The sequence below is a fragment of the Aptenodytes forsteri genome, unplaced genomic scaffold, assembly GCF_000699145.1.
Source record: "Aptenodytes forsteri isolate BGI_AS27 unplaced genomic scaffold, ASM69914v1 Scaffold103, whole genome shotgun sequence".
In the NCBI taxonomy this organism is placed as follows: Eukaryota; Metazoa; Chordata; class Aves; order Sphenisciformes; family Spheniscidae; genus Aptenodytes; species Aptenodytes forsteri.
The window spans coordinates 901,486-973,574 of NW_008796051.1; the positions used below are offsets into that span (position 1 = coordinate 901,486).

Consider the following 72,089-nt stretch of genomic DNA (forward strand, 5'->3'; position numbering starts at 1 on the left):
AAATGAATGCAGCCACATTTGTTAGTGACTTAGGGCACTTGGGAAGAAAAGTCCTTTTGCCTTTCAGCCAAAGTATTCTACCAAAACTTTACACTTCTTCAGCTACGCAAATGCTTTGAGGAAATGCTAGCCTTGCAAGTAAAGGGACAGAGCACTAACATTAAAAAAAATATATATCTGTGCTACAAAGGCTTTCTTTTATACCACTGTGCACTGGAAAATGGGTAGAAAAAGCAGGGACTTGAATTTTGCATAGAAGACTTAGGTGTTTTTTTCTTACACCACTGCCTGGTGTCTGCTCACTAATAAAATGGCTAGCTTGGCTACAGCTGTGCTGCAGGAAACTTCCAAAATGCTATTCAAATGCTGGAGAAAAAGAAAACCCCAAACTCTGCTGCAACGCGTGGGGTGCATGCATCCTGCTGGTAGTATCTGCTGCGGGACAGATTCTGCTGCCACAGCTCAACCCCCTGGCCAGGCAATGCAAGCCAGAAATGCCCACTGGCTGGGAGCCACCGGAGAGGCAGAGGGGCCATCAGGCTGCCATTTTTTTCACACTCCTGGCAGGACCGCCTCATATTGACAAAGCCATATATGTTCTTTGACACGTCCTTCTTGGCTGAGCTATAGCCATGGAGCATGAATTAAAGCCAGTGCCAAGGAGCCCATACCGAGTTCATTGTGGAGCACTGCGACTGACGTCTCCTGACAACGACCCCTAACGCCTCGGCCCGGACAAAATTTATATCCTTGCTCTCTGGGCCAGGTCTGCAATCATTATAATCCACATTATGGGTTCATTATAACCATTAACCCTAATCTAGTGGTGTTCTGCTGTATCCCAACAGAGATTTTACCTCTTTACAAAACGCTAAAGGCAGGGAAAAGGGTAGTCCAGCCTGGCTCCATTTCATATCACTACTCGCGAACACTTTTTGCCATCTCCCTCTTGCAACATGGCCACGTGGCTCACCTGCGGCTGCTGCTCCCGGGAAGGCTCACCTGGCACAGCCGCCCACCTGGGCTGACTTCTCCCCCCAGAGAGACATGGGGGTCCCCCCTCCCTTCCACAGCCCCTTTGGTCCCTGTCACCCTCTGCACCGCTGCAGCCGTGGCAGGGCAGAAACTGGGGACGGTGAACAAAACCTCCGCATCTGTGTCCCCTTCCCTTGAGCTCACTGGGTGTAGGTCACATTCAGAAGCTGGCGAGGGCAGTTTTCAAGGACTGCAATCGTTCTATAGCAGCTAGGTTTACATGGTTTGTTTAAAAAAGGAAGCTGTCATCTGTGGATGGTGATAAAAAAAAAATCATCATTTCTCCCTTTACAGTTGCTCTTTGTGCTTTTCCAGGATTTTGGAGCACTTACTCAGGTTCAGGGTGTGTTCTGCTTAGAAAAAAATAAAGTGTCTGTCAGTTTTCTGCACAGAAATATAACAATAAAAAAATACACCCTTTTAAGTGAAAGTCTTCTAATCCTGCAAGTTTTCATGGAGTTTGTTGAAGCAAAATCGTTGCCTGTGTCGCAACTGTGTTTTATTTGTGCCCTTAGAATAAGTCATTAAACATGCCTGGTGTTCCTGGACCAAAATAGACATCACAGCACAGACACTAAGCATGTGTCCAGCTGACGAGAAAAGAGACCTGACAGTCAAGGCCCCCAGTTCCCACTTTACTTTCCTGTGTGCTCCCTCTGGTAGATCATGTGTGCTTTTAACCACGTGGACGGAAAAGCAGGATTTCCACTATATAGAAAGTTTGCAGGGTTTTTTCTTTTTTTTTTTACCCCTGAGCTATATTTTTGAGGAATGATAATCCGGAATGAACACCAGTACTTCTGAACTGGCAGCACCTGCCGTTTCCAGCACGCTTCCCCGCTGCCATGGGTCTGCGTGAGCTTGATGTGGTCATGCCCAGGTGCCCCAGCCTGGCCACCCCTTCCCCGGCACAAGGCTGCCCTCCCTTGCAGGCGTGTGCCAAATAGCCACCAGCCCACCTGCACTGGCCCCACCAAGCTCCTGCACCTGGGGTCTCAGAGTGACCTTTCCTCCCCCAAAACGTGGAAGGTGTCTCTCTCTCCTGGCCGAGGAGGGAAGAGGGCATGGGCACGCCAGGTCGCTGTTTCCCAGACTGGTGCCGTCACTGTCCCTACTTGTGAGCGCATGACCCTTTGGCCAGCAACCTGAAAAGTCTCAGTTTGCTGCTGGGCCCCCGTGTGCCAGGTACTTTATGCCCCCAGAGGGATGTCCCCACCTGGACATTTGAGGTAAAATAAGTGACGTGGGAAGGGGAAAAGAGCCACGAGTACAAGTAATGCCAAGAACCAGACTTCTGCAGATGTCCACAGGAGCACGATTTCACCCTTCACTTCCTCAGGCATGGGCTGGGAACCTGCATCCTCCTCTTCTTCTTCGTCGTCGTCCTCCTCCTCCCCAGTGTGCTGGCCACCTCCAAAATGAGTGGTCAGCACTGCCAAGCTTGGGGTCCAGGAGCCCACAGGGCATTGCTGACACTAGTGGGTCAGTGCAAGCCTGTGCTGGCCAGAGCTGGACCGTTCCTGAGCCCTTTGACAGACCCTCTCCTCCTTCTGCCCCTGCGCCTGTCCCAGGTCAAGCACTACTCGTCCCACCACAGTTTCCACTGACACTGCTGGGGGGAGCAGGGACACGGACAGGAGTGTGCATATCTCTGAACAGCAGGAAAAAGGACAGATGATCTGAAGACTCAACAACAGCTCACCCCTAAGCATGTCCAAGCAAAGATGTAGGAATGATGTTTCAAAAATAAAAGAAAGGTCAGTCATCTTTTTCAAACCCTTAAGACAGTCCAGCTCAGGAAAGTCTGTTTTCCTGAGCTGCCTCTTTAAGAAATGCCAGCTTAGGGGTACCCAGCTTGCCTGCAACATATTGCATTAGCTGTAAGGACATATATATGATATTGGCATCTCCCCTGACACAAGAATTTCTAAACAAAATAATTGTCACTTGCTAGTATCTAGTTGTGGCTCAAAATCAGACCTCACTGTGAGCAAGAAGGATAGGGGTCTGGAAGGCAATAGCAGCTGGACTAGCTCAAACAAGGCATATTTTTGAATAACTCCCTTGAACTAAGGAGTGTTTACATATTTTGAAAAAGCAGGATTGCAAAGAGACACTTGAGGACAAGAAGAATGTACAAACTTCAAAATCTGTGGCAGAATAAGCATTAAAATGTCCAGATATCATGAACCTTGGAAAAACAGAGAAGTGAAAAAAAATAACCTGTGTCAGTCCTTGGAGCATCCTTCAATCTTTTAGTAGTAAAACACCATTTATATAAAAACAGTTTAATTTTGTGTTGAATGTGGGTGGGAAATGGGAAGGCATCTCCTTGTTTCAGTTGGCCTTTTGAGCTCTTAATAAATGAAATACACCTAAAACAACAAAGTCTTCCATCAGGCAAAAAAAACCCCAAAAGTAATGCCATGGAAAGGGCATTATTCTTTCCAAGAGAAGAAAAAACCCCACAACCCAAAATCCTTTCCTGAACTTGCCAGAAAGCCTTTGAAAGGATCATAAACCAAATCCTGCAGAGAAGGTAGGGGGTTCTCTCCCATGTTGTCCCTCCCTCCCCACAATTTTTCACTTCTCTGTTCTCTATGTATTCTATTTATCTCCCCCCTCATCCCCCAGGGAATTACAAGGAAACCATATCTGTGGTGGAAAGCACCTGGCATTCGCCTTGCAGCTTGATTCAGAGACAGTTTAGGCTACCTGGAGGAGGCACAGAGAAAAGCAACACAAATGAGGAAGTGGAAGGGCTCTTTGGAGGGGCGACAAGAAAGTCCGGCAAGAAGTTGAGTGTGCAACAACTAGAGGAGGGACCAGCAGATCCATAACCACGTGAAGGCTGAGGAGTTAAGAAGAGGAAGGCTTTAGACTTGGAAGTGGAAAGTGGAAGAGGCTTATTTGCATCTGCTGTTGCTGGGACCAGCTCATCTGTGCCAGTCCTGTCCTCCCAGCCACACCTGGCCTGAAGGGGCAGATCTCAAAAGGCACAAAGCAGGATGGGGCTGTTGGCCCATGTGATGCCAGGGAGTGTGCCGCGCGCTCTGGGCATCGTCATGCCAAATGTGCTGGCTCTCTGAGCTCCTGCTCTGCATGCCGCCTACTGCACGCTAAGGCTGCGTCCTGCGTCGCTGCACGTGTTGTGTATTTAATGTTAACAGATAGCCATATAAACAGTCTGACTTTGCCAGCAAATGGTGATCCAGGGCTTAAAACAAAAAATCCCAGAGGCATTGCAGTGCGTTTTCACGAGGCGTGATTTATTTAGCAATTGTGTATTTTGGCTTTCTGCTCGTTATGTCCGGCAATCAAGCTCTATGGGGCTGCTTTGCATTACACATGCCATGTCATGGAAAGCCCAGCACCGCGGCATTAGTCATGAATCACCAGGGTTTGGGGAAAGGAAAAAATCGAACTCTTCCCTTTTTATATTTTTGTACTTAGTAATGCCCTGAGTGATTAGTACTGCAATTTTACCTTAGGAACGCCAGCTTTATTTTCTGTTATTTTGCTGAAGCAGACACTTGGTTTCTCTCAGTATGTAAGTGATTAGTTTCTTTAACAAAGGGCAGGGGGTTAACCAACCCTTTACCTAAGACCTCTTTTCTTCAAAATGTGAAATAGGAATTAGCATAAAAATAGAGTCTTAAACCAGCTATGCTCAAACAGCATTAAAATAATACTTTTTTTTCAGTTCTTCCTCCTTCCTATGGCTTTGCAAATCTGTATGTGGACACATTAATTTCTACATATAAGCCAACCAGCTTTGGTTTAGTCAATGTATGACCTTCTATGGTTACATCAAAACTGGGGACACATTCTAGGACAAACATGTCCATGCACAGCAAAAAAGGAAAGGAAGGGGAAGGGAGAAGGGAAAAGAGGGAGAAAGGCAAGAAGAGGGAGAGGGGATAGAAGCAGGAGGTTTGTTTTCTCTGTGCAGGAAAACTTTTCGATGTAGCAACAAGAGGAGGCCTGAGGTTAAAAGGTGCAAATGTGGACTTGAAAGGAAGGAAAGAAGGTGGGCAGGTAAGAATCAGGAACAGAACTGATTATTAAGTGATTTACCTGAAATAACTCACCCCTTCATTGTCCCTGTGTTTCAGCCCTATGCTACCTTCTGGAACAGACCAGCCTGTGCCTCCACACAGACATGCTTTTTGAACAATTCCCCTCCATATCCAAAATACCAGCTCTCCCGATGAAGGGTATTTCTTGCACATTCCATATTACACATGCTAAATACTTTATTGTACTAGGTACAACCTCTAAACATTTACAGTAAGTGCACTTAATAGCAAAACTGTTTGCCAAACCTCATTGGCTCTCTCCATACTTGTGAGTTATAAACATGGTTTTGTTTAAACAGGAAAACAAATGAACAGATTCCTGAGTCTCCCACATACACTTCTGGTTATCAGAAGTTTATCACAGGCAAACGGGAACATTTCATGGAGGCTCTTGTTAAAATGCTGGCAGCTTATCAGTGGGTTGGATTTCCATATACCACAGAAGACAGCAGCATAGTTTAATATCCTTGTTTGGTTTTTTTTTTGTTTGGTTTTTTTTTTTTTCTGTTTTTAATATCAGCCTCTTTTTTTCTCCTTGACAGACTTAGAAAAGTGGAGTAGGGTGAATAACTTCTTGGAATATCCTCTAAGAGAAGAAAACAGGAGGAAAGAAAAGGGTACTTTTTCTTGAGGAGGTACGGCTGGACAGGTGTGAAAGTTAATACTCTTTAAGCTATTTGTCTATTGGAAGTTGCCTTTCCAATAAAACGGTAAAGCCTGGGCAATTCAGCTGAACAAATGAGGTTGCAGTTGCAAAGCCCCTCCATACAGACATCAGTGTATAGCACAGACCGATTGCTAATGGCAAGAACTCATCAGAAAGGACATGATAGGTAGACTTGCAATTGCAAATTGCTCAACAGGAAAGCCCTGAAGAGGACCAGAAAGGAAAAAACTGTATTTGGGTTATGTTAATTCTGCACCAGATGGAAAAGAGCCAGTCTGCTAAGGCTGACCTCTGCCAGCTCCGTCCTGTCTCACAGTCAGAAGGGACTCAAAGGAACGACAGGTACAACAGGGACGGGGTAACACCTCGGTGCGGGGTGGGGACGATGCCCTAGAGAAGGGGTAACACCTTGGTGCGGGGTAGGGACGATGCCCTAGAGAAATGCCTTTGCCAGCTCTGCTTTGCATCACCTTGATTCACAGTGATTGAAAGACAGACTACAGGTGTTTGCATCAAAGCCTCTCCTTCTGGTGGTGTTCTCTTTAATCCCACCTGGGGAGAACAGTCTGCTGGGTAGGCTTTTCTTTCTTTCACAGAAAAAGCAGCATGGTTTTAGTACATGGACACCTACTGCAGTGAGGACAGACAGCGCTGGTGGTGGCAGCATCACAGAGAGGAACCCCAGCTGGCTTTACAGTAGTTAAGCCTGGTATCTGGTAGCATACTTCTGGGGCAACACAGAGGTCAGAAGAAGCTACAAAACCTGCTTCAGAAGCAGAGGCCACACGAGTTTCCCTTGACAGATTGCTCCAGGGACCCAGACTGGCCATGGCCAACCTCCCCTGACCACCACAGAGGTACAGACCAAAAGACATACTTCTCGGAGTGACCTGAAAAGTTTCATCTCAGTGCAAGCCCATACTGGGCAAAATTTATGCTGATATTGAAAAGTTACTTTGGAAGGGAAGCAGAACTAAGATACTGGACATAAAAATATATCCTTTCGTCTTTGACACCCAAGTTACCCAGGCTTAGTTTGCACCATGAACATAGCATGCCTGACCTTTCTTTTTCACCAAGTGACCTATGCCAAACCTTCACTGCCAGCTTGTTTAAGCAGTGCCACAGCTGTGCCTAGTTGGGAAAGCCAGTGAAAAAAAACCAATGGTGTATCTTAGGGTAACTATTTAAAAAACTCTGTTACTGGTGCACTATGGACAGACAGGTGTGCTTTGTTTTAGGAATCCCTGAAAAAGCTCTTAATTGTTCTGCCCTTTCTCCTTGTGCCAGGTATCTGCCCAGCTTTGAGCATCCCAGTTAGCAGCCAGCTGGAAGCTACCATTAGATCTCAGAGAACATGGAGCAAAAAAGGGCTTGACAAGAAATGCAGTGTGTGTCAAACACAGAATATATTTTCAACTTTTCATGTAAATGCTGTGATTAACAGCTCTGTGGACCAATGGGTCACCTAGCCTCTCTAAATGTGATAGCAACAGGGAGTTAAAATTTTACTTAATAATCCTTCATTCAAAGGCAATTTTTTCAATTAGTTTTCAGACTTGTGCTGCCACTGAAAAAACAAAGAAGGAAAAACACATTTTCTTTGATCTGCAAATGATTTCATCAACCATATTCCTTTTAATACACAACTCCCCACCACTACAATTGCTGAAACAAACACCGTTACATTTGAACTTCAAGAGGATTTACTTGGACCAGAGGCAGCCAGCAACAGAAGAATTTTAATGACTGTGGGAGGATTGTTGGTATTTTAAGAAGTCTTCTAAAACCTTTTGAAGGATTTGAGATAAGTAAAAATAAGTGGAGCAATTTTTTTTCCCTAAGTACTTTGCACCATGTTTTCACATAGCAGAAGTGAGTTCTACAACTGCACAATGAAGCTGGAAAATCTGAACAGAGAAGCAAAAGTTAAAAAAAATCTGAGACGAAACCAAGTGGCATGTGAACCACTCTGAAAAAGAGAGCAAATGAATCCTTCTATTCCAAGCTCTTGTTTTTATTCTCTTTGCTCACAGCAGCTTTAATTTCATCAGCTTGCAAAAAAACACTCAATCCACAGATCAGATTTGTGATTTTGTCAACAAAACAAAGCACTAATTAAATTTTCTTAAGAATATAGGGAGATTACGTCAACAAAACAAAGCACTAATTAAATTTTTAAACAGCAGCCACATGCTCAGTGAGTTCCTTTAGTGGAATCGTACAAGCAACGTTTGCATCCTGTTGCCTTTGATCTAAAGCATTGCACTTCACCTTTCAGAAGAAAAAGCCACCTGCTGCCAGAAGTGCTCCAGGATTAATCTACCCCACGACTGAAATTCAACTGCTGTTAAGAGTTTGAAAGGTCCGGCTTCCTGAATTGTTGAGTGCCTCCTTGGAGAAGGGCTGATCGATGTACCTGGGCAGCAACCGCCACCTGTCGCAATTACAATGAGAAAAGAAAAGCCTCCTAGGGCATCCGTCTTCACAAGGGGCCTCTGGACCCACACGCGTGTCATGAATGATCGCACCCTCGTTTAAAGTTATTCACCTGCAGCTTCTCCAAATACACCACACTTTCAGCACGGTAAACTGGGGTGAATGATTTGGTGCTGCTTCTTAACATCATCCTCCCACCCTATCCAGGAGGGATTCAGTAAAGAGCATGCAAACAGCAGTAAAAAGGACACTTGGAAAGGGCAACCCCCCCCAAAAAAATGAAGTGTCTGTGATGTCCTTCTTTTGTGGGGAAGTTGGGGATATGAAAAAGTGCTCTCCCTGGATCCAGGGAAGAAAGCAACTCCAAGCACTCTTGAGAAAAGGAAATTGTTTTTCAGTCAGATGTTCCCTGTTTTTGGAGGCACTCTTACCCTCTCCTTTCTTCTGCTTACCTGCACTAGCTCAAACATCACTCAGGCACTAAGAAAAATTTATGAGTGGCTTAGCAAGCAGATGCTTTTAAATGAAAATTTCATACAGCCTGTTCTTCTCTTTCTCAGTACAGTTATATGGATAAAAAACAAATCAACCTTTACATTCACTTGCTCTCAAACACAGTCAGAAAAAAGAGCTGTTTTGTCCAAGGCAAGTGCGACATTCAATACCTTGGTCAACTGGCAGATAATGCGTTTATCCCCTCTGCCCACTCCATCTTCCACAGTGTCCACACAAATTCGGCTTGACAGTACAGGTGAATTTCAGTTTTACTGAAAGCAGTGGCAAAACTCACTTTATTCAGTGGAGACACATCTTACTCACTTGCTGCTCCTCCCTCACTCAGCAAGGAACTGCCTTTTCCAAGCAATTTTATGCATAAAATCCAAGCATCTCTTCCAAGCAAGAGGTGCTAAAAACTCTGCTTTTTGCTGGGCTGACCCTCTCCCCTCCATTTCTTCCCTGCCCAAATGGGAGAGTATTGTCCCTTAGTTACATTCCAGTATGTTACATTGACAGATACACTTCTGATTTTTTGGCATTGGTTTTTTTTGTTTGTTTGTTTTGTTATAGAGGCAAATTACAATGAGGAAAATGGCCCCAGGAATTTACTGTTGATATATTTTACATTGTTAGGAGAACACACAGTTTCGCAGAGAAAGGTCCCAAGTTTTTTATCAGCAAGATCCCACCTTTGCTCACATTTACCCCTGTCAAGGAGTTTTGATTAATGTCACTGATTCTCGGTAACTGAGATTCACATGAGTGGCATTTCTCTTCGAAACAGCCATATATGAAAAAATCCATCTGTCATACTTAGCTATTCATAACAATGTGCATGTGCATGTGTGGCTATTATATGTAGCACGGTCCATCCAACATACTACATATGTTGTCTTAACTTCACAAAATAAAATTGTACCTTGGCTTTTAGTAGCCCGATGCCTTTGAAATGAAGGGTACATCATTTAAAAGATACCCTACAAATACTTCTCAGTGCAAAAATGCAGAGGGTGTTTTGTTTTCAATCACAAGAAAGGTTCCATAAAAGGTTCCGTACACTTTTTTTTTCATGTCAAAAATCCCTTTGCTTTCTGCCATGAACAAGAAAAGCATTCCAATGCCATAAATACATTTTTTTTTTTTAAATCTACCAACCTGACTGTAGCCCTTTAAGAGCCTTAGGGATGTGTCCTACTTTAAGAACTTGTCCATGAAAAACTTGGGACCCCTCACATGTTACACATTTCGTACCGCACTTCAAAGAAGAACGTTAAATACCTTGTGACTAGGGTACTGTTTATTTCATAATCTAAACAAACACTGGAATACAGTCTACGCTCTTCTACTTTCCTGCAGACTTTACAATGAGCTTTTTTTTTTTTTTTCATAATTAAAACAATCTGCATACACACAGAACATGCATGCTCTCTGACACCAGTAATGAAGGTAAGAACAGTCAGTTTCCATCATCTTCCTGTTGCCTGTATTAGAAAAAATTACTTTTTTTTTTACTGTAGTTATGGCAGTGTGGCTAAGGATACGAAATCTAGAGCACAATTTTACTCCCTGCACAGAAAATGTTCATCACAAGCATGCTGATGGTGATAAATATTACATGTCTATTAAATGATAGGCATACTTTTATCCCCTTTACTCCCTTTTTAAAAAGACTAAGTGGCTACATGTAAATGCAGTGAAGCAGGTATAAGCTTAATTAATCAGAGTTGATTCAGACTGGCACCAAGATGCAGCAAAGTCCGACAAAGTCTCAGCAAGGCTTTCCATGGGCTACCGATGACCTCCGTCACAAGGCATCTGCCTTCTACTTTTTGAAAGTAGAAATCAAAGGCCTTGCACACGGCCAGTCCTGCAGATGGGGCGGACTGCGCCGGTGTGTTGGGCTCCCTGGAAAAGAAGCACTTGTAGTCCATTAGTGTTTGAGAAAACCTTGTGAGTGGGTTACTTTCCCCAGGGCCGTGCACCCACCCCGCTCTGCGGTGTAGCCTGCTGCTCTTTGTTGGCCACGCGGCTGGCTGCAGTTTTACACCACTGAGTGGTCGTTGCTGTGGACGCCAGCCAAGATGGTGTGGTTAAGCGAGGACGCTGACCGGTCCGAGCCTTCGGTGGGGCCATTGGCATTCTCGCTGCGCTGGCAGCAGAGGATCTGCTTGAAGGTCGCGCTCATCTCCTTGTCCCGGTAGGAGTAGATGATGGGGTTCATGGCAGAGTTGAACTCCGCCAGGAGCAGGAAAAATTTTTCATAGGCCAAGACGTTGCACTGGGGACAGCAAACATCGAGGAGCAGCAAGACTAATCCTGGGGTCCAGCAGATTATGAAAGCACCTAGGAAGAGAAAGAGCAGACAAAACACAACAAAACCCACAAATATATTAATGCACTGTTACTCGTCAAGACACTATGAGAACCATCCAACTGAAAGCGGCAATGGTTAATTTTCTCTTTCAAGAGTATCGTTCCCACACTATTTCTTCACTGACCTGATGAGAAGGCCGCTTTTCAAAGATCTGTAAATGGTTATGGGCAGCACATCAAAAGAGCAAGGCATTCCCCCCCCACTCACCATCTGAAACGTTCTCTGCTTGGCAAATACATTTGCATTTAAAGTTGATAATGAGGAACATTTCTTCCTTTCAGCTAGAGACCTCTGACTAATCAATCTCTTGATCAGGAGAAACAATGCTGCAATTTACTTCTCAAACTAATAACAACAAAGAAAACCTTTCTGTGAGTGCTGTGACTGAAGCATCAGTAATAGAAAAAGAGTGGTGCAGGCAGCAATTCTCAAGAAAAAGAAAGCCTGGGTCTTGTTAATCCATTTCAGCCCCATTATGTAATGGAAAGTCCTAAACACACATCCTTCTTGCACTGAAATGTCGTCCTTCAACAGATCTACTTCTTTTCTTAGGGCTCTATTCAACAGAAATTCAGAGGCTTCTCAGGCTTCAATAGTGTAAATGCCAAAGAGCCTTACCCTGATTAAAATGCTTCCCCCTCCCTTCTCTGCTTTGCAAAGCTCTGAGGGGGATAAAGCCCAGAACAAAATTTGGAGTTCAATGCAGAAATGAAATCAAATGCGTTGCACTTTATTGGGAGTAACTTGCTAACTCCTTGCAAGGTTAAAGAGGCTTTAAATATAAGCACTGCTCGGGAAGCCCTTACACACCAATCATGTCAGAACGAAGATGGTGCTCCTGAGATTTTCCAGGCTGACATGCTTGGCTGAGGTGGAAACCAAGGTCTTATCATCAGCGGGCAGGCTTAGCGCAGGCAGCAGCAATAAGGGCTTCCCAGCACTACCCAGTGAGTGCTGTTTTCAAACAGGTTCTCCTGTCACTGGGGTATTTATTTGTTAACATACTGCCTCCATTTTTTTCTGCAGTGATGCTCTCTGCAGGTCTAGCAGCTGACTACAATCAGTCTTGGCAGCATGCAGCCTTTTTGCCGTGCCTGCCAAGAACGTGCCACCTATTTCCAGCTTGGGCAGTGGCAGCCATAAGCTGTGCAGACACCTTTCCGTTTGGATACCAAACCCACCTAGGTCAAACAGAAGAACATTTTCTGAAGGGCTTTGCAAACATGCAGGGTGTGCCAGGCTACAGATATTGGTTGCCAACCAGGCAACCACACACAGACTTTCTACATACAAAAAAGCATCCCTAAACTGAGCTTGCTTCCAACTGATGGTGCCACAGTGCCACTCAACGCCTATCACTTTGCTGACCAACAAAGCTCGCAAAGGGAAAGAAGGTGGGAGGCGAACTGCCAGCTGCCAGTACAAAGCACCAATGTCTTTGGCCAAATGACTTTGTTAGGGGCTGGCAGCAATTTTACAGAATAGGGATGAAACTCTCCCACGCTGAGATGGCATCAAACACATTAATCCACTTCATAGCTTTTGTTTGCAGCTCTTTTGGATTCCAGCAGTCCTAGAAAAGAGTACTTGAAACCCTTGCAAAGGACCACGGTCTTTTGTCCCTTCCTTGTACCTGTTCCCAGAAGAGTAGAAAACTGCATCTCTTTATTTGCAGGATTGTCCGGGTTGATACAGAGGCTGCCCTCTGCACGGAGCAGCTCTGCTGAGCTGGTTTCTGCAGAAACCAAGACAATCTTTCAAATTCAACCACTCGCTGCTGAAACTGTGTCTGTTGTGTTCAACCTCCTAGCTAGTGAGGCAGCGGTGGACTTTGTTCCAGCTTGAGCATGTATTTTCTTCATTACAGGCTGCCTTGGGAGAACAACATCAGAGACGGGAACACTGCAAGTCATGGGGTCTACAGTCAAGGACAAAAGATGATGACAGCATCCTCACCAGGCCTGTAGCAGAAAAGTCCAATGTGGGAACAATGGAGCTGACAGGAAAGCTCTCCTAGTGTTGTTCAAAGTTGCAAATGAAAGCTTCCAATTTTCCAACAATTTTTTTTTTGGTTGGTTTTTTTTTCAAATCTGGTGTTGAGAAACTAAATATGTCAAACAGAACGTTCTGTTGCTATCATTTTTGGGTATGTTAAAGGCAGCAACAACAAGAAGCAATACGGCGAGGCAGGTAGGCATTTGCCCCTAAGAAAGCCCCAAAGTCTTTCACAAAATTCCACATGCAGCCTACTGCACTGAACATTGGTCTCCGGTGGAGTTTCTGAGTCTCTCTGGGCTCCTCAGTATCTCAGATAGGTCCAACAACCTACATGCTGAGGCTTGATGTCATTGCACTCAAGAAAAAGTGGACTGCGGTTGAGCAAGCAACTAAATGCTCTGTGCAGCTCATGCTACACTGAAAAAAAGATAAAAACAAAGGGTCGCCTTCCCACCCAGCTCTGGAAGCGAATGGAAGTCATTATTCTGCAAGTTGCCACCCTGCTGTTCATGCCAGGCCTGGAGCTGGGTCAATGATGTGCTGGCAGCCAAGGTGTCAAGAGGAGAAGAAACCCACGCTGCCCAGCTCCAGACCCACTTGGGTAACATGGGCTTTCTGCTGCCCTGGCCCCCAGCTGCAGACCAGGCTGACTTTCCAACCTGTTGCCTCCATGCGGCAGCAGTGGCAGCAGAAGAGCACACAGCATCCAGGACTGCACCTTTGTGCAAACAGGGCTATCTTCAAGCTTCTGAACAGACGGCTTATTTGTTATTGGGAAGTAAAAGCCATTGAAGCCAGCCCCATTCAGTCTAGCGGGTTTTGTATTACTTTAGCCCCTGGGATTTTCCTAGCAAAACTTCCCACCATGCTAATGGCTCCTGTGGTTTATTAAGTTAAGTGCTTGCAAATGGTGACACAAACAATGCCTCAGGTTTTCTCACTTGTTATTTAACTGTCAGTACCCTGGAAAATACTGGAAAGCATCACTCAGGGTAAGGGCATGTTTGAGTTAGGTACGATGCAAGGAACATAAAAATGTCAGGCTCCTATTACTTCAGATTTAGGAAACATCATCTGTTAAACATGGAATTCTTTCCCTGGAAGGAGAAAAAGGCTTGAATTTATTTTTTCTACTTCTTACTTGGAATATTTGTCAAAGTAAAGTGATATTAAGCTAAAAGTGAGGTTAAATTCTTTCCCTTCCAGAAATCTGTCGTGCATTGATTTCACCAAGAATGAAGATCTAAAAATATCACATCTAATAAAACAATGAGATCCAAAAGCTTCCTGCTGCAACGTACTGAAAAGCCTTAAGCATACACCAAAATCTTGATTTATTTTTCTGCTCAGGAACAGAACTGAGAGCAGCCCAAAGTACAGTGGGAGTAATTTCCAGGTGCATCTTAACATTTTACAAACGCAGTCAAACATGCATCACAACGACATACAAAGCAGATCTATTGCATTCAGTGAATTGTCATGTCATGGCACTAGGAGATCCCAACATGGACGAATAAAATCGCCAATGGTGTGTCCTTGGGTGGCTGAAGAGCACCGTTGCCTGGACAGATAGCACCTTAGGGTGACACCTCCAACCCTGGCAGTCCTTAGAGGCGCTGGCACCACACGAAGCTGACCAAACCATTCAACTGCAGCAGGAGGAACATCCCGGTGGTGCATGGCCAAGGTCTGCCCGGCGGGTCTGGCAAGAGAAGGCCTGGTGAGGAAGAAATGCCCATCAGGCTGAAGGGCAAATGGCTAGCCATGAGACAGGAAAGCTTGAGGGAATTGGAGAAATGGCACTGCATCTTTTAAAAAGCCTTAAGGAGACAAGAGGGGAAGGGGCCTATAGACCCGGAAGCACATTTTACAGCAGGAAATCTGAGTTAAAACAAAGCAGTCATGACGCTAATCTCATTTTCTGTTGCTGTGTGATACCTCTCACCCAGGGCTGAAACTCTAACTCCTCGTGCATAGTCTGTCTTGCTGCGCTGTGGCAGAAGTCCACTGGGGGCTTTCCAATGACCACAATATGACTACATCACATCTGTCTTGAACCCTCGTCTGCTGCACCAGTGCGGATTGTATTTCCACGGCAGTTGCATGCTTGGAAACTGGCATGGCCTCACAGCAAGATTTGATTGCAAGAGAGTAAAAACTGTTGTGGGCAGTAGGCACATGAAACCAAGCATGATGAATCACACAAAAATGAGTGACTAGCGAAACAAAAGAGAAAACAACTCCAAAAACCAGCAGCAGAAAAGAAACAAGCTACATGAGAATAAACACTGATGAACTAGTCACTCATTACTAGGTCCTTGGTCCTCTCAGGAATGTTTGCAAAATGAACACAACAAACTGCAGACAGTACAGAAAGATAAATTAGGAAAAAGGATACTATAGAAACAGCCTCTTAAAACACAGAAATATTAATTTAAGGCTGTACTTGAATGATGGATCACCTCTGTGCTACTGCAGTCAAGCATGCCTGCTGGTTCAGTTCACTAAGCACTGACCATTCGGGATGACTTTTTTTCCTACCAGTGGAGACTGTCTTAACTTGATGCCTGTATTTACAAAAACTTGGTAAGAACCAAAGCAAGTAAGAGCTCCCCTTCTGAGAAGCAGACATACCTGGAGGATCTGACGTAGTTAATGGAAAAGAGGTTGAAGAGGGGGGAAAAACATTGTCAGTTTGTCTTGCAGAGCTTTCTTCTGTTTTTCAATGAGCTGAAAGGCAGACACTGCACAGATCCAAACCCAGGCTCAGAGAAGCGATTTCCAAGCGACCATCCCTCTACATGCATGGCAAGAGCATTTGGTCCAGTTTTATCCTAGGGCTGCAGATTAAATCGTTTTATTGCTGCTGCTGCAGATGGAAAGCGAGCCTTGTTTTAGCGGGACGCTGATCAAACTGCAGTATATTTTTTGTGTTAGGCTTTGCTCTGGGGAGGATGTAAGAAGTTCACAAACAACATGCTGGAGGCATGCTGGCACCCAGCCCCTGGGGATCACTCGGGGCCAGCCCTGGCAGGAGGTGGCATGGAAGAGCACTCCGAGGCTTGCCTGCCATCCCTCTCCCGGCAGCTCCCCAGGGCCGTGGTATCCCCGTGCCATCCTGGGGGTGGGCAGCGGGTCAAGGATGCAATTAAGCCTCCAACACCCAGCCTGGATGCCAAGGACCCGCACACAGCCACCTCCCAGTGACCAGACTGGGCGGCTACTTGTGAAACTTCTCAGGTTAGCAGGCGAAGCATTTCCTAAGCAGCACTGTTTTTTTTTTTTTCCCTTTTGCCTTGGACAGTGTAAGTCTGCGTTCATTCCATGAACGTTTATTTTCCTCTAATTTGCAACAGCAAAATAAAAGAAGCGCTTCTGCTCCTGCCAAGTCACACACCGCCATCCCTTGGAGGCTCCGGTGGGATGCAGCTCTTGTCAATGCACATCTATTCTGAAACACCCCTTTCCTCCTGCTTAACCATATTGTGTCCCTTTTGTGTGCCCTCTTCCACCCATCTTGGGTGTTGACCCTGACTTTACTGTTTTCTGGCATGGCCTCACACTCACCCTGCAAATTCCTCATACAGAGAAGTCTGTATGAGGGGAAAAATATGCAAAGGGCCTCTTTTAGGGAGTGAGAGGAGAGAAAGGGGAAAAAAGATCTCGCTTGTGTTTGCAGTTTTGTTAAGATTACAGAAACAGGATAAGGCACTACCATATCAAAGACAGAAAAGACGCACTCCAGCTGAACTGCAGGGACTTTTACGTTCTGCCGCTGTTGCTCACCTCCCCTCATCCACCCGCTGTCCTCTCCAAATCCCATCCTGTTCTGAGTGGCACTTCTGATGGGTGGCTACACCACCTCTTCCACTGGGACAATGGTGACCAAGAGAGGAAAGGACACGGAGCATCACTGCCAGTTACCAACAAGGAACAGGGTCTTGCTGCACTTTCTGCAGGCTGAAAGCAATGCTATGGGGAGACAATTTGTTTTATTTAACAAAACCATAGCCAAAAAGGGCTACAGAAATGCCTGGCATTTTCCACTTCCTGATACATTCCTACCCTCAGCAGTGAAAGCCACTTGCTATGCTAGCTGAGGAGCAAGCTCATCAGCTGCAACACAACTGCACTTCTTCATGCCCTAGCCATCTGTAAGCTGTATCAATAACCCTCCTTATCACACTGCGTGTTATCTTGTGCATAGCATGAATAGACATAAGTACTGCATGAAATAGCGCTTATTTATAGCTATGTATTGTTTTCCCCAGATACAAATATTAGAGAATGAAATCTAAAATGAATGCTGAATTACTATATATGAAAAGACCCATGAAGACAATTTATCATGCTGTAAACATACAGAGTGTAGGAGTAATTCTTCTAATTCTAGTCTGACATAATTTTCCCCAATTTTGCCACAACATTACTACAATATAGCTTATAGTTCTTGGTGGATGAAAACACAGTTGTTGCTGTTATTTGTAGTTTCTGCTGGAAACAGTCAGCACTGGGGTAAGGTTTGCTTCCACCCATGGAATTTTTATGTGAAAAAATAAAATGTGACTACCACATATGGACCAGATTAACAAATGTAAAATAATCCTATACTAAATTTGGCAAATTCTGCAGAACTTCAGTTATGAAAGGTTTGCCTCTCCGTCGACAGACTCCAAAAGGCTCGGCGAGGATGACAGTGAAAGACAGTCCTTGAAAAATACCCCTGGTGGAGGGGAGCAGCATGCAGCATGCCAGTAAGAATGGTCTTGTTGAAAAGGGTGCTATCAAAACCCCTTCATTTATTTAAGGTGTCTTTATTTAAGGAAGCTGTATGAATTCTGAATGAGTGACAGATTCGTAGTACACTCCTCCTGCAGTTTTTGACCGAGTGCAAAATGCTGCTTTCTCTGACATGTGTCTGCAAGACTTTGACGCAATGGCCCCTTTGGGTTTCAAGCCAAACATTTCTCTGGTGGGGCTGCGTGTGAAAGGAAGGGGGGATGTCTCCAGCAGTGTAAAATAGGAAATGAGAAACAAAGCAAAGCTAAATAAAATCTACATTCATATTCATGCAACAGTATCTTACATGTACTTCTCATGAGATGATTTTGAGCAAGAGGACCCAAGCAAGTAAGAGAAAACACACAACTAGGGGGCATATGGGAGGAGATGGGTGGTATGAGCTATCAGTCTGTCTTTCACAACACTATACTTGCCCCATCCCTGGGGACCCCCATTCTTGAATCCTGTGAGCAGAACAGCTCTGAACATGCAGATTACAGATAAAATCCTGACCTCAGCTTTTCCAGGTATCTGAACTCCACATGAAAAGTTGACAGGTTTGCCAGATTTTTCAGCCTACCGCACCCATGGTTTGCAAAGAGATTTTTAAATAAACTGTTTCTGCTAGTACTGCATCCATTCCCTGATTTCCTACCTTTTCCACAGCTATACGGCACACGCACACTCCAACCTCTTCCTGAATCCTATTCTGGGATTTTGAGCTGTTGGGTTTGGTCAGACTTTGCACAAAATAACGTCTGGATCATGTAGGAACACAGAAATCATGTCTTGCTCCAAAACTTATTTCCCCTTCCCAGGAGGAATACAGTATGTGCCTGCTTCAAACATCTGTCTTCACCTTTGAACTCCTGTGCACAGAATTAATTCGGTGTTTAAGGCATGGCTATCTTTGTCAACAAATCACCCCCTCTCTGAGGAACCTGGCTGCTTCCCTCTTGAAGCATTCATCTGGTTTAAAACATGCTAATGACTTAACATGAAAGCTTCCTTGGGATTCTGCCTGTGCTCTAGCTGGGCTGGGAGGAGCAGCATGCCTTGCCCACAAAGAGTGAAGTTCCAGTGTATGTTAGCATCACCTCATTCTGAAATATTTCATATTTCACCTGTTCATCCCTTTAGTCCTCATCACCTTCTTGCTTTTCAGAAAAAATAAAATGAAGTAAAAAACTCTTCCTAAATGGACATATAGTTTTGACCACAACTGATACTCCTGCTGGCATACAGACTCTCCTTTGCTACAGGCTGGCCTCTGCTCTCCCTGTTATCTTCCGATGCTTACATCACCACATTGCTCTTGACAATTTATCATATAAATATGCACTTTTACAAATTCCTTGGTGAAATCTTTAGGTCTAAGCCCACCTTTTAAACCAGACACACTTCTGCATCTACACCTGCTGCACGTAGGGCCAACTGAAGATACACCTGACGCACCGCAGCGTTTCACAGGGTGCTGACAACAACCATTAGCCAACAACCCCACTGGCACCACTAGCCTCACGACCGCCATCTCTGAGCATGGGGATGCTCAGACAGAAAACGCCTGTGGTCAGTGGGGCTGCATCTACAGCCATCACGCCTTCCCATTTCTTGGGGTGGCTGACACCTTTGGTTTTCTCTTCTTGCTTCAGTTTGCAAGCCCAGACCAGAGGTAATGAAGAGCAGTCTTCTCTCAGTAGGACTCGCAAATGGCAGCTGTGGGAGTCCTCATGAGCTCACTGTCTGCAGCACTTTGCACTCGCTGCCCCTGAGCGCTTGCTGCCAAGTGCTGGAGGCAGGGTATGCTGATGCTCGGCCTCCTGGCTTTCCTTCTGGAGGTCCTATCTGCTGGGTGTCTTCCCACCTGGACCCTGGGAGGCCTTTCCACAGAGCCTGGCACCAACTGTGGATGTTTCAGATACCGCGTGGGTCTCAAGCCCTTGCATATCTCTGTAGTATCTGAAGCTTTTGAAGTTTGAAACAGCAACAGGCAGAAAAACCTGGGGAGGACCGATAACAAAACAAAACAAACTGAAGAGAGAACAAGACATGGGCAGAAGCAAGCCATCAGAACAGACCGGATTATTTCACGGGTGCTCGTTAAACTCTAGCCCAGGTTACCACTTGCTTGGTGTCATTCTCTGCCTGCTGCTTGCAGTCCTGCAAAATGAGTTCACTGGTCTCCAGCCAGCTGATCCAGCTGCCCTCAAGTATTCCTTGGCTGATGTCTCTGAAGGAGAAATCAAGTGCTAATGCAAATAGGGGAGACCAGGACTGTTTTTTGACTGACACCTTTCGAACCAAAGGTGTTCGAATACCTCCTCGTTTCAAAAGTATGCTTGTCCTGGTTTTAAAGAACACCTTGAAAAGACAGCATGTGCAATCTGCTTTCCAAAAAGAAAACCAACAGCTCGAGCCTATGGCAATTTATCCACATCCATTTGAATCCCTCAAATCAAAAGGTTGTTAAGGAAAATGGAATTCGCTGCTGACCTAGTGACTGCAGGAGAGAGACGGTACTCCCCCCACTGCCCCCCGCAAAAGAAGAAAGTAAGCCTTTTATCTATAAAAAGCATTTTAGACAAAAACAGGAAGTCATTAAACGCCAATGGTCAGGATTCCAACTGATTTCTAAATTCATAAAGATATGTGAAGCTAATCTCTGAATAAAAGCCTGGCTGTTGCCAAAGCAATCTGACTATTTATCTCTGTGTAAAGACAAACAGTAGTCCCCGTGGAGTTTTGCTGTTGCCAAAAACCTGACACACAGAGGAAACTTTGGTGTCTCTTTCAACTTTCAGGCGTTCTAGACAAGCCTTTATGCTCTATTATGGACACAAATGCTCCTACAGTCCCAAATCAGTGATGGCAGCTTGGCTGGAAAAGGAGCACAAAAGCCCAGCTGAGAAGAGGCTCCTGAGGCTCATGATACTGGTGTCCCTGGGTCATGGTGACACAGGACAAAGAAAAGCAGGCAACAGATGTCTGGGGAAAATTAGAAGCACGAAACCGCCTTTCAGTCCATACCTGCCATCCTACTTGCATCCCCTAGTCCAAACTCAGCCAGTGAGTGCCCTCTTTATGGGCACTGATTGCTCATGGTCATGACTTGGGGCACCAGGTGGGGGACAGACCCATCCCCGAACAGCAAGAGGACCCTATCCTAGGGGTCTGGGTGAGGCTTTCAGGTCCCAGATGTGGGGCAGCTGGAGGTGACCAGGTCTGGTGGCAATGCGAACGTGCCTACGCAAACATGAAGGCTCACCGCAAGAGGTCATCTGAGGCAGGAGTGGGACAGCTGGCACCCTGCAGGCAGGGCTCACAAACTGGACACTGTTCTGCCAGCCTCCGCAAAGTATATTTAGCATGCTTGGGACCTGGGTGTTTCACCGCTCCTCTACGACCTGCAGTTTTCAATCACAGAAAAATCATTCACGGCCATGTTGAAAAAACCCTGTTTTGCCCACTTTTCCTTTGGAAATCCATATACCCCCTGCAGTACTCTGGTACTTTCCCAGGGATGGTCACAATGCTACACTCAAACAATACAGTTTGTTTCGCAGATTTCAAACAACTTTGGTACAAGAGACTGTTTAATTGTATTTTCTTCTGTTGTTAAGGACATTAAGTGTTACTGGTATTATGTTTGGATAAGCTCCAGTTGCAACAAAAGTTTCCAAATGAAGCATGGGTGGATGCAATTTAATATGTAAAGGGCTGCTTTGATTCTTACATAAGATGAAACTAATAATATTAGAAGAAAAATATTAGCCTCTATCTGCTTCCTTAATAGGAATAAAATCTGTTTCTCCCATGCTAGTACCAGACTGTGAATAGGAGAAAATACAGAGATATTTAAAATTACTGTATTATATACCAGCTCTACCTCAACTGCAAGAAAACTGTGTGCGCTTTTATTTTTATATAGCCTTACTGCAATTTATCTGATTATAGCTAGCTGGTTAAGCTGTGGTAGACACCCCTCGAGGGAATTGCATTAAGACCAGTAACACAAAACAGTTTTAAGAAGCAGAATCCACCATGACAGCTGTGCTCCTCCGCAAAAACAAAGAGCACGAGCTCTAGAGTGAAGTGGACAACAGGGGAAAAGCCCTCTTGGTTAAGAGGATGTCACTCCAGAATAAATCTTCCTGGCAAATCAGTCTGTCTTCTGGATATGTTAGGATAGGCTCCTCCCCAAAGTCCTTCTACTCCTCATCTGAATGTTAACAAATCAAAATACTGCCTTAAAGCAGAAGCAGCCTTGGACAGACTGTACATGAACAATGGTGCTATAGTAAGTCACCTGTACACCTCACCACCCAAGCAGTGTCAAGGCCGTATGGACGCTGCTCGGGCTGTCATACTACCAGTGAGGGGTCTACAAATAGCAATGATAGAGGGATAGCAGACAGACGTGGCATTGCACTTCACAAGAGAAGCACTGAGTGAAGAACCACCCAAATTTTGCTTGTGGTAAGTATATACTGACAGCTTATCAGAAGGGTAAATTCCAGGTTTTAGCACTTAATTCTATATGTACTCGTTTAAACCTGTCTAGATGAGGCTGATAACTTGGGCAGAAAATACAGCTTTTGGTCTATAGTTCTACACTGAAGATGAGACATGGTTTAAAGGGATGCAGCTACCTCTTGGTTCTCACAGATGCCTCTGAATTCCCTTGGAACATCTAATTTTCCCTATCTGGACAAGATGCCATTACACTTATGTATAACTTATGTCTCATGTGTCAGGGAGAACGAAAGATTAGTATTTTATCAACTTCTATGAAGCCAGTCTCTGGATTCATTAAAAAAACTATCCCGCAGAAAGAAGCACTGCAGCAGTGTACAGTAGGTACTTTTTTCCCTGTCAGAAGGGTGTTTACCATCCTGCAGCATATAGTTTTACTGCGGTAATGACAGTATTTCCCATACTTAAAATGGGAAATACAGTGAACAAGTCTGGAAATGTTTCATTGCTGGTGGTAACTATCTGGATTCCAGTGGCAGCTTCTCTGTGATTTCGTTTGTATTTACCATTACAGAATCTGTATTGATTTAAAGTCTTCAGGCAAACACAGAAGACAGCACTGATAAAATTTAGCCTTTATTTCAACTCATAGCTTCAAGAATCACATTGCCAAACCTTGTGTTATACTGGGAAAAAAAAGGTGTGTCTTCAGCTAGCCCTTTCTCTCACCAGTACGCAGCCGTGGAAAACCCTGGGAATGCAGCTATTGGGCCAGCAGTGTTTTGCACAGTTCTGTTTTATGTCATTAGGTCAGGACAAGCAGGCAAAAACCAAAACAAGGGAAAAAATCAGAATGCATTAGACACCCTCATCACTACAAACGAGGGAACCCCAGTCTCATCCACTTAAAGGGTTAGCCATTAAAACTGCTTCTGGGTTAGACGAGTGATGCATCCTCTCACTATGCCTGAGCTTCCCCACATTTCATGCATTTATCAGAGATGTGAGTTTGATTTGGCATACTGGATCCTGGTGTTTCAGTTGTTTTTTGGGAACAGCGCTCTACCTTTGGCAGTCTGCTCTCCCATTCTAAATTTAACCCCTGCTAAGCAAAGTACGGCACCTTAAAGTGTCCAAGAATAGCGCTTGCCTTTCAGGTACTGTGTTAGCACCACATCCTGCGTCACTGTGGCTTAAAGATTTCTATATAAATAGCCTCTGAAACCACAAAAAAGAGCACTATCATACTATTTTGAAGGTTGCTCAATCTGCATATTTTTGAAGATGTGACTCCTTTGACATCTGGCACACAGTTTGCTCCAGTGTCCCCATAAAAGTCTGTAGATTTTGGCTATGATAAAAAGGAACAATAATAATGAAAAAAAAAAAAAGGCACTAAGTCTTCTCTTTCAGTTCACTTACTCCCACCTACTCATGAAAGGGCAATTGTATTGCAGCAGAATACTGAAATACTTTCAACACCAAAACTGGGCTGATTCCCAGCCACCTTCATCTCTTTCAGGGGTGTTCATGAGAAGTGCCAGACAAAGGTCATTTATACCCAGCCCCTATCTACCAAGCAAGGAAGGAACAGGCGTTAACGTTGCTGCTTTCTCTATAGCATGCCTCGACTGCAGCTCGGCTTTGTCCTGAGTCTTCTGCTGCTGGGCATGAAAGAGCCGTCTCTGTTCCCACTGAACTCTTGGCCTCTCTAGTGAGACTGCCAAAGACCACAGTAATTATTTTCTACTGTCACCTGTCTTCAGGCTAAGGGCAAAGCCAACTCGTCTCTCACAGCGACACAGAGAAGGCAAGCTGCTGCGAGGGCAGAGCTCGTGGCTGTGCTCACACAAGCGCTCCCCATGGACCTGCCGGGGAGCGTGCTGCTTCTGCAGGGCAAGAACTTGAAAATTCTTCCCTTTTAGCACTCTCTGCTTGCCAGGGACTTCAGTCCTCAAGGGATAAGGGATTTAAATGCCATTAAATGTAAAATCTTTGGCGGTTGAGAACGAAACCGTCCAGAAGTTTTCAAAATACAAAAGACATTTTAAACAATTCTCTGGGATGCGGACCAGGCCGATCTGGTAATAATTCACATCACCATGACGTATGGCAGGGCAGTACTTTACTTTTTAAAATAACCACTAATAACAGTTTGATAAGGTGTGGCAGATCAGCTACCTACAGTGCAGGCCACACCAATGGCTGCCAGAGGCAGAATATACCTGTGAAAGCATTTGTCTCACACCTGGAAAGCCTGAGACTGCATGCAGAGAATGACATGTGGCATCCAAAAAGCAAACCTAATTTGTTCTGCATGCTCTGAATGGCCCTTAGATCTGTCTAATCCCCTCCGACTGATCCCTCACGCTATGCCCACTGGACACATCTGCATGGCATGCTGCTTTGATCACTCCATGGGAGCAGGTTCTAGATGCAGGGCTGAGCTGTCTGCTCAAAGAAAGGGGACAACATATAAGCAGGGAGCCAGCCGTCAAAGAAACTGTAACTCCATTGACTTCCAGAAGCAGTTGTAAAAACAGTCGCAAATGGTACAGCAGCATTGAAAGCAGTCCTCTAAAAGAAAAACAAAAGGCTCCTCCATACTCTCTCTGTGGAAAACCACAAGAAGTTTCTGCAAGGTTATCAGTCCTCAAAAGAAGGTCTTAGTATGTCGAGGCCATGTACTGTATTGTATCCTTTTGCTTTAAACAATACAGGGTTGCGATCATGGATACGGGTTGTGAAATAGAAAACCTAACTAGCATAACACCAGCTGTTGTTCCCTGATGAAAGAGGAACTGAAGGACCAAGACTGCTACCAAACCATAAAGGCAATTTCCAGCTGGATTACCTTCAGCAGCTGCACAGGTCTGCAGCTCACCTATGGGGCTGAGGAAGGCAGCAAATTGACGGACTAGCAGAATCTGACCATTAAAAAAGATACCTCCTCAAATTCCTGCTGTCAGCTTCTGAATTGCTCCATGTTAAAAAAAACCTACAGCACCAAACAGACAGGCATTGCTGAATGATACCAGCACATGTCCAGGAGGTGAAACCTGGGGACACAGGAAATATGTTTCATTGCAATGCCGGCTAATTAAAGCACCTACACTGAGTACTCCTCCTGCAGCACACACCCAAAACAGTGCCTGCAAGATCATTCAGATGTTTTAATTCAGCACTGCTCACAGTAGTTTAAGTCAGATTGTTTTGGAACAGACACACTGATACATGAATTCGCAAGATTTCTGCAGTTGTTTTAGCAGATATTTGTGGGCTTGCACCTAAAGCAAACCAGAAGCTGCATGAGATAAACTGAGACCTTTGAGGCAAAAGGCCCTCCACTGAGGAATTTTGGGTTAAAAAAAAAGGCAAAAAACCAATTAGTACATTGTAAGCAAATCACTTGCAAAATCCTTCTACTCAGCAAAATAATTGCTTCCAAGAAGAACCTCTGCTGCTCCAAGTGAAACGCACAGCTTTTTTTCTTCTTCAGGAAGTGTAAAATCCCCTAACTATTCAGCAACACACTGAAAGAAGCCAATCAGAGCTGACCTCATTTCCTTTTAAAATGTTTTAACAATGAAAGGAACATTGAGACAACACTGAGGTAAACTCCAACGCAGCAGCAGTGTGTACGGGAGGTGCATAAAGGAGGAGACCTGATGCAAACTCAGATCAGCCTTTGCCTGACTTCATTTAAAGCTCCTGGTGATACTTGCTGGCTTCTCATCATTTTTCTGCAGAGCTCAGAGCAGTGGCTATAACAAAGCCAGGCTAGCAAAATTGGGGATAATGCAGCAAGGCAGAGGCCATTTCAGTGCTATAGGAAAAGTCCATGTCTCCAGCTGCTTGTCTTTAATAGGCAGGCTTTGTACCCTGGGGATTGATCACAGCTGTGTCTCAAATAATAAAAAGCCAAACCAACCAGCGCAACAGGCTTCAGATCTGCTGGGTTCTTGCTAGCTGTTCTGCAAACTATGAGGGGACGAGAAGAGCACAGATTTTTCTGTCGCTGGTACCTTCTTGGAAAGGCAAGCAACAAGGGATGAGTTTACTTGTTCCTCCTCCAAAATTAATCAGCATTCAGCTTCCTTAGTCACCTGGTGATGCCACAAGTGTTTTTACCGGCACCAGTGCTCTCTCTGCTGTCCTGCCATCCGAACACCAATATTGTAACTGTGTTCATTAATGCTCTATCTATGCGCTTAGAGAACACAGGGCTGGGAACAGGGCAATGACCAGGCAGGTCTTCCAGACTGACCTACTGCAAGTTTGATGATTCTATGGTATTTCCAGCACACATTTTTCTGAAAACACTCACTGTTTATATTTATCATTGACTACACTCCTGCCTTAAACAGTATTTATCAGAGAAGGCACATGCAAGTTTCACCAGCTCTAATCCAACCAGGATGCAGCGTTGGCATATGCAACGAGGCTGAACACAGCTATGGGTGCAGGGCAGATAATGTGGTCTGGGCAGGACAGAGTCTTCACTCCCTGCTAATTTCATCAGTGTTTGGCTGATCTTATGTCTGAAACCGGCTGAGTGCTTTGCAAAGCCCGCAGCGTTGGGATCCCATCTGAGCTGCTTGGGTTGGTGAGCTCTGTGCTCCAGTGCACAAGATGTTGTACCTGGTTGTGATTCAGCCGCCGTCCTCCCTTACTGACATGGCTTACATGCGGAGTTTGCTCCCCCTGCCTGACACACAGCCAGAAAAGCCCGCATCATGGGGCTTGAACCACGGGGGTTTTGCAAAACCTGGGCTGTGCGTGCCTGGGGAAGGGAATGAGCGAGAACAGGGAGGTGCAGGAGCACCGCTGGACCCTGCTTTCCCTCTTACCCTCCCAAAACCACGAGAGTTTTGCCTCAGCAAGTCATAAACAGTGTCACTCTCTCTCAGACAGGGATGGCTCTTGTTTTTTCTCTACATTGGTCAGAGAAGCTCCCTTGAGATTAAAGCCTGCTACTGTTTGCCATCGCTGTGACTGTTCACTGGCATCGAAGCTCTGTATGTTACTGCAATTGGCTATACATTATATTCATAAAAGAAAAAAAAAAGAAGGAAAAAAAGGTGCCAGTAACTGATCCACAGCCTGGATGTTCCTCATCTCCTCCTCCTTATTCTGCATCACAGAATAATACCTGCATTCATCAGGGTCACTTTGGGCATGAGTTCAGGGTTGATGGGAGAGGGTCGAATGCAGAGATCTCCCAGGGTTCAGTCATGGCTGTCAAACACTGCTGTTAGCAGCAGGTCTGAGCTTGAATGTTGCTGCAATGCAAGTGTTTTGAGTGGAAAATTCAGTCATTCACAGTAGATGGTGCAGGGTGCAGGCAAGAGCGAACACATCAAAAAGCAAGGAAATGAGTTTGTCTGCAAAATGCAGTACACGCAGTCAGGAGGCTTTGAGAGAAGCGAGATGACCACATACAGAACAATGAGTACAGGTAAAGGGAAAGGCAGAGGGAAGTATGCCAATGCCTGTAAGAGCACGGCACATCACTGCAACAGATGCATGTAAATGTTAACAGATGCAATTTAAAACTTAATCTTTTCCACAGAGATGTTCTATCAAGACATGCAAAACAGATGAAAAGAGACAACCCCAAAAGTTGTTTACAGCAGAAGAGGGTCATACGTGACCTGCCACCTCTCCATCCTTCTCCCTAGCTGCGCTTTCTGAATTTCGTGACACTACGGAAAATTGTCCCATCAAGCCGGCATCACAAGAGCATGAGCTGTCTCCTTCCTGTGCGGAATAACCAGCAGCACAAACTTGCTGACAAAACCCTTCCTTGCCACAATTCTTAGGTAATTTTTCTGGGAACATTCATACTTAAACCCATCTGCAACACGCTAAGCAGGGAGAAGGAAAGGAGTGCGAATTAAGGAACGGTACTGATGTCTCTCTCTGGCTCATTTAGTACTGCATGGCTTTCCAAAAGCATGTTGTTATCACAGGGTTAGAAATTATTTAATGCCACTGTGGTATCATGTTTGTGTTGCCTGGCTTCCAGGACATCTAACTGTTTTGGGTTTTTTTGTTTTGAGGAGTGGTGAAAGCAAAAACACTGGTGTGCCTCCATGCCAAGGGAAGTGACAGGACTCTCTGGGAGTCCTTGCTGGAAGACGCCCTGGAGGGACCAGGAGAAGGAGCCAGAGCAGCCTCCACTTGTGGCTTCCTCAGAGAAAAAAAAAAAAAAAGAGGCAGGCAGTTCACAGTGGTCCCCCAGGGAGAGTCGTGGCCACCCTCCCTGGTAACGCTCCCTGGCATCATGGCATTGCAAGTGAGCCGAAAACCTCGCTCATGGGAGGCAGACCTAAGCCCCAACCCAAACTCTTTACCCCAGTCATCTGTTGGGGTTCAGAGGCAACAACTATGATGAGGGCTCATCTTCCCTGCGCAGACCTGCCACCTACCCCAATGGGTTTTTTTCTCAAGCATTTGTAATAACTCAGGGACAGGACACAACTGGAGGCAGTTCCTGCCAATGCATCACGTGCAGACCAAAGGCATGTTTATCAGCTCTTGAGCACTCATGAACTCTAAGCAAGTCCTGGAGCCGGAGCTGCCACAAAGAGGGCAGCTGTGGTCACAGCAATGAGGGATCTCCTGGAAAAACCTCACACCAAGGGCACAAATTGCAATACGCATACACACCCTTTAATCTCAAATGATGAAAATAATCTAATACAAGTCCTCTCCATCTAAATTAAGGAACAATTCATATATGAAGTGAGCTACCAGATAATTAAATATTTCCAGATGTTTCTGTTACTGATATCTCTCATGCTGGTTCAGGAAGTTTCTGAACATATCACTAGCCTAGCAACTTTTCTCTCACAGCTCTTTAAAATGCTGGCAACGTGCCTGTCTTTTCCAAGCACTTTGCGTTTTATTTTCCTGGGGCATGAAAGATAGAGGTGTTTAAACAAAGAAAATATACTTCCAAGCTTCCAAGCATGTGGACTTTTTTTTTTTTTTTTAAAGTGGTCAGTCCATGTCACGGAAGTGGAGGAGATGGTTTCAAGATGTGGCAACATACATCTCTTATTATCACAGATTTCAGCACATGCATAACTCCACCATAACACTCTGTTGCAAAATGCTGCCTGCAAAATTGCATATGCGCAGCTTTACAGGCAATTATATCAGGATACTAGTGCCTTTTCTATGCACTGTACTAAGACTACTTTCTTAAGACAAAGAACCTTAACTGTTCAAAACAGTATCAGAAGCCTTCTGCTTGTGCTGACTTTTTTGTTGTGGTTTCTGCTTTCTTACATACATCTGAAGAGATGCTCAATGAAATTGCTGCATCCAGCAGACATTTCTCTTCCCTGTTTGAAAGCAACAGCAGCAAAAAGAGGCAGTGACCTTAAACTTCAAATGAAAAGAAGGATGTCAAAGTTTCTCTAATAAAACCTCTGGCAAGTATAATATTTTCTTTAGTAATTTTTGTTATTTTTTGGGACATCTGCACTCAACAGTGCAATATGCAATGGAGACATCCCATAACTGACACTTTGCAAGATTCCCTCTACTGTATGAGTCAAGGGTAACTCTTGATAGTCAGCCTATGGATGCAGGAGACCACTCTTGAAGCTTCTGGGAGAAAAGCATATTGTTTCAAAGTGAAGTGCATAAGGTACAAAGCTTATGAATGGATCACGCTCAGAGTTTTAATACATTTCATCACTGTTTTTTAAGGTCAAGGCCAGGTTTTAAAATCTGGTTCATGACCCTGCTAAGATTTCACCAACGTTTTCAGTGAAATCCTGGTGTTAACACAGCCAAATGCAGAACTTGTGCTTCAGCCAGCTCTGGATCCAGCTCCCTCCATTCATTTTAAATGGAGAAGGAGATGTTAGAAATTTGAGGCACTGTCATATGCACTGTATCCTGGAAAATTGCTACATCTGTTGCTGAACATCCCTCCTGAAGGGAAATACTCAGTCAGGCACAATTTCTTTCTGGATCAAGCCTTGACTGGCCATTTTCTCTGTGCAATCTACTTTTTCAATTATTGATGCTCAATCAGGTCCTGAGTTTAGGAACTGGAAGTATGTGGCAACCAGGTTAAAATAAAATAAAACAATTTGGAAAAAAGTACCTTTTCGGCGTCAAGTTTCCCAGAGCACTGAGGAGGGGTTATAGTCTTCCTAGAACAAGCAAAATTTTGGGGAGCCTGGGAAAAAGTGTATCCTCTGTACCTCTAACCACTGCCATGCAGAAGGACCTGCCCCAACCCTGCTCAGTGTCTGTGGGCTCCACTGGACCCAGAGGGGCTACTCAGGGCAAGAAACCCCCCCAAAAAACCCAAAATCTCAGCAGCAACAGTAAAACGACCTTTGCTGGCCAGTGGCCAAGGGCAGGGGGCTCTGTCGCACCCCTGTGCCCCCCTCCCTTGGACCTGCCCAGCCAGGGAAGCTGGGAAGCAAACACCTGCCTACCCAGCGCTGCAGGCAAGGTACTCTATACCCCTTCCACCGAGGCAGTGCTCTCCTTCAGTCAGAGAGATAAATCAACAAGAGGGCTCAATGGTGAAGATTTCACTGTACTATTTTCTAAACATTCCAAGGGAAAAATTTTAAAGTTCCATAGAAAAAAATAATAGGGGATTTTTATTTATTTATTTATTATTTATTTTTAATTCTTAGCAACTCAAAGTTTCTAGGGAATTCTGAATTTCTTCTGAACGTAAGCAACTTGCAGGGTATGTAACAGGCAATTTCAGCAAAAACAAAAAAAACCCTGAAACATTTAAAAAACTAGGAAAAAATTTAAACAATTCAGCAAAAGCATAGTGAATTAAGTGCTCCCTGTTAATTAAATCATGTTTGCTTCTAAAATCAATGTCCATATCCATAAAAGAAATGTAAAAGATTAAATACTCAATGCATGTTACCAATAACAAACAGTTCGATTAGCTCTACTCTTACCGTCTAAATACATGTATTTTTTATGCACACTGGAAAAAACATGGTACTGCCACCAGCAGGGTAAAAATGCAACAAATGCTTCTTCCATTTCACATCCTCGTTCCAAAAACTCAGGGAAAAAAATAATTTGCTCTTCTTCCAGGAGTAAATAACTATATGCTGGATATTTATGCCTATGACAACGGTTTTCAGGAAGGTGGCTACCCTTTGTTTTCTGGAAACAGGCCTGGAATCGCTTTTCTCTGCCATGCCACGAGCCAGGAGAGCCCGGCAGCCCGGTCCAGCTCAGAGGCACCTGAGAAGGGGCCACCGGTGCTGTGGGACAGGGCGGTCCGGGCTGCGATGGCCCCGCAACATCCTCCCACAGCTCATGGTCCCATGGACAGTTGTGGCGGCTGGGCTCTTAGAGGTGTGGTTCTTGCCTGCCAGCTGAACGGGGGCAAGGCCACAGAGATAAAGTTATAAATAAAGAAAGGGAATGGACAGACGGGAACAGAGGGAGGGGAGAGGGAGGGCGGGTGAAGAATCAAAAAAAATTAAATAAAAGGAAAATCTCACGGGAAACAGCATCAATCACTACTGTGTTCTCTGGAATGTGCTTAAAAGGTCACATTTCTCGAGTGCATATGGCTTTATACGCACCTCTCACACTTACTTGGTGGGGCAAGCAAGGCAGCACTGCGTATCTGAAAGCCTTCTGCTCTTTAAAAACCACCACACAGCAGCACACGGTGAATGCAGCGCTTGGATATTTGATGGATTAATAGACTGAAAGCTGAACTGTTCATCTAAAGAGTGCTACGTTAATTACTTCCAGTTAATTAGTTTGCTTTGTTTGTTTATTTAAATTGACCCCTCCTCACTCTAGGCTGAACCAAGCCATGCTTTTCTGCTGGAAAGACAGAAACCAGCACAACTCATTTCATGCAGAACACTGGCTAAACAGCCAAGGATTAGATGCTGATTATCCTCAGTGAAGGATCATTTTATCCCCATGGTCTACAGAAGCCATATAGCCTATTAATCAATATGCATTCCCTTTACCTTTTTTTTTTTGTGTGTGACAACCATAGCAAGGACATTAAGCTATAACAGACTCTGATATTACTCTCTCCTTGTTGAAGGAGAGTAAATCCAAAATGCAATTGGAAGACAAAGCCTGTCCACAAGGCTGAGCATCAGGCAGCAAACAAGCAGCAAGCAATGATCCCTTGGCACCTGGCACCCCTACACCTATGTCCCACAACATTGCTTCTACCCGGGGCAAGGGTTTTCTGGGAAACAGGTTGCAAAATGCAAAAATGCACAACAGGGACATGCAGAACGACGTCCAGGGGCCAAGCAGGAGAGTGAGTTTTTGCCGGTGGCCGTTTCATGCACCTCCTGTCCCTGCAGTGCGGAGGCAAGCGCCCTCCCTGGGGATGGGAATGGTGTGGGTAGAAGTCCCTGCCGAAACCTAGGGAGGAGGGACCAGAGCCAGCTGCCGGATTAACAGCTCTCTTGGGGAGTCTGCATCTTCTCTCCTCACCTGGGGCTGACAGGCTTTTTCAACAGAGATCTCATTAAGCCCATAGTGTGCCTGAGAAAGAAAAATGAAGAACCCCCCATATCTTCATGTATTCAGAGTTAAATCCTGCAGATCACTGTATATTCTGGCACCAAAATCAGAGCAAGCGAAAAGCCAATTTGCTTCATTTCCCATTTTGCTGTGTTACACAACAAGCACATACATTGAAATAGTAATAAAAACAAAATTGTGATCTCTTTAAGGAACAATGAATACATTCCACTACTGTATACAGTGTACACAGTATATAGTGTATATCCACTACAAAAGATACTTCCAAAAAGATGCTTTGTTGAAATAAATTCATAAATCTTCATGGAGCACTCACACAATTTCCAGAAACTATGCCAAGCATTATCAGAAATGCCAATTTCTTCTGTATTTCACAACGTACACACTGTATCAGCTTCAGTGACCAAGGTACTGTGTTTCTTCCACTCTCACCTAACTCTTCCACTCTTCACCTAACAGTGAGAGTTATCTCCTTTTCTCTAAGATGAATTATTGACTTGTCAGCTTCAGAACAAGAATTTTAGGCAGCACATTTTCTTAGGAAATAATTCTTCAGTTTCCTAAATGATGCTTGGTATGAACCGGCATACAGAGAAAAAAAAAAAGTACACAGTTTGCAACTGCATGCTTCAAATTAACCCTATGGCTAGTCAACCTCTGAAACAAAATACAACACAAATTAAAATTCAACCAATTTACCTATTCATCTTGCCTGAATACAAGTCTTTCCTTCCTGTTACTGTCAACCTTATAGTTTGTTTGGTTTTTTTTAACCTTTAAAGCTTGTGCATCACCCCACCACGTCCATCCTGCATGTTGTTGGGAAACCCTTTCCGTAACCCACCGGCATCTGTGTGGCTTCTAGCAGCACAACCTACATTTCGGGTAATTTCTGGGAAGTCAGGTTGAAGACCTTCTTCAAAAAGTATCTTCCATGGCCCTGAAAGGTACATCCGTTGCAATGCAAACCTCTTTCTGTTTTCAACACTCACACCTGCAACTGAAGTAACTTAAAAGTTTCATTTGCGCCTAGTGGCAGTTACCAAACGGAGACAGTGGCTTTACTACGGCACATGCTCGAGAGCCTACAGCAGAAGAGTAGCTGACCAAGCAAGCCTTTTGCTATTTTGCAATTATATAAAAACACTCCATACCTAGCTGACAAACCATATGCTTGAAGTGAAGCAGTAGGTGCAAACAAATGGAGGCTTAACTCTGAACTATTTAAATGCAGATCATGACCTCTCCATCTCCTTCACAGGTGGAAGATAGAAATGTCTCAATCTCACATGGAGGATGAGACTGAAATACCTGAGGATATCAGCAGGATCACAAGATACTGTGTTCACCTCTTGCCTTAAGGTAAAAGACTAGCTTGTGGTCTCCTCAGACACACTCCGCCACTCCTCCAGGAAGCAGGAAGGGCAAAGTTTTAAAGCTGCATACTGTTAATATGTGTTTGGAAACTCAAAAGGTAGTTCAAATGAGAACTCCAAGAAATACATATAGCAGTTGCTTTTGTGTGCAGCAGCATGTAAAGCAGAGAGCTGCTGGGGAGGGGAGACTGGATAATGTCAGTAGGAAACCCAGACAGAACAGGGGCTTTTGATTCAGAAATTTAAGAGCCAAATATCTCTCTGCATTGACATTACTTCAGAAACCACACATTGGAAACTAAAAATACACTACTTTATATAGGGTGGAGGGGCAGTCCCAGCCTTCATATTATTTGGCTTCCATGCAATCCTTACTTTTTTTTTTTTTTTGCTTGGGCACATGCATGGCAAAGGCAAAGGATCTCCTGGAAAATGAACCGGTCAGCACTGAACGCCATTTCACTATTCGCCTCCAGAGGAGGAGCCAGAACATGATGGTATGCCCTGCTGACACGACTTTGAACATAAAACACTAGCAGACACGCTTTGCAGGTCTGCCAGCTCAAGACAAACAATTTTTCTATCACAAATTCTGTTTTGACCTGTGCAAGCAGGGGTTAAAAACACCCACACATCATTCCCAGCCTGCTTTCTACAGCGTGGTACGAGCAGACGGGAGTTGTCACGCATTTCTTTTTGCAGAGAAGACATGACTTTACTCTTTCAGCCAGTGCCTTTCCCCACCCATGACGCTCTTCACAGCCTGGAGTTAAGTGACTCTTTGTAGCCCCTTTGCCAATTAACTGAGAGCAAGGGACTGTTTTACACATCACTTAAAGTTGACAGTTTCTTACCATGTATTGAAAGAAATATATTTCCCCATTAAAGAGTTACTGAAGGTAGACACCTCATTGCTTGAAGTAGGTACCCAAACTCATGGCTACGCTAGTAAATTTTTCATTGTAACCCGCCTTTATCAAAAGTAGACCTTGTAGCACCAGCTGCTGATTAATAGGCACAATATGATTGACTTCTTAATACCGTTATTCACCAGACTCTTCACTCTGCATGCCAGCTGAAAAGATAAATAAAAAACCAGCCTGTTCCTCATATGTTCACGGTTTGAAATGAAAGTTTTTTTGTAATTATGTAGAAGTTTTTCCTCCCAATTTGTGGGAGCTAGCCGAAATGCACGTGCAATAGCATCAGCAGTGAAGCAGGCGGGCTGTGAGGGGCAGTGTGTCACACGGGAGACCCGCAGGCGCTGCCGCGTCCCTGGCGTGGTACCCCAGCCTGTTTTGGGGTGTTAGTACAACCGCTCCAAGTTGGGAAGAGGGAGCACAGTTTCAACGGCACCCTTTTCTCTTACATAAGCAGGATGCAGTTATAGTAGAAAATGTCATCAAATATGTTTATTTTGGTAATTAATGAAGGTAACCAACTTTAAAAAAATCCAACACATCATCAAGGAACTCCAGTTACATATCTAAACCCACTTAATATATTTTTAAAAATTTCATTCAGTTTTCCTTTTATGAACTACAGTTTTCAATTTTAGTTTGTTTAATGGAAGAAAGCAGCAACCATTCTATAAATATGCAATAGATTTACACAGCTTTTTTTCTTTCTCTCTATATACACAGCTTCTGCTTGGAAAATTCATCTCTACATTACTCCTCATACTTCTAGAAAAGTAAAAAGTGGGCACTTAAAAGCAACTTCAAACAAGTGGAGACGAGAATTATCAATGCCATATGTCAGAACAAGTTCTTTCTAAGGTTACATCAATATCAGAAGATGGGAAACAGCTCCCAAAAACTGCTTTTAGGAGAACAAGGAAGGTACTGAGTCCAGGGTCAGAGGAAACGATTTCCATGAAAAGAAGATAAATGCAGGAGCTTGGCAGCTTTTCCTGCTTGTAACAGCTAAATTCCCTCCCCCTTCTTCAGCAGACGACGACTTCTTTCATGAAGGAAGATATTTCAAAAATCTTAACTGTACTTGCATATCTATGGCTATATTAGCAAATTCGTACTCAGATACCAAGCACTTTATTAAAGGAGAAAGAACTAAGCAGATAGCTCTTACTCCAACACAAAGAAATACAACAGAAGTGCTCTCTCTCACCCCCCTCGAACTTATCTGAACTTTTTTTTTTTTTAAATAACCTCATAGGCTTTTAGCGCTAATATCAAGGAATTACTATTTCAACCTACTGCAACACACAGAGGCTGCTCTCCTAACATCAGCCCCACAGCGGCAGACGGCCAGCCCTGTGGCAGGTATGTCTGGGACAGTTTTACAGACTAAGTTCTCACTTCCCCAGATGCAGAACTTATGGTCACCCTGCCCACAAACTTCAAAGCACTCATCCCTGGGCGTTCGAACACCTCCTGTTTGGTGGCCTGGAAACCAAGTATTTTCACTTATGGTCATTCCCCTTGCTCCAGTACTTCATTAAGCAGCACAGACTGATGGGCAACACTTGAGTGTGGAAAAGAAATGCTTCAGACTTAACAAATGATGTCATAGCTTCTGAAGTCTCATGACCTTCCATACAAGCTCTGAGTCCTTTTACCTGCTCTCCAGGCACTGATGGGAAAGGTTATGTGTCTGCCAATGGACCTGCCACATACACAAGAAGCACACTTGAACATAACATTAGCATTTCTCCATGTGGATACAAGGAAAATGAACTTCAGAGACTCTTTTAGGCTGAGCAAAGCGGAAGGGTGGCATGAAGGTTTCCTGAATGAGAACTGCAGAAAGCATGGGGATTTTCTGTTGCTGTTGTTGCTTTCAGCTTTAAAGAAGGGCATCAAATATGTAAGTGTGTGACAGAAGCTTACTCATGGAAGGGCTGAAACAAAAAGTTTGAAAAAAGGAAAAAAAGATAAAGACCTTTGTCTGAAAGAAAAAAGAAAAAAAAAAGCAGTCCACCTGTGACCTCAGTGACAGCGTCCCCAGTTGTATGAAATAGGAAAATAGGAAGTTGTTCTGCTAATAAAGCCAGAACCAGAAGAGCTCAGAATCACATTTTTCTTTCACATTCAGGTTCAAAATACATTAATTAAAAAATTGCACAAACTAAGCCTTTTCCTTGACTACGCTTTTCATGCTGAGACTAGAAGGGGGGAGGCACAAAGGCTGTTGTCTGAAGGCTGTCACTTACTGCCGACCATTTCCCACCCCACTGACTGGCTGCTGTACCTCATGTGTCTCAGCAAGCTTTTCCACCAGCAATAACTTTGTGTTTTGATGTTAAGAGCCATAGTTTCATTGAAACTATAAAGGCAAAAATAATTTGGGGTTTAAAATTCTATTCTTCTGTTTTCATGGATTACCCCAGAAAAACAGACAACCCAGAATACTTACTCACACTGCTCATGTGCAATGAAGCAACGCACAAGGAGGAGCACCACTTCTCCTCTCCCACAAAACAGTCTCTTGTTCTCAGTGTTTTCCACTGGTGGAAACAAATGATTGTTCAATGCCTCATTGAATGCAGTTTTACAATGCGACAAGTTAACAGCTGGCATTTTTGTTCATGTAGTTTCTCAAGCTGAGGTCTAGCTGTAAGTTTGGCTTAGCATTTGTGCAGTTTTCGCTGAAACATGGAAAGGACAAACAGTATCTTAAAGATGAAACAAACCCATAGCTGGACACGGACATTACCCTAGATCTTCTAGACTGCAAATGCGTTGCTTTAACAGTTAACCAAGGATATATCAGTTTTAGCTGAGGATGTAAGAAATTTAACCCAGAGAGTCAGTGAAGAAATTAAGTAAAACATGTAGAACCAAACTCCCCATGCAACTATGTGCTTTCTAGACGACAAAAGTGTTATCTTGCAAGCAGTCATTTAGTAAAAGCGTTATTGTTGCCTCTTCTAAAAGAACAATTCCCATCTTCAGTTTCAAAAAATTCAGCTCAAAAAGCCCAAGATCAGTAGGTCTTGGTCACGTGCTGACATTTTACATGTAAGCCTTCCTGCACATGCTGATTTTCAAATTTTTTCCTTGGTAACAATTTCTACCCTGGACCTTCAGCTTATCTCAAAGTTTACCAAGACCTCTGGGTTAGAGCAAATGTCCCACAACATGTCCCTGTCTGCACTATTTTGGAGAAGCCCAGGTTGATGAGTACTCACTCGTGGATGTAGCACTGCTAAGTGGAATCAGATGGCACAGCGAGATACGGTACTAATTCATTTTGGGTTAGTGTGGATTTTCATTAAGTCAATTTCACTCCTTAGCCAGCAGTTTGTTATTTCACCTGGATCCAACAGAAAAGGTTGGATTCTATTGCTTGGGGGTAAGGGTGTGATTTCCAAATCCTATTGTTCATAAAGAAAAATAAAACTCCTTTTTGAGAAGCCTTGTTGAGAAGAATATCTACTTTTGCCAATGCAATTCATTTTTAGAAGCCTTTTGGAAACAAGAAAGCCTATGCAAGCAATTATAATTTATTTTTTTTTAATCAAAAGCTGAACATGAGTACAAACCAAGAACTACTCTAGGTTTATCCCTCTCTGGCCATTCTTGGAAGAATGCAGAGAGCTTTCCTTTGCCCTTTAAATTTATTTCTTCCCTGAAAAGGTAATAAATTATACTGAAGTTGGGGGAAAGACTTTTATTAAACAAGGACTCATTTCCGTCATATGTAAAGGAGTGGATTTACTAGAGGGATTTTCCCCCTTCAAAAATAAAATAAAATAAAACCACATTCCTGCCTTGGGAAATGATGGAAGTTCCTCAAAGCACAGTTTCAAAGGATCCCAAATGAAAATAAATAATACTTATTCTTAACTGAAGGGGGAAAGAAGGGGGAAACTTCCAAATGGTTTCCCCAGGGTGAAGCAATGAATTACACAGGGATACCTGGAATACTTTAGAGAAAACTCAGTTACCAGGGACGTATCAGCTTTAGCTGGGGATGCAATAAATTTAATTGGGAGAGTCAGGGAAGAAATTAAGCAAAGCATTTAGAAAGAGACTCCCAACACACCCAACCAGGCTCCGGGTTCAGAGAAAGTGCTGCCTGGATCCAAAGCACCAATAACTTCTGCTTCAGCAAGGAGAGCTTGCACGGGCTTCTTTTGAAAAAGTAAGCTACTTATGAAGTTTATCGCATAAACAAACTGACCACAGTGTAATTTCCAGATGCTGTACTTCCTTATTCTTTGTCCTTTCAATATCCTCGCCAGCCAAGCAGTACTGGGAAGAGATTTGGTTTGGGGCTACTAGACAATTCAGAAAGATCAACTGGAATTCATTTGCAGGACTATAAATGGCAATAAAAATGATCAGTGACTGAGATTTAGAGAGACAGATTAAAGTGTCAGAGAGCACACATAGTATCACTTTTACTAGCGGCATAAAAAAACCTAAGCAAGCAAGAAACATCCTATGCAAGTCCAAAGGGTCTTAAATTTAAGACACACTCCAATCACTGCATAATTACGTACAGATTACAGTTTAGATCCCTAGCAAGTTTTCATGCCTCTATTATTTTAACTTAAAGCAGAAATCCATTTTGCTGATGAAATGTAACGAACTGTTTTTTAATAGTTCTTTGCGAAAATTTGTCTTCCTTTTATAAAACAGTGCTAGATCTGTCTAATATAGTAATCAAGCTATATTTACCAAGAAAATAAGAATTTGACATTTACATGTATGAACATAAAAATATTAGTCCACTCATTATGGATAACAGACATCATGAAAATTCTTTTTTTTGTTATTTAATCTGAATGATTTCACAATGACATCTTCTAACAAATATAAGCATTAATTTGAAGATTTCCATTCTGCTTCACCTATCTGCAAGCTGAATGTACACTTTATTTTTTAAAGTCAATACCAAACATGGGGGGGAAAAAAAAGATAATACTGCTTACTTAGTAACAGGAAGCCCTGGAAGCCACCCCCACCCCAAACCGTATGTGTTATTTTCCTCCAGGGAAGCTTCCAAGGAGCAACTACAACTACTCTGAAGGACTTCTGCTAAGAAAAGAGAAAGAAATCCAAGCCATCAAAAATCCTGTAGGATAAGGTGTGCTATAAAAAAAAAAATCTTATGGAGTAATTTTAATGAAGATTTCACTTCTTCATGCAAATATTTAATGATACAGCTTGAAAGTATTGCTGTCGCACTGCAGCTCTGAAAGCACTTATTATAAACCTTCCCTCTCCAAACAATGGTAATAAGAAATCTTACAAACTCTATGAGGAGCGCTCCATTTAGACTACTGTCATCAGCCACAATTTCCCAGTTTACTTGACTGTGGGTTAAATTCACAGTTTATGCACTTTTAAAATATACTTATCTAAAAACACTAGGACTGCACATAACTGCACCCTGTGTGCTAAAACAGAAAGTCATTGATGCTCAGACTCGTATTGCCAGCGCCAGGTCCAGAGTTTATTGCCCTGTTTTTCCATCAGGACTACATCAATACACAAGTGACATTACTGTGACGCAGGGGTCAGGCAGGGTTGGTGACTCTGAATGAACCCCCCATGCTGGCCACAGGGTAACCCGGTATTTATGGCTTCATGCTCCCCCACTTCCAGAGAAGAAGCTGTGAAACGTACTGCTTTCATCTGAATGTCAGCCTGATCTCACTGCCCAGCCCAGCTCTCTAAGGAAAATGTAATAACATCAAGGAAAAAAAACAACTGGATGCTGCTCTTCTCCAAACGGGGCCACCGCTACCTGGTGGAAGGACATCTCCAAGCTAAGGCAACATCCTCATTTTCAGTAATCTCAGGGAAAACACTGCTGGAGAGCTCGGCTCTCTTCATGCCAGCAGGAATCCTCAGGGAGGAGGTGAATAGGTGAAGTTTTCATGTTCCAGTTACAGGGCTCAGTGTTAAACCCTGGCCTCTCCAAAAGATCCTCTTATCAGTTGCATTGCGCTACCACAGCTGATGTTTGCTTTGGCCCACCAGAATAACTTTCCACGGGCAGGGAAGGTCTGCCAAAGTTCAACTGATGCCATAACCAAGCTCTGTCTAGACAAGATCATCTTCATCTCGGCCCAGGACCACTTACTTGGTAACTGCTGGAATACAGTTAGTAAGGCTTAGGTAGGTCAAAGCCTTACGACTTAGGGGCTGATGAAGATAGGCCATGCCAGTTAACCACCTGACACTGCATGAGGCGTATGGAAATAAAGACATGCCTCTGGCAAAACACAGGGTGCTGTCATTCCAGTTGCAGTACTATTTCACAGTCTTTTTATTTTCTACTGAAAATCAAGTGCTCTTACTGCATGAGGAGAGGAAGCGGGAAAAGATGCAGACTGCATGCCAGAAGAGACAGCATTGATATTGAAAACATCTTTTAAAAAATGTGCCTCCACAGAACTTCGTGTTTTTGATCTTGGAATGAAATGCTGCATATCAATCAATCACCCACAAAGGTTAAAGTTACCAATAATGCACTTTATTTGCTTTAACTGTCTGGCTACAGCATATGTTGACACTCATGTGCATTACCATAGTTATTTGCTGCTTTCCATCCCCATTTGGTGCCTAGTTGTGAAAAAAAGCTACAAAAGTACAAAGATAAGTCTCTCCTGCAATTCGTAACTGTGGCAGAAAGGGCAGGGAAAGAAGCTGTTGCTGAGCAGTTCCACCCTTCCAGATGTTTATAGTGAACTTCCAGATGTTTTCATTGCATTTATTGCTTCGTTATAATAAGTAAGGGACTGTCTTCAAACACAGTGAGACTCCTCTAAATCAAAACAGTTTATACAAAAAGAACCTTCACTTTTTTATCTGTGCCCACATTAGCTTCCAAATTTTACAGAATAAACCACATTCCTCTAAACAAAGTGGATGGTCTTACAGGCGGGAAAGGCCTAAGTGTCTTTTTAGTTCCCAGGAACATAAAGGGGTAAGCAATTATGAATTCATTGTTTGCTCTCCCTATGCCCTGGGGTCTGGCTGTGGCGCTTGGCTCAACAGGCATGCCTAATTTTGGCCAAACACCATTGAGAACTCACCCAACACAGAAGGCTAATTGGCAGGACTGATAAAATACACGTAAGGGGTTGTTGCTAATTTAAAATTCAGTTATAAAACCTCTGTATCATAATCTCACAGTCTAACTTCTAAATAGAGAAGAGTGCCCAAGGATGTGCATGGAGGTATAGGGAAGAGTTATCCACATTGTAAAACCAAAAGCTGACAAATTAAGGATGGGTATTTAATCAGCATTTAGGCAGGAGAATGTACAGGCTAACTTTCCAACAGTAGTGATCTAAGCTGGTAGTTATCTACAAATGCAGGTATGTAAGAACCCCTGAAAGACTCTAGCCTTTCAACACTTATTCCAGGCTGTGGAAATCCAGAGCAGAGCTAGTTTTTTCAGCCCTGAGCTCTGAAATCCTTTTTCAGTGCTTTCACAGCTTCTTAAAACAGTAGTTAGATATTGTCATCCATTTTTGGGCCAAACCTGCATTTGGCTGGGTCAAATGCATTCAGAGTCTAACTATGATCTTCGCCAGAAAAACAGTTTAGCTTTGTCCTTAAACGTAAGATAAGAGAATGTGGAGGATGGAAGACAGGATGCCAACTTTCAGCTGTTGTATCCGCTACGTTTCTGCCTGTTCCCTTGATTGCTCATTTAAACGTAACACATGGTGGTGGTGAAAGGCAAGGTGTCATTGAGCTGCAAGCCAAACCAGACCCGATTTTATGGCTATGTGCAGTACACAGATCAGTCCTGCCTTAGCCCCATCGCAAAGGAAAGGCATGCTCTAGAGAAAGAGCTTTATGTCCCTTGTTACTTTCGAAAGATTTCAAAAGCAGCCTCGTTAAAAGAAAAAAAGGGCTCAACTATGAAATCACTTCCTTCTGTTTAAAATATTTTACTCAAGGAAAAAAAAACAAAAGGGCATGAAAAGGGAAAAAAAAAAAAATCTGTTCTCTGCTTTTGACTTGTTCCTAGGATTCAGCATCCCACCAGCTCTGTGGGATGACGCAGTGTGCCAGATCCCGACCGCTCCAGCCAGCGCGTCAAGCGGCTGTAGCCCTCCCCACACAATCACCCTCTTGTCAGAGGCGGCTGGCATCCGCCCCGCACATGCTGGCAGCATCGCCGCCAGGAGGACTGCACCCCCTTTGGGGCAGCTCTTCTCCTCTTGGAGCAAGGCAGCAAGGCGCGAGGAGGGCAGGCGGTGTTAGGCAGCTAACAAACAAGAAGCTCTTGTATTAATTCCCTCCCCCTCCTGTCCCCAAAACGTAGCATAGATGGGGACAGGGGAAAAGATGATCTTCTGCTTGCAGCAGCAAGGCTCTGCCTGGGAGTACAGCCAGCAGGACAACTTCAGGAAGACCCATTTATGGAAGTTTAAAAGTCAAACGAACAGTTCATTGCTGCCCAAATCACAAGGGGGTTACTTACAGCTGAGCAGCACTTTAACAAAGATCCTAAGATGGACTGGTTTGTCTCCCTCTGCCAATGCTCATAGGTTTACTCAGACTCCCAGCTCTGTTTTTCCTTGGTTCCCAAGGCACCCTCCCTCTCCTCCAAAAATGAATTGCCTCCTCCGGGGTAAGTGGGCTCACACACACCTTTTCTGCCTTTCCCAAAGCTGAAGCAGATAAACTTGCAGCACTATGCATTGACTACCTTTGCAAGAAGGCACTCAGGAAGTATGACACTTGAAATCAAATCTTCTGCTTGTGAAAATTTTAAGCCAGACTTGCAAGCAGACTGCAAGCAGTGCCAGAGCACCAGGACATCCGCCTGATCAACAGGCTGACCGCACTGTCTACTCCAAACTGAAACATCGCCTAACATGCGCTTCAAAGCGATGCTTAGCTTTTTTTTTTCTTTAGAACCACAAGACAATCCTCCACTGGAAGTGCATATTCAGGAATATGGGACAGCACTCAGCAGCTGATGGCAACAAATGAACTTTTCTCATGGTTCAGCTAGCAGTCTGCTTAACACCTTGATGTATGAACATTTAGCTTCTCAAAAGTCTCTGTGGTTGCTCCCGATTCTTGGCTTCGGGCTATTTTTTTTTTTTTATTATTATTATTTAAAAAACCCCCAAACCACAGCTGTTTCCCAGCCATTTTTATCTTGCAACTGTGTCTCACAGGTGATAGGGAGGTGAAAGCGTTGCTGCTTCTTTACACTAATAACCCGATGACTGACCTCCTCCAACCAAAGGAACCACACTGGTTTGAAAAAAAAAAAACCCAACCTTTTCAAAATAATATTGAAGTGGGACATCCAAATACAGGATGAAGAGTGTCATAGCCTGGGCGTGCCTTTGTTTTCTTCAAACAGATTTAATAAAATAATACATTACCTCTCTCTGTAAATAGTGTTTTATGCAGATTAGAAGAGGTGCTAAAGCAGAGTGTGTGCACAACACTGACTGACTTTAACTGCACGACTAACAAGAAATAAGGTCCTGTTTGAGTTTTGAAGAAAACTTCAACATGTGCTACCTGCAGTCCTGAAAAATCATACTGCAAATAGCCCCAATGAGGAATCAGAGAGATTACTGATCAGTAGCTAAACTTGAGTCACCTTCAGTTTGGCTAATGCTACTTAACCTCTGGAGTTGTTCCACTGTTTCCAAAAAAATACCTAGAAAAAATAAGGTACTTATTAGGGAAAAAAAAGGGCTACTTTATGTTCCTCGTACACCTCTACTGTTGTGGCCACACTTGGTGGCCTGTACATCTTCCCTGTGACCTCTGCTCATAGGAGAATGGAGGAGGGTGCATTCACCACCCACCCTTCCAGCTGCGTACATTCCTCTAGTCCCATACATGCTTGGGATTAGCTGCCACGTACTATTTATTCAGTGACTATTTATTTATTCCTACAACTCTACATTGCACTGGTATAAGCGCTTACTATTTCCCACTTTTTTTTTTTTTTTTTTTTTTAAAAGTCTGAGCCAGTCTTTCACCTCACAGGAAATACTCCACTGCTGTATGAACAGCAATTCATTCAGGAGGGAAAACAAGGATCTATTTCCTAAAAAGACCGCAAAACCTGAATTTTCTTTGTGTTCTTAACCTCATCTTGCCTTCTGCGAGGAGGATCACAGAGGTGGGGAGGGACAGATTTCCGAACCACCAGGCAGTCAGGAGAGGTTTTACCCACCACTACAGCCTCCCTCGCAAAACTCATAGGAGATTCTTTCCCTGAAGAGAAGAGTAGGACACGTAGGAATATGACTTATCAATGGCTGAACAGGTTAGTCAACTATACAGTTCATATTCTGTTTACAATGCTAATCACTAGGTCAGAGAGCAAAACATACATTCTTAAACTAATATATGAGTTGACGCAGTGACACATCAAATCTCTGCAACTATTCTGCTGTGTTTGTGCAGACAGTAACTGCTAGAAAGAACAAGTCACGGTGTAAAGCCATGGAAATCAGGATGTCAAAGCAAGAACTGGGGCTAAGTTTTGGCCTTTGCAGACGGTGTACAGTTGCATTTATGGACTACTAGGGCAACTTCACGATGCAACAGGGTACTGGCATCCCAAGAGACCCGTGTACTGTTCTGAAGGATATAATGGGTGGGAACACAGCTTGGGACAAGGAGACAACTAGCACCATTCCTGCTCATTGTGGTCTGCAGCAACAAAGAGCAGAACAAACTGCAAAGAAAATCACCAGGGAATGGTACCCAGTATCCAGGCTGTGCTTTTGCATTAGGAAACTGAGAGCCCCAGGCAAAAACCAAATACAGCCATCCAAAAAAAGACAGGAACCTGCTGACTCCAAAGTGTGTCATATTTGCCTCATGTTTCCCTGTTTTCCAAGCCCTGAACCTTAGGCACCTCCTGAGCAGTGTGCTGAAGCACAGCAGTGCCTCACGTGCTACTTTTCTGTATTAGCAAATCGGCAGATACTCAGATGTGCCAAACATTATAGACCTGAGCAAACTGTACATGCAGTCCTGCTTAACATGCAAAATCTTTTCATCAATAGCCTGTAGCCCCTCATTGTTCTCCAGACATGGGAGTACTGCCTGAATACACACAACATCTTTTGAGTGGCAAAAAGGAGACAACAGGTACTTCAGTGGAAGACTGAGCCTTCCCTGTACTATTTTAAGGTTGCAGCCATTTGGCATCTTCAAAGGCAAAAGGGCGAACACTGCACAGGATAGGCTGCTACAACAGGTTTTAAAACTGCATTGCTGCAAAAAACCACCACCTTACATCTGGAGGTCCTGGATTTTCATCCGTTTCATGTTACAAGGCTGAGTGACCAAGTCTCTGATACCCACTTCCATAACTAAGTTTGGCAGTCCCAACACAGTAATGAATGCTGGGGGTTCTTATTGCCCCCACCTCTAGTGTCTTCCAAATGCTGCCGACCTCCCAGAAGATGGACAAGCATTACTGAAATCACCTGATAAGAAACAGAGGGGGGAGAACAGGGGAGGCAAAGTAAGCACTTACCAAGCACAATGACCACAGTCTTCAGGAGGCTCATCATGGTGTCCCGATTCCTGCGGGGTCCAGAACTATGTCTGGACATTCTCATAGTCCTTTGGCGGACGTACCCAAAGATATGAGCATATAGGACCACCATGACCACAAAAGTGACCAGGTTGAAAATAGCCCAGAAGACCAGGTAGGAGTCACTATAGAGTGGTGCCATGTTGGAGCAGTGAGTGATATCACAAATACAGTTCCATCCGACACTTGGTATGGCGCCCATGACGATGGCCATAGTCCAGATAACAACAATTACGACCACCACTCGCCGGTTGCTCATCCGAGTATGTAGCTGCATTCGGAAAACTGTAATGTGCCGCTCAATAGCAATGGCCAACAAATTGGCTACAGAGGCTGTCAGGCTAGTGTCAATGAGACCCTGACGAAGAAGCCAGGTGCTTACAGTCAATCTTCTAGTGTTGGGTCCTGTGTTGAACATTAAGTAAAAGTAGGCCAGCCCTGCAAAAAAGTCCGCAGCGGCTAAGTTGGCCATTAAGTAATAAATAGGAAAGTGGAATCGACGGTTGACATAAATAGCCACCATAACCAAGAGGTTAGCCAGCATTATGAAGATGCAGACGGTAATCCCCAGTCCCATTACAAGCTTGCTGACAGTGTTCCATTCAGTGGCTAGATATTTTCCACTTCGGTTATAAAAGAAGGCAATGGTTTCATTGTAGTAGCACTGTGGTTCGCTCATGGCTGTGGACTGAAAGAAGAGGGGGGAAAAAAAGAGAGAAAAAAAATGACATCAGAACTGAAAACATATGATTGCCTCTATAGACGAGACATGCACAGAGAGCAGGGAGGGGGACAGGAAGGGAACATGCTTCAGAACAAATTTATTTTTTCAGACCAAATGGCATTCCACAACTCGCAAACAATTGCTCTGAGGAGTCTAGTAACAGCAACCAGATTAGAAACAACCAGAAATGCTTCCATCTGCTCTGGGAGCTAGCATGATTTCTGACGTAGTTGTAAATTGCATAGCAAACGAGCTTCTGGCCAAGCAGACCTGCTGAAAAATTCAGTTAGAGAAAAGGGCATGCAATTTGTAATTAAGAAAAGTTAACTCTGTTACATGACACCTTATTTACGTTATCAGTGCATGAAACTATTGTTTGGCTGTAGCGGTGTTAAAAGAAGAGCTCCTCAAAGAGGAGGAAAAGTGGATTACATTTCCCAGCAGGTTTTGACTCATTTGGGTCTCCATCAGGGGCATTCCTTCTTGTCCTGTCTTAAAAACTGGGAAGAACACCCTAAGTTAAGATCATTAATATGCTCCAAGACTGTGAATTGCCAGGGCCAGGGGCTGTGTCTGTCCATAAGGCATGAAGTGCATTTATAAACAATAAGAAGCATGCCACTGTATTTCTATAAGCATTCTTCTTTTTCCATCAGCCACGTTTCTAAACAGGGTTTGAAATACACCATGCTTTTAAGCATAACTCATCTGAACTGGCTTATTCCAATTTGAAATAGGAGTGAGGCAAGAAATCAGAAAAGCAGTATTTGACCTAACTAGTGTTAAAAGCATCAAACCTTATTTCTTGCATTAAGTATTGTTATGGCTATGTCAGGGAATACATGATTAATTTTCATTGCAGAGTACTCAGCAGCACAGCTATGGGTGCAAGAAACAAGCCCCATAACCCACCAGAATGTAGACGCTTTGCATAAAACTCTTGGCTAACAAGAAAATTCTTAATGAGTTTCCTTCCTCAGTTATAATCAATTACTCAAGGTGCAATTCCCAAAACACAAACTTTAGAAAAAGAAACCCCTCTGAATAACATACTAGTTCCTTGTTTAGCATGGCTTAACTATGAGGATGTAAAAATAATAATTAAAAAAAAAACAAAACAAGAAACTCGGGTCAAAAAAGCCTCTTTAGAAAGAGACCCAGGAGAGCTGGCTCTGACAACGTGCTTTTATGGCTGTGAAACTCTACTGACTAAACTTGAATCTTTACAAAAAGAGGAGCTGTTTTAGCAAGAAAACCGGGTAGTAAGCCTAACCAAAGAGCAGATCAACAACACTAAAAGATAGGAATTTTTTCCCACTAAAACATGCAAACAAAACCCCATGTTTTGGACAGCTCCAGCCATTCTGCAGGAAATGCTACAGCTAACCTAACCTTCATGTTGAAACCAAAAATGTACAGAATTGGGAAACAGAATTAGTAATTGGACTTTAGTGAAAATAGTATCAGGTAAAGATTTCCTTAGAATTAACCAAAGCTATTTCTGTTTCCTTTCATTTCCCTGTTTGTCAACACAATTAAGCTCATTCCAATAAAGCAACATATAAAACTTTCCACCTATATCCCAAATGCATTACATGACATTTAGATTTATGTTAAAGAAAAAGGTCTTTTAAGAATGATTTTACCTCCAACCTAAACATCAATCAGAAACATTTGCAGACCCAGGATAATAAAAAGCTAGAGTAAACAGTATTTCTCAGCACAGTGACTATAAAACTTTTATTGTTCCTCTAAGATAAATCAACTCTTAGGTTAGAAAACTTTCTTCCTTAATTATTTAAGAATTTTAAAAAGTTCTCATGTAGGACCTCTGTTGCATTGAAAAAAAAAGATTTATAAGGAATACTTAACAAAGGGAGACCTAGCTACAAGACATCTGGCATTAATTCTTTGGTTAAAGACCGTGTGGTAATAACAGGTCAAGTATAAGAACCCTTGAGGGAGAGAGGAAGTCATACGAATGAATTAGTGGCCCTTATAAAAGCTTGCCAACATCTGCATTAATTATGTGAATGCCCTGGTTTTTTTCTCTCTGTAGAAGTATCTGGATGCAGTCTTACAGTCTGAATTACAGAGGAGGTCAGGACTCCAGGATCTAGTGGACTTTTGTGATCCTGAATAAATTCTCTCTTTGTCAATCTAAATTTTTCTTTCAGATGGCTGCTGCCTATATGTAATGATTCCTGCTCCTGCGGAGGGAGGCCAGCTACACCTGGCAGAACACATTTTTAATTCAGAAATTTAAAGTGTGGTAGATACCACTTTTTTTGTGTGGCTTTGTTTTGCACATGGGCTTAGAATGGGAATTATCCCTTGATTTTGTAATATCCTCCCCAGCCTTTTCATACAAACTCTGAAACAAAATATGATAATATGATAAAAGCAGCTCACTGTAACATGCACTGATAAGAGCTGTGCATTTGTCTTATTTACAAAATGCCAAGCCAGGGCTGAATGTATGCAATGCACATAAGAGTATGTAAAACGCTACAGAGTCAGACTTGTTAAATTTAAAAGCATGACAGCACTTGAGTAATCCTGGGGGAACGGCATGAGGCTCACTGGCTTCTTCTCACATTTTTAAGACACAGGAACAAAACGCTCTTTTCACATAAGGGATTTTGGAGAAGTTTTGATTTTAGGGCATGCTAATCTAAAACCTGGGATCTCCTTTAAAAACAATCTTTTCAGTCCCAAGGGAAAGAAGAGCAGAAGAAAAGACAATCTGCTGACAAAAGTTCAAGCAGGGGACTTCCAGACGATCGGCTTTCTTGGATGCCAGCGTATATCTTACAGGAGGGTTTTGACCTCCCAGGTCACGAACATACAAATCCCAAGGCATCACATTTACCCGTGATGCTGCTATCTAACTGGAAAGGCTCAAGCAGGAGGGAAATATAATGTATCTCTGAGTACCGAAAGTGTTAACATACCATAATGGCATATGCAAGCAGGCAGACCCATCCCCTCTCCTGCCCCTGCAGGAAAAGGGGCAGGGAAGTTTATATTTTAATTTCCTGAAGTTTCCACTCAGTGTGTTTCATTGCCTGGGTAAGCCAGATGTGCAGTGCCCTGAGCTTTACCTCATCCATTTAGTATATCTCAACAGAAGTTTAAAACAAACTGAGCTGCAAATTACCCATGTTAACTAAACCTCTAGGACACATCTGTGTAGAAAAAGAAAATGTCTGAATTCTAAACCAACAAGACAGATAAAGCAAAATGGAGTAATAGCAGCTGAAAAGCAAAGCCTCCTCTAACCATGTGAGGTTGATTTAATACTCAAGACGCAGTTGTCCCAAAGCAAAGAACAAGAAAATCCTGAGTACATGGAGTTAAATCTCGTAAAATCATGAGACATAGTTATAAACACAACACAGTACACATAGACCAGGAAATTTGGCACCAGGACTTAATAAATAAAACTCACTCTGCTTCTACAGTCAACACCTAGTCATCCCCTGGCCAGAATATCACATTGGCACTGACCTTTCCAGCCACTGTCTGCTATACTTGTCCTCTCGGCTTCTCTCCTCTGGTGGTACGGGACCACGCCACTGGGGTGGCAGTGGGGAGTTTGGGAATAAGAACCCGTGTAAGCAACTTTCCAGTGTTTTGTGCTTGATTCATCTTGCTGCTGCCCCACCTCTCCATCACAGCTTAAAGAGTGGGGTGAGGATTTGGATCCAAGGCATGGAGCAGCTTGCCCATGGGATGTTCTTGGGTGAGCAGCCCATTAGCCCCTTCCCCACTCGAGGAAGAGACTGGAGTGGAGAAGGCACGGGCTGCTGGGAGTGGGAAGGTTAGAGGGGAGCTCTAGATCCTGCCAGCTCAGTGGTGAGTGACAGCCCACCTGGTGATGGCTGTGCATGGAGAGATGCTTAGGGTGGAAAACAAACACCAGCAAGTTTTCAAACATGGCTGATTGATACTGTCTAAACAAAGCATTAGTTAGCACAAGGTGCCTGAGGGGCAAATGATCAGTTTACAAAACCCACTGCAATCCGAGAGTTTGCAGAGTTCCTCAGTCCACCTAATCAAAAAAAAAAAAAAAAAAAGGAAAAAAGAAAAAAAAGAAGGACCACCCCCCCAGCAGGCATGGGTGCATTTATTTCTCGCAGAGAGAAACAGAGCTGAACATTCTTAGAATACTAAGGTCTGACTTTTACAGAGCTTTTAAAACTTGGAAGCCACAAAAATGATTCCATATCCAAGAAAACTCTTAAAAATATTTTAACCCTTAGCTCTCCAAACACAGCCTGCTCCTCTCTTTTTTTCCCTTTACTGAATTAACCTTGACATGCTGCTGTTTTCTTACCCAGAACACAGAGAGAAGATGAAAAGCAATTTATTTGGCAAGGAAGCCTGAGGAAGATGACAATTCTGCATACAATGAAATGCCAAGTCCAAGCCAGAGACCTCAATTTTTCAGAAGTCATGCAACTTGCATGTAGCCTCCTTGAAGTCTGTGAGACTTGGAGGAGACTCATTCTATACAGGACGAACTTTTAATGCTGAGGTAGCTACCCTTGGATCCCAAAACCAATATTTATCATTCTCAGTGCTGCCCAGAAATCCAGAAAATATTTCAGAGGAAATGCAGAATTGAGCATGGTAGACTAGGACTCTAAAACAGCAACAGGTGTCTAAAAGCTCTACATTTAGTGCAGCCAGCAAATGGAAAAGCAGTAGCACTGATTTCAGTTTAGCTAAATACTCTGAAGTTTACCAACATACCAGGAAGGCTAGAGCTGAAAAACTTGGGGGAACCGCTAACCTCAAAATCCCCAAATAAGGGTATCAATTAAGAATATCTTTAAAATAAGCATAAGCAAGTAAGTATAGGAATAATTGAATCAATATGTAAATACTTTCGCAACACAAAACTGCAAAACCATGGGTTTTATGAAAATAAAGTTGTAACAGATGAGAAAAAATTCCAATTTGCAACAAAAATTTCTTCATTACGTAATGAAAAGCACAAACTATTGTTCAAACTGCAGAATGCAGAAGAAACAAGAGGTTTAAAAATAAAAGGGAAAAGACGGTATTTCCTTTAAAGATAAAAGTAGAAGTTGAGGAGGCATTTACCCAAAATTTAAGTCAAAAAATCTAAAAGTCTCAAGACAAGGGTCCTGATTCATTATAGCCTTGTGCCTACTACACCTTATGTACAGATACAATTTCATCTGCACAATGAAAGTACGAAACCCTACCACCAAGATACAACAGCTTCTCACATACTCTTTTCAGAATTGCATCTCTCAAAGTAATCATTTGGCAGACTTAAAGAAAAACTTGTATGTTAAGATGCGGTGGTTCAGTCACAGCAGGCCACTTCTTCATTTGACTAGACTCATTTTGCCCTTCATATAGCTGAAAAGACCGAGGAAATTACTCTTTTTGCAAGGGGTTCCCTTTGACTCTGCTATAACATGATAAAGCATAAAGTTACTTATTGATCATGTGGCAATAGCTAGCATGTCCAATAATTTTTAGAATGCTTTTGTAGTAGACTGTATTACTACGGAGTCTCAGAGCTAACGAAAGTCCCAACTACTAGAAACTGAACTGAGAAGTTCTCTGTATCCTACGGTTTATACCTGAAAAGGGTAACCCAACATATCTAGACACTCAGTGTACCAAAGAGACCCAGTCACCAGCAGCACTGGAAAAAGAAGCAATTTTACTTCTATTGAGGAAGGTATAATTCACAAGTGACACGGATCCTGTTGGAAACTATGATTACAACCTCCACAGATTGACTATAAAAGCAGGGAGGGTGTTGACCTTCCTTAGTGCTTATTCACTGTCGACTACAAAAGCAAGTTCAAAAATAGCTTCCATGGGCTAAAAAAGAAATGGGTGAGAGCAGGAAGTCCAGCTAACTCTAAAAATGCCTTTCTTCTAGAAGATGCCAGGGTCGCTAACTATCAGGCCTGAAATACCTCGACTCGGTCCTACAGCTTTTCAGGATAGATAAATCAGGAGCCATGCAATTCACTATTCAAACACAAGAGCATTAGTGAAGAGCAGTGATGGCCAGGAGCATACTGAGCTGGCCCAGCAAGCTCCCAGATCACCAGCTCTGTGTTTTCAACTTCTTGCACTCCCTACTGCTGCAGAAAGGAACTGCTGCACAGGCACATGTAGTCTCTTTCACTGCAGAATTCTGCAAGCAAAAGGATATTTAGGAAATTAGAAAGCTGTAAGAATTGGAAAAAATATCCAAGGAAAGAGAGAGAGTGAACTCATCCCTCCAGCAACCTACCCAATAATTCAGACACTGCTGTATTGTTGCTCCTTTAGCACAGATCCAGCATTTTCATATGAGCTGCATCTCTCATAAGCACTACCTACGTGTTCCGATGAATGTTTTCCAGTTGAGCAGGAAATGAAGACTGAATCGGGGCATAGTTCTACATCATCACATCCCCCCTTACATTGCTAGGATGGCTTAAACACAGATTACTAAAGATTTGTTCCCAGACCACATCGCATTTCTCTGTCGCCCCATCTCTGCCTTCCAAGCTCCTCTCAAAGGCAGGCTGCCACTGCCATGCGGAGGAGGTATTGCAAAAATAAGCTGATTGGCTTTGCCACTAGGAGAGACGTGATTGGGTATGTTGAGCCCAAATGTCCCATACAGTGTACAGAAGGGGTTTCTGCAAACGCCACTGCCATGCGGAGGTATTGCAAAAATAAGCTGATTGGCTTTGCCACTAGGAGAGACGTGATTGGGTATGTTGAGCCCAAATGTCCCATACAGTGTACAGAAGGGGTTTCTGCAAAGCTCTTCAAGCTTCATTTTCTTCTGGGGGAGCTTTCACGACAAGCTGAGCTTCACAAACATTAGCCAAACACAGGTATAGGCTCAACACCTGCTGGCTTTGTGGGAGACACAGGAAGGCAATTATATTCCATCAGGTAATTTAGTGACTGAAATATGCCACCTCTTATGCATTCAAAAAAAGTCTGTCATGATGCAGACTGGGCTTCTCCACTATCTCAACCAGTTCACTCCCTGATTGCCTACAGGCCTTATCCTCAACCTGAACATCATAGCCAGACATCGACCTGCTGTGAGTCCCTGCAGGCTGCTGTGCAGGATGAGTGCAGCACAAGACAGACCTTCCCCAAAGACCCCAGCCCTGCAAAGAGCTTTCTGGAGAGAGGTGCAGCACACAGTCCCCTATCTGGGTCATTTTAGAAGCCATCAGGGTGGAAGAAACGGGAGGAAAAAAAAAAAAAATCTGTACCTCTAACATCCCAAGGGAGTTTCCATGCATAATGAATTCCAACATGCATCCTCTGGGCCCAGTTTGGTGCTCAGTGAGCCAAGCTGGGAATTAATTCTTGGCACCAGCAGCTGAAAGACTGGCCTTTATGCTGACAAAATGCTGTAGGCTACTGGGGCTACTTCCATCTCCAGGGCACACCTTCCATCACTCCTCACCAAGCAAACCAGCAAAGGGAGCACTTGGGAGAGTTTAGTTTACAAGCAAAATGCTTCTTCAAAATTATGTTAATGAGCATAGCAAATTTCATTTTGGGCTGGAAATTGATATTTCCAAATGGAAATAAGAAGACTATCCTGTGTTTACCACGGCAAATACATTTTTTTTCTTGAAATATACAGCAGGCAGTTTGGGTTTCTTTTGCTTTGATGCGCTGCTTTGTGAACCATGTAAACAGAAGAGAGAAAAATCTTTCTCCCTCAGGGTTCTGACAACAATCACTGCTTTGTGAACCATGTAAACAGGAGAAAAATCTTTCTCCCTCAGGGTTCTGACAACAATGGGTTCTCTATCAGCAACTTGTTCATACAGTACTGAGCAGCTGCCTATAAGGCAGTATTGATCTACTTTGAACAAAATGGAGATGTATTTTGAATCCCTGGTAATCTCACCTAGTATAAAAATTAAAAAAAAAAAAGCATACTGGTATTTAAGTTTCCCCTATGATGCCTGTAACTGGGTGGATATACCCAAGTCACAAATTGTTTCCTCCAGTCTCACCATTTCCTTTTGTTCGCTCGTTTACCTTATTTATGACCACCAGAGGTCTGTTTTGTTAAAGAGATTAATTTTACTCCCCTAGAAGGGGAGAAAAAAATCAGCACATTTTTTGGCTGTAGAAATTTGGGCACCAAATCCAAAATGCAAATCGTGTTGGGCTTTGCTGGGGAAAGGGGTGACAACAGCTGCACCACCCACAGGAGTCTGTTCTCAAGCACCATTATAAAGAGGAAAAAACTACTGAGGATGACCATTCTGTGGCAAGGATAGTTTAAATCTCTTCCACTCTAATTCAAAAGGAAGAAAGGGAAAGAAGAGAGGTATTCAATGGCACAGAGTGGGAGAAGTGGTTTTTTGGCTCTGGTAACCACACAGCCATGAAAGGCCGCTATAATGGAAACTGCTCTGGATTTCTCTTTGGAACAGCTGCAAGGCAGTTATTTAAATATACTCATTTACTTCTAGTATTTGGCTGGTAGGATCCACTGCTGGCAAAAGCCAAGAGACAATGATGAATTTTTGTTGTTTTCTTGTTTTAAGCATTTCTGAAGCACTGTTGGAAGTCCCTGGTTCATTAAGCAACTGGAGCTCAAATCATTTCTTCTTCAAAGCTTTTACTGCAGAATTCATTTCATGCCATTCACAAAGAGAGAAGATGCTAATCACTCCAGAGAGTACATTAATCAGTTTAGATCACTACTTGTTATGTTTCCTTTTTGCAAACAGCAAAGCCCTCTGGGATACTAAATGCTTCTTACAGAATTACTTAACTTTCCGCTTACTGCATTATCAGACTAATCAGGTTTCTATGATATAATTTTGCTTATACATAGCTGAGGCATGAAGTCATCACATGTACCACAAAATATCCCCAACTTAAAAATCAAAAAGTTCTGTTACATTTTGTTTCTCTCTGTTTAGGAGCAGAATGGCTTATCTAATCTGAAATCACTAGATTCTGCCTTACAATAAAACCTTGTTGCCAAAAACTAAAAGCACATTCTGGAAGTTTTTTGTTTCATTGACTTCTCTGACTTACGGTGTCCCAGAACTATCTTCTATTCCAGATTTCAGCTATGGATAGGTAAACTACCCTGAAACTTGACTTATCGTTCTCGTTTAAACATGACCAAGATGCCTTAAATCTGTGCTCTTAATCACCACTCCTTACGTCTGGCAACAGGATGCTGTGATGGGGAAGAAGATGGGAGCAGAGATCTTTGGACAGGTCAGTACATCGGGAGGGTATGAAGACACATGACTGTGGAAAATGTGTTGCCTCAGTAGAGGGTTGTAGAGAGCACCAAAAGCATTTCCTATGTTGACACACTAGCAATAAGAATATTTTAAAACAGTAACAACAATTTCACACCTGGTATCAAGAACTGACTTTCAAAAACTTTTCCAAAATGTGAATCTTTTGTTACCTGACTCCAAAGACAAATCTTGAGAAAGATACCATTTGCAATTAAATTAGTAGGAACTTCCCTCATTGTGGTGCCACCACAAGCATCTGTAGGATTCAAGCTCAAGCAAAAACCTGTCAGGGTGGGCTTTGGATTGTAAAAGGTCCTGCTGAGGTCTCTGGGATTCTCCTCCATGGTAAATAAGAGTCTGTTCTTCTTTGCCCTGTGCAGTTAAAGGACTGATGATAGGCAGAGCATTATTTATTACTGAGATGTATACACATACGTACATATACGTACATGTGGATACAAAATAGATAATATTTATTTCTAAGACTAAATTGACCAAATGTGAAGGAAATCATCTATCCTGGCAATACTAAAGGAAAGTTTAAAGATAAAAGATAAAAGAAGATTAAAGATAAAGAAAGTTTAAAGTAAAGTAGCAAAACACTTCTTTTTGTAACTGAGATGCCATCTAGCTCATGCAGAAGGCATGCAAGGCTACTTCCAAGTTTAAAAAAAAAAATCCTTCCTTAAACCATTAGTCTCTAAATGTCTTCTGCAGCACGCTGTGGCATCTGCTCAGTTTTAAAAGGCAAAATAATGTCCTCCAGAAGAAAAAAAATTCTAAACTATATCCAAAATTAATTTTTGTGTCAACACAAACGTGAAAAGCAAGCCCATGCAGTTGCAGTCTGAAAAGTGCTTTACTTCAATACTTCCATCTAATGATTTGTTTCTAGCTATGTGTCTCACTATGTCCTTGCCTGCTAAAAAGCTCTTCCTTACCCTCAGAAACATAAACATGTCTCCCAGCTGACTGTTTGGAGCTGTTACTCCTTTATATATGATTGAAGCCTTATATCAACCATCAGATCCACAATCGTTTACTGAAATCTCTGGGAATTCATGCTTGCATTTAAGTCTGCCCACATGGATATCAAATTTGAGTCCATTTTTACAACACGAGATTGAGAATGATATTTTTCTACCATAATCTCCCACACCGAGACACCAGTCTTTCCTTTGCTTCCTGTTGCCATTTCTTTTCAGCTCCCAAGTCAAATCTCATTGAAGCACAGTCTCTAAAACCCAAGCGTGGAGGGAGAGCTGTCTGGATTACCAGTCAATGACCAGAATCATCCATTTATCTCTGGTCTTTGGTCTAGCAATGCAAGTCCAGGGCAGGGTTTATTCAGCAGAAACTCCCTGCAGACACAGGACATGTGCGTTTATTCACCCATAAGTACAACAGAATGGTGACTGTGCTGATCATCAAGTCCTTTACAAGTGAGAGCTTTTCTTCCACTCATTCTTGCACCACAGTTGACCTTATTTTCCCTTTGAGAAGGCATTTATCTTAAGAGCAATCCTTAGATACACAAATTTCTCATACGTAAAGAAGGCTCTGAAGAGAGAACCCATGGAGACAGGGGTGCAAGTGCCTTTCCGAGCACGTGAGGAGATGGCCTGGGGGAGCCTTTCTCCAGAAAGGGAGAAGAGTCCTGTAGCAGCCAGGCAGCCTGGGACGCAAGCATACAGCATCTACCTCCTACCAGGTGTTCTGTTCCACTGTAAAGACACAAAACCCTTCTCTGACCCTAACAGGGACAACAGAGACTTGAAAAGCAACAAAAATACTTTTAAAATATACTAGTTCTCCATTTGAAACACAGGATGAAGGGGAACATAAAGAAGTTTCTCCAAAGCACATTTTGGATTCAGCTTGCTTCACACCACCACCCATTAGTGGACATGTTTTTTGTAACTTCACAGGGGCCAGGGATCTCTGAACTACTGCACTTACCAGTGCATTTTGCTAAGAGCTGTAGTTTCCTGAGCCAAAGAATCTCCAGCAAACAACAACAACAAAAAAAAGCAAAATAAACATTAGATCTCCAATTTTCTGACATCTACCTTAATCAACTGTGGTGCGCTCTTCAGTAATATATATCCTTAAAAGTTTTAAGTTGCAACAGACACTTGGATGTCTATGAAGTCAAAGGGACTTCGAAAATGCTTTTCTGAGATTAAATCTTGACTGTTACTAACATCTCTTTTTCTGTATGCAATATATACTTCACCAGAAAACACAAGTACTTGGTGTTCAGTACATGGAGCTGAAGAAATCACTTAGTAATTTATAAATATCAAGTCTGAAACACACACTTTGATTCATGAAAGCAAGATTAGTGTGTTAGTAATTGTAAGTATACTATTAATTTTATTGCTGCTTTTGGCTTAAAACTTTAGCTTTTCTGGTAAGAATACTGAACCTGAAATTTCCTGTGGTATTATTCCAACTGAACCACATTATGACCTTCTTCTACTTTGTATTCATTAGGCACAATAAAAATCGAACCATAGTGCAGGGACCACCTACATGGAGTCAATAAAGATCTTATTTTGCCATATATTTTCTTCTACAAATAGTAATATCACACAGCAAGGTCATGTCTCAAAGCATAACAACATTCTTAGCAAACGATGAGTGTCTTTAATATAATATTTCAGGAAAAATTCCCCTCGATGACTCAGAAGTGAGACAGGAGAAGCAGCTAGGATTCAGTGAGGAAGTATGAAAGATGTTCAGTCAGTTCAGCTGCCAGAGTTTCATTGTAGTGTACTCACCTCAATCACCTCAGGTTGGGACATCATGGAGGACGGCACCAAATCGGTGGGGATATCCATGGTAGCTCAAAGTGTCCCTGCTGTCCTTACACCCTTCCTCTGCACCCGCAAACCCTTGGTAGGAACACAGAAGCACTTCCTCAGACCCTAGTCATGCTGGCATTTGCTCCTAGTAGGAAGGAAATAAAAAAAAAATTGTTGAGAATAACAAGAGAACTGGGTATGCAGTCAACACACAAGCCCCTCGGCTGCTGTAAAACCAGCCTGTGAGTTTGCACAACCTGACCTGCTTGCAGGACCATTCACAACAGATTTGCAGAAGTTTCAAAGGGCACATTGGAATTTGGTCCAGAACAGCAAAACAATTCACTTGACCACACAAACTAGAATTCACACAAACTAAATACAGCAAGAAGGCTAATGCATAGACCATGTACACGTTTGCAAGGAAAGATGGTCACCTACAGAGCATTGGAATCGTGTTAACTGTTTTTTTTCCACACCAAAAGAAAAAAACACCCTCACAGAAGAGTACTCATAGAATTTCTTGCCGGAATTTAGGATACATTTATTTCTTCAACAACTATTGTGTTACAGTTCAGTGATCACATGAACTTTTCTTTTGTGTTAAGAAAAATAACTTAAACATTAGGACATCCTTATCCTTGATTTATTTTAACCATACTTTTTTTTTTGCCGCATAGGCACAGATTTGCTGTAGGTGAACATACCGAATTGCTGCGTAAATTTTGATCAGATGATCCAACAGAATGAAGTTATTTCCATAACTATCACGTTTATCAAGGTTAGATCAGCTTCTGCTTATGTTTCTATTCTTTTGTGCAAAGAAAACCAAACAAAAGGGGAGAAAACTGTAAATGGCCAAGAAATTAAACCCATTTAAAAATTCCAGACGAAGACTACTGCAGGTTTTTTCCCCCCAACCGGGCCAGACATATACAACACAACCCACAAATTAGCCACCACAGAAAGGATTCTGGAGGGACACCTATTGCTCTCTATCTACCATTTCCTATTCTGTAAGTCATGGCGGAAAACCACTTCCGCTAAGTGTATTCAGCGCCCAACAAATATACCAAAAATGACCCCAAACCTAACTGATATTTTTCAAACTGAGACCATGACAGACAATGCTACTAACTTTCCTGGCCTCCGGTTCATTTTTTCAAAGGCAACACTTACCAAGCCAAGAAAGAACAGGTAAGTCCGGTAGGAAAGTTGCACTCCACATGGTTTCCTGAGTCAGTTATGTCCTTTTTTTTTTTTTTTGGTGTTGTTCATTTAAACTCAGCCTTTGCATGCCACTGTAGAAATTATTCCTCCTTCTTAAAAAGCATCATCCTGAAATGCCCGCTTCACATTTCAACACATCCCCGCGTGCCTTACGTCACATGTAGCTGTCTCATCTTCCAAGCTCTTGGATCACTTTTTCCATCTTTATATAGCTTTCTAGTGACCCCTGTTCTTTCCTACTCATTTCTTGCTAGTAAACCTTTCATTCTTTCCACTCCTTGCTCCAAATTTCTACTACTATACTCATGGAGAGGACATGAAATGGAGATTTAGCATTCCTCCAAGAAAGCCTTCACTGGAAGTCAAAGAACCAAGCTACACATCGTTCAGGCTTCCTGTTTTCTTTTCAAAAACAGAGGTTTGCCCGTTTTTTGAAATTCACTAATTTTTCCACTGAGCGTTACAGATGAAGGAAACGGCATCAACTTGAAACTACTGCTTTTCTGACTTAGGGAAGCTTTGCTATTTGACCAAGAAGGGAGTGTTTTTCAGTAAAACTCCATCATAGCCTCAAGATCCTCAACCAGCATATTTCATCACTGTCTCACGAGCTGTCACAAATGTAACTTAAATAAGATCTCATAAGACTTTTGTTTCTGTTCTTCTCAAAACACGCTTAAGAGCAGCAGTGTCACTGCACCTACTTTACAGCGGCTCATTGTTCGTGTCTTTCAAAATTTATTCTCTTCTCTTAATCCTGAAATGCTGCTGCTCTTGGATAATGAATATGGGGAAAAGATTACAGATGAAGCAGACTTTAGGGAAGACTATCTAGACCAAAACCAGAGGTATGCTTAGAATCCTGTTTGACACATGTAAAAAGGAAAGAAAATGATCATTTTTACCAGGGAGTATCACAGAGCAGAATAGAAAAACTAAAAAAAAATTATCTTAAGTCTGTTCAGCCTTTGGCTAGTTCTGTGTATGCCAGGTAGAACACAAATTTCAGAAAAAGCTTAACCCCATAAAATCCAACAAGCACTTTAATGCAGATGAGAGCAGAAATATGCCTGTAGTCATTTTTCACCATTTCTCCAAGAAATACAAAACACAGGATTAGTAAAAAATTCCTAAGCCTATGACCATTTCACATTTCCTCTTCTGCACCTAGCTGCATTTTCGTTGCTTATATTGCACTGATCCCTCAATTTGGCTAGGAAAAGGAGGGCTCTTCTGCACACACCTTGCTTCTCAGCCTCCTGAGCATGACGTACACAGTGATTACAACTTTCTGCCAGCTGGTTAGGCTCCTAAGAGCATTCCAGCTGAAAATAGGTCGGACTGTGCAAAAGGACTCTCCCCCCGCTCCCAACCCACCTCATGTCCTTCAGCAATAATGAAGTGCAGAGGGGACTGTGCTTTCACAGCAGTGCAAAAGCAGGCTGACTCCATTGAAGCGAACAAAGGTGGCTCCTAACTTAATACCCGTGTGAGTTCAGGGTGCAGCCCTGTGTTTTTCAAGAACTGCAAAAAAGGGAACAGGATCCTCAAATGAACTTTGCTAAAGGGCATTATGACAGAAAATGTAATCTCTATTAAAAGGAAAGTCTGAAACACAAAAAACAGGAGTGGCCTTCTTATTAATGAGATTTTGACAGCTTGCTGCACTACAAAGCGTTGAAAAAAAATACCCGAATTTTGAAGCAGATGCACACATATCATTCCCAAACACTGGAATTGCAGGTGTCACAGGTGAATACCACTCTATGCACGCTTCTCTTGACAGACGTTGCTGTCTTTACTGAGTGCATCTGGAGAACTGGAAACTGGGGAAACACGTTGGATCTGTACCTAAAATTAGCAAAATGAAGATTATGGAATTTCTTATCCTCTGTGAAGGTGACTCATCTCTAAGAAATGATGTTTCACCATAAACTACAACATTTAGAAAGTCATTTATGGTAACACATTGAGTTTTTGGTTAACTGGGGGGCGGGGGGGGGGGGGGAAATCAGCTGCAGCTCAGCATGACGCTCGGCAGAGTAGCGCATATCTAACGTGCGGAGCAGGAATGCATCCTCACCAAACAAAACATACTGCTCTCCGACATGCTATGATTAAGCATCATGATTTCTGGATCAGCTGTCTGAGACCACAGAAAAGAGGAACCATGCAGTTCTGTCATTACTTGGAGTAGTTAGGAGAAATGCAATCATGTATCACAAAAACATCACCTTGAAGGAAGTGCTTCAGGAAAATCCATTGCAATGACATTACCCTTATTCCCCCCCAGTTTCTTGCACAGTACAAGCGATCTGCATTTCGTAGTCATACAGCAATACCAACAACTTCTGCATCACTGTGTATCTCATCTGGGCCCACAAATATACAGTGCCTCCGCTACAGTAAGGTGCTGGGACTGAAAGGTAAATCAGGTTTTCACAGTCTGTGGCTGTCTCCTGTGTCAGACAATTTCAGGTGTCCTGCATTGTTGCCATCTTTCAGCTTTGGTTTCCTGCACCCTTATCAGAGCATCTTTTGGTACCACAGCTTGACTTCACAGTCAAGTTTCTGGATTACATGACTCTGAAGATGCTGATTTGGTATGATCTTGAAGCTCATTAAGTGTGATTTAGCTAAACAAAGGTACCCTCCCTGCACACCTCTAGTGAATAGAAGCTTAACTTACAGTTTGTCAGAGGACAGTTTTAAGTCCTAATTGATCCCAGATGGATAGGACCCATAAACCCCGTCAAGGAAAAAACCAACAACATTCAAACAACATGTAAAAAGGCAAGAAAGTAAGACAAAAGATCTCACATAAGGGTCCCATTTCCAGATGTCACTTCAGAGACATTCCAAATTTCATGTGGCGTCTGAAGTCTTGCCATCCAAAAGTAATCATTTGGCATCACTCACCTCCAGCAGCCTCCTTCACCAAACAACCGCTGCTTGTAAGCATTAGTTTGTTCAACACACAAATAAAAGATTGACCCCACCACGGCAGCCTTACAAGGCAAAAAGGCAAACGAATGCCATCCAGGGAAGAACAACAGCAATGATTTGACCTGTCTACTGCTTCATTTTACCACTTGATAAAGTGATGGTGATAACATGAATTTTTAGTTACCTACTATGGACTCACGGAGGTGTTTTTCCGCTCTCCAGTAACCACTTGGTTAATAAAAGAACAACTATGGATACATTTCCTAGCATGTAAGAAAATAAAAATGAAAGCCAGAAAAATTGATTTCAATTTCATGCTGCTAAGAAGAGGCCTTCCTGTTACTCATTCCTTTATTATAGTGACTGCTAGGAACTATTGCAAAAATTTGGATTTTCTTTTGCAAGTTACAGAGCATTAGATCCTCTTCCTAACAGAAAGATATTACCTCTTTTGAGTCCCTACATGGCCTTCACCACCACTGAAGCTGTCACTTTGAACAGTAGATGCACAAATTCACTTACACAAATGGAATTCACTAGCCTAAAACTGTTCTGAAAAAGTTATTTAGTAGTGACTCTTCAAACACTGAAACTTCTCTTGACATATACTTCAAAGCAACTAATAAAAAAAATCCTAGCCTCCCCCCAGGATGTGTCAACATGATTTTGTAAGTGAGCAGAGGTACCTGCAACTATGAAACGATAGCCTCAGCAGACCAGCAAAGGGCAAACCACGCCACAGAATTGCAGATAAGAAGCTCTTGGTCTCCCTGAAATTCTTGTAAGACAATCCAAACTCTGATGTCAGCACTGACTTCTCTGAAACAGCTAGTTTCAGCAAGCCTTTGCATAAACACAGCACTCCATTTTTTCGCATTCATCACTTCACTACTGGTTAAAATGAGGGAAAAGCCACATCCCAGTTCCCTGTCCTGTCACCTCAGGACTTTCCTCCTCCTTCCTCGCATGGCATGTCTGGAGCGGTGTTTCAGCAGACGTCTGGTTTTGTGTCAGGGACCAGACTGCTGAATCTTGAAGTGAGTTTGGTACATGGTGTACTATGACAATTAAATTCACAGAATGAGCTGCATAAGGCATGTGAAACTTTACTGGATGACCTGGTAAAGCATAAGGACAAGTTGAACTAATTTAAGTGGTTATTATCTCTACAATCCGTATTTCCTTCCAATTCTGCCCTCTCTCTCTGTTCCAGGGTGTGTTTTGCCTGCAAATGAAGATAACCTACTGCACCCTGCGTTAACTTACTCAGCAATTAGAAGAGCTACAATAAGTTAATAGCAGTGATTCAGCATTGGGCAAAAGAAGCAGAAAATAAATAAAAGAGATTACCAGACAGACAGTGTGGCCCATTGTTGTATTCTTTCCTTAAAGTCCTTCTGAACAACAGCAACAAGTCTTTTTCCGCTTAGTAAGACTCCACCTACTGTCTCCCCATCAAACTTCTGATGTCTCAGAAAAGAGACCTCCCCTTTTCTTCCTTCAGCAGATGCATCAACAGAGTTTGGAAGCTAGCATAAAATTAACTGTCCCTCTCACACTTTGTGGACAGTGTGTGTATTTGAATATACACATTTTACTGTACAAATTCTGCAGCTTGGTTGGTGTCAGCCTCGCTCTTTCACCTGACACTCCTCTCCAGAAAGCAGGATAAAAGCTGTCATCACATCCACTGTCTATTACTATAACAGTAAGTATTGGAATAGATTTAGTATATGATACTGATTAAACAGGTTTAATAGCAGTGAATCTGAAATTACATTGCCGGCATTGGAAATTATTTTGCCAATAATAGCATGGAAGACAATTATCTTTTTCTGATGTCACAGGGACTGATCTGAGCACTGACTGGGTTGTACCACTGTTCATATACATTGTTGTAGAAGGAATTGGTTGCAACTATTCAGCATGCCTTCAGACCAGATACCAACAAATTGCGTAAGTTACACCTGTTATTACAGCGCATACAAGACTACCCTCCGTCATCCCAGTGAAGACCAGTTACACAAACATGCCTCCTCCCAAAGCCTTCCTGTCTGTTGCTTCCAGTAACCGGACAGACTGCTTTAAAGAGCTACGGAGCTACAGCATCTCACCCATTTGGAAGCTCTTCATAAGAATGAATAAATTCATGGTGAAAATGGATTTGTGAGGTTTTACTGAGGGGTCGTGGAAGTCTGGAAGGGGAGTGCCAGAGGAATAGGACAACGTCGCTCCGTTTCCTGTGCTGGCTGTACCATCACCCCCCTGGAAACCGCCTCTGCCGGTAAAGCCAGAAGTTTCTTGAGTCCAACTTCACTGTCCAGAAAAATAGATTTTACTGGAATTTGCTAACATATGGAAAGGTTCAGACACAACAATAGGAAATCTCTACCTTGCAAATATTGCAACCCCCTCCCCTGCCAAAACCCAGAGTAAAACGTACTTGATGGTCTCTGCCCTTTCCCACTAGCAAGAATGAGTATCACAAAAGTTACAACCAGCCCTAAGAAAGTGGCCAGATTTTTCAGTCTGAGAAGAAAGATCAATGACAGACTGAAGATGCAATGAAACCGAGCTACTCATTCACTTTTGCGGAAGAATTTGAGATCCTCACAGGAAAAAAGGTGAATTTTCCATGCTGCTGTTAGACTAGCACATCACACAAGGGCAAAAAAATCATTTTTCACGTGCACCAAGACAGGCAATAACTACACAGAGTAAAAGATGCTTATGTAAATAATACCTCATCCCCAAAACACAGCACACACATTTGCCCAAACCGCAACTGGAAATCAGTCCACATCCAGAAACATTTTTCCATCAAATCCCTGCCCCTGTGGAGAAATGACCTAGTCATTTCTTTTCAGTAATCAATGGTTAATTCACTTTGACATTAAACATCAGTTCTTTGCAGATACTGTTTAAGAGATCAGACCTTTTCTTTCTCAGGCTGAGTGGGTTAATCCAACAGCATCAATTTCTATCCAGATAATTTCTGCTCACAGAACTTCCATAATTGGTGAAGTAATGCACTGTTTGAGCACAAACATTTCCAGAGCAATTATTTAAAAAAAAAAAAGGGATAATTTTCCAACCTGACACAACAGCTGAACACCAAAGAAACTGGCTAAACAAAGCATCATTAAGGCTTAAAAGGGAGGGAAGGAGGAAGGGAGGAGACATGCAACAAGAATAATGCAGTATTTTAAATGTTTCACTGTCATCAACAAATGACTTGTTAATAATAAATAAACCGGCAACTACAATGGACAATTGAGCTGGTTGGCCTGAAAACCAGAATCGGTTGGTACTAACCCCCCTCTCCTGCCATCACTGTTTGGCTATATGGTAGCGCAATGAGATTTTGTAATATTCCATCCAACAGGCTGGGGGCTGCATCCCAACATGTGGAGCTGCAGGGGCGCTAGCAGAGCTGCATTTACAGGATGTCCCATGCGATGATGAGGGCTTACACACATCTGCAAAAGGGTTGGCAGCGCTGAGACAGCCTCCTGCATAAGTGCTGAGAGAGGGCAGGAGAACAGCCTCCAGCAAGATCTCTGGGCAGCAAGTGCCATCGCTACCTGCCATCTGATCTCCAGCGTGCTGCCTGACCTGCCTCAAAACCTCTGGGGAGACCAGGGTAAAAGAACATGAATACCCCAACAGATTAGATCACAAGGGTGGAGATCCCCTCTTCTGGCTGTTGAAAAACATCCTCCTTTTACCCCGTGCGCACATCATCTGCTTTCTGGCCTTTTTTTCTTTTTTTCTTTTTTTTTTTTTTTTTTAATACAATCTGAGCACTTGTGACTTTGACAACCAAAAAATCAGGACAAAAACATTCCCAAGTTCCGATCTAACCCAGTTTCTGAACATGTCAAAGCAGGTACTGTCTACACTACTGCTGCTCCAACTTCAGAGCGACAATGTCCTGAACAATTGTCTTGGAAGTGATTCAGTGTCACAAAGATACACCACAGAATCAGGGATTTTATTATTGCTATGGTCCCACGTAAGTAATACATCTGCTTCTATGTATGATGCCTGCTTTGACTGCACTTTGTCAGCCAAAGCATACATTCCACATAATATATAACACAACCACCTCTTAGCCACTAACAGCATCAAAAGCAGGACAGCAGCATGTTTAGCTGTGTATCACCTTGCAGATTGCTTTACTGAGAACAGCAACAGCTGGCCAGAGCATTCAGCTTTTACTTAAGCCAAACTGAAACAAAATAATAACAAACAACACCTTGGGAAATTTAACCTCAACTTGCCCAGCCGCCTGAAAAGCATCTTACAAAAAAATCAGGAATAAGAGAGCTAACTTGATCAGATCAAATGAAAATGCAGAAGTCCAAAAGCGTACTACTAAAGCCAAAAAAAAAAAAAAAAAGGAACTAATCTTTCCTACTTTCCCTTCTGCCTTCAGCCAACTCACACCTGTGCACGTCAAAGAATTTTTAAAAGGTGCTCCAGGGAAGTTTGCAACTTCCTGAAGCTAGAAGAGACTTACAGTTTCCACTGCCTCAGTCTTCACTTTCAGGAGCCCAATAGAGCTGTTAGCCTTCCTTATGTAGGGAAAAAAGATGACGTTTTCAGCAGTAATTTGAGGCTAGAAAGAAAATGTTTTCAACACAAATTTTAAAAATTGCCCTCGCGTTCAGTAGGACTCTTCCACAAGACAATAATAATCAACAGAGGATCTCAAATCTATGTCGTTTGCATTCACAGAGCAGCCTGTGCTTCAAAAAAAAAAAAAAAATGACATCAGTCAAACCTTTTTGAATAGGAGCTCTGTGGCTAATCAGGGAAAGATCATTGTTCTGGCCTCAATAATTGATAATATGAGTACTACGAGACTGCTGCTAAATCGTCCCGTGACAGAACACAGCCTGCAAGGATTTCAGCAAAGATGTATCAGGTGGAGCCTCCGTACCCAAGCTGAACAGTTTCATGAACTCTGCAGAGGCAGCATTGTGTGAAACTGTCTCTTCTTACCCACTGCAAGATTAAGGAGACAACCTGTCACCTTATTCGTTTACCACACACTGAACTAATTTACAACAATAAAATAGTACCACTGTGCAGTGGGACTCCCTCTGAGAAATCATCTGCTCTCACAGAGAACACATGGGTCAGGACAGATCTTCCCAGTCATCCCACCGAGGCAAGATCAGAGCCCCTGCCCATGCCCCCAAAAAAGCAGAAGATCAATCTGAATATATAAAAGAAAGAATTCTCTATTCACAGATTTTCAATGCAAAAAATTCAGTAGATAGTACACTACCCTGAAGCATTTATCTTGCAGGGAACTCTTTTCCATATGCCACTATTTTGCCTGTCACCGTGCCTCATACCCCTTTTTGAGGATGACAAAAGCAGGCTGACCACAGTTATGCACTGGCTTCCACCAAAGGGCAGACAGTTCAAGCGTCTGTAATTAATCTATGCATGTCTGCCTTTCTCCTTTACCTGCTCTGATGTTTATCCCCAGAATGGACCTTCAGATGTTTTACTGTGGCCACTGTGAAGGCTCTTTGGTGAGTAGATTATTCCCAAAATTACAAGATGTTCATTCTTTCTGGAATTGTTTTTGTCTGGGGGTTGTGTTTTTTGTCGGTTTGTTTTTTGGGTTTGGGTTTTTTGTTTGTTTGTTCTTTGTTTTTGTTTGGTTTTTTTTGTTCTGGCAAACCAAGAGTCTGATCCTGTGCCCATGAAGTTCAAGTGCATTTTGTTGATGACCTCAATGGCAGGCAAGGAAGGCAGAAGGACTCCCACTTTCCCAAGCATTTGCTACAGGTCCAACCCTGCTGAAGTCAGAGAGCCCCGACACCGTTCTTTCTGCAACACATACCCACGTGATTTCCTGTTGTTGGTTACTTGTGGCAAAGGGTATTTGAGGAGATGACATTTCAGCATTGATGGAAGGTGAATGGATTCTCATTTGGCCCATCGTGACACTTCTTTTCAGACTAATGGAAATGGCCAAGAACATCTTGAAGGGAAAATAACAAACATCTTCCCTGCTCTGTATCAGTGGTAGCAAGATGCTCACTTAAAAGGTCTTTTCTAAGGCACATAAACATCCCATCATGAAAGCAGGAAACTAAACATTGCTGTATCTGATTAAAAATAAAAAAAGATTTTTCTTGGCCTTTCTAGTCTTCTGTGTCCAAAACGATTAACTCCTTTCCCTCAGGATATTCTAGGGGATTTGTATCTTTACTATTCTGACTTCTGCTATCAGAAGAAAATGCCACATTTTACTAATAAACAGAAAACACATTTTGAAAGGACAAACCCATAGTATTTGGCATTGTAACGTGAAATCATGAACACACTCACCTTAAGTCATGTCAATTGCAGTACAAACTGGACTCACAGCAGCAGCAGGCTAATGCACAAGGCATGCAGCAGCACACCAGATTTCTCTGCATACTGCTCAGATGAGATTAAAAAAAAAAGTAAAACAATAAAATCAAGAGGCAGTCATCATTTTCTATTCAAATCTCAACGTTTTTGCTAAAAGTGCCACCACCATGCTGTCCACAGCTGAATCATGCTCCTTTTCCCCGTTAAACACAGGATACTTTTTCTCTCTCTGCTATACATTGAGGGACTTGAAATCTTATTTACCATCAGACAAAACTTCCATTTAGTTTGTGTAGTTGTCCTTTTTAAGAATCCTTTCTGTATTTCCCTGACCAAGGTCAGTTTGCACCATCCAGTGCAATACTCTCACTTGCTCAAACTCCTTTCCTGATTATTTCCATATTGTATCTATTCCACACCCATCTCTTGGACAGCATTTTCTTGCTATTTTTTAAATCCAGAACGATACTTCATTTTCTCTTGAAGCCTCCTACTTCTCTGAAAAGCTTCTTCTGAGCCTTGTCTGAAAAGTCCAGAAAAATTCTGCATGGCTTCCTCAGTTTTCTCATTTTCCTGCAGTTCTCCCTTTAAAGCCAACACATCCGGTTGCCGTCCCATTACCATCCAGAAACTCTAGATTTATTTCAGTCATTATCTATCAGGAATGTAGCTTCTCCTAATGACCTCCATTAATGCTTGTTTGTTAAGGATTGCTTAGAGATGATTGCTGCTTTGCCACTCAGCAAGGCTGGAGAACCTCTTCCCACTCTCACTTGGGGGAACGAGTGAGCATCTGCCTTAATGCAAGGGGTGCTGGCTGGTACTTGCATGTTTCTTCAGATGTATTAGGAGCTTCTTCAACAGACTGACCAGGTCAGCATAAGATAAAATAACCAAACCAAACACGCACACACAAAAATTGCTTTAAAGCATCTGTACTAACCACAGCACTAGCTTCAAGAAACAACCGCAGCAGCAGCTCCACTGGGTTTTTTGAATTAGTGAGTGCTGGAACAATAAGATATCCCTGAGAGTGAATTTCTGATTTCTGTGTTTCAAGTAAAAGCAATACGAACTAGGAAGACTCCAGAGTAATAATTCATTCCGTCATCTAATTTCAACATTATCTCACTACTCTAAACTTCAAGAAAGAATCACCAGAAAATAAAGAGGAAAAATACAGCTAGACACTGACTGCTGGAAAACACCACCAATCTGCTCAGGCTTATGTAAACAAGTAACTACAATGTGGATGGTCTCTCACAGGACAACCACAAGGACGCTGCTGTCATATGACAGTGTTTTCATAATCTGCACTTTCATTGTAATGACTTCTAAAGTACCGAATACTTCTAAAATAAGTAATTTCAAAACAGTTTCTGGAACTCTTTTAAAATGGTTTATTTCTACTGACAGACATTAAATTTGAAGAAGTTAACTAACAGGGAGAAAAGTTCAAAGTCACCATGGATAGCTCATAATTTAAGATGCATCATTAACTGTTGCCAGCATCGTGCATGAATGTGTGTGGGTAGAAGAAGCAATGATATATGCTTTTGTCCTCCTCCCTTATAAACAAAAAAACCAAGCAAGGAGCTGCTCATTAAAATTATTCTGAACACTGGGATTGCAAGAAGCAAGTTTTCACAACACAGAGCCAAGACAGAGGCATTGCCTCACACTGGTAGTTGACAGAATTTAACTCCTAGTGCATTCTCATAATTTTTTTTGCTTACTAATCAGTATCATTAAAGACGACAATAGTAGCGAAGTCACTTGTATCGAGGTATAAATCACCATGTAAGATATCAGTATGCTTTTCACCAGCTATCGCTCTCAGCAGGAAAAGCAGCAAGAACTTACCGTCTCAACAACTTACAAACAGACATTTAATATTTATTTCCAAGAAGAAAAAACAAAGTGATACAATTC

General features: G+C 42.8%; 1 protein-coding gene across 1 annotated transcript; it reads right to left on the reverse strand.

Annotated features, from left to right (window-relative positions):
- Positions 1–10,550: 10,550 nt before the first annotated feature.
- On the reverse strand, positions 10,551–59,678 carry LPAR1 (lysophosphatidic acid receptor 1). The gene is made up of 3 exons (XM_009286217.1): positions 59,577–59,678; positions 46,714–47,461; positions 10,551–11,061 (listed from the first exon to the last, which is right to left on the reverse strand). The coding sequence occupies exons 1-3, from the start codon at positions 59,634–59,636 to the stop codon at positions 10,760–10,762; spliced, it is 1,110 nt and encodes a 369-aa protein (XP_009284492.1). The 5' UTR covers positions 59,637–59,678; the 3' UTR covers positions 10,551–10,759.
- Between the last annotated feature and the right edge of the window lie 12,411 nt (positions 59,679–72,089).

Coding starts and splice junctions, on each gene's coding strand:
- LPAR1 (XM_009286217.1), bottom strand. CDS start 59,636: ATGGATATCCCCACCGATTTGGTGCCGTCCTCCATGATGTCCCAACCT. Junction 47,462..59,576: donor CCCAACCTGAGGTGATTGAG/GTGAGTACACTA, acceptor CTCTTCTTTCAG/TCCACAGCCATGAGCGAACC. Junction 11,062..46,713: donor GACTGTGGTCATTGTGCTTG/GTAAGTGCTTAC, acceptor TTCTCTTCCTAG/GTGCTTTCATAATCTGCTGG.